The following is a 72,089-nucleotide window of genomic DNA, read 5'->3' on the forward strand; positions in this document are numbered from 1 at the left end:
TCATCATCACTACTATTCGTGGCAGTGGTTTCAGGTTCCCTACTGCTTTCGGCCACCCCTAACTCAGCACCTGTGAGAGGAAGACAGGAAACACACTTTACGGTCTGCACATGCACACATGAACACATGCACACATGAACACATTGAACACATGAACACATGAACACTAATACACTCCTCACTACAGCACATACACACACACACCAGCAATCCAACACATACTCTATAGTGGGTGAAGGTGGGTGTCAGTATCACAAGGTAAACAGTCACCACACACATGTCAGCATGCAGAATATGTGTTGCACAAGACCATGCAGTGCAAGTGTAGACACCACTATTTAATGGCAGTATACATGGCTTTGATGCAACTGTGTAGTTGTTCATTGATTGGCTACACCCTGGAACACAATGTGTACATGGACACAACATTGCTGTGCAGGTATTATCAGCTCTGTAATGCCCTGTGCACCATCACTCACAAGTATACATGCCATGGCTGCATGTGTTATCTGTGTGACACATAGATATCCATGTCTGAGTACAGTGTCTGTGTCCATAGCAGATAATAGTGGGCACGGGTGTAGCACATGCATGCTATGTACACACATGGGATGAGTGGTGCATGTTGACGTGAAGGAATCCCAATGCTCGACATGGCCAGTGTACAGTGGTTATGGTGAGTGTGGGACATATTGCAGATATGTCGGTGCCAGACATGGCATGGCATGCTACACGACTGCAACATTAAACACCACACATACCCAATGTGTGTCAAGTGACCTATACACCCACTAGCATTCCAGGACATATATGTGACACTTTGTTTGGATGGTGACTGCTGTGCATATTGTGTATACTGGCATATGTAAGCACACACACACAACATGCTATGCATATTGTGTATAGGTGCATATGTTTGCACACACACAACATTGAGGTGCAAAGCAATGACTGCTATGAGTAGTACTGTGGTCACTGTAACTGGATGGGGTGTAGTACCCTGTGCCATCATCAACATGCATCTTGTGGTCACTCACAGCTACTAATGTGTGCAAGACCACCACCTAGCATACTGTACCTGAACTGCAGTTCCCAGGCTACGTTCACAATTACACAGCCACCTTGTACATGGGTGTGTGAGGTGCCAAGTAGAGAGTATTGCCTAACATGACTGTGTTATGTGTTGCAGAGTGTTGCACAACCCCATGATAGGCCTCCACCCCTGAGGTACATCATGTGTGTGTGCATGACATGTGGGATACTGAAGTGTGATCTTACAGCGGGTGTGTGGTAATGCCAAATGTAGCATGTTTTTGTGCACTGCGTATGATAAACGTGTTCTGTTGTGTACAGCTGTAGCAACTATGCATATCCAATGTGCAGTACAGTGTTGCCACAATTGTGTCTGCTGCACTGTGCATTGCATGTGATTGAGGCAGCTACTGACTTTACTGAGATGATTAATGTCTCACAGCAAACATGCACAGCATGCATTATGAGTAGGTGTGTTACATGTACATGGCCTACACCTCACCTATGACATGCACATTTCATTACCAATATTAAAGTGTTAACACACTCACCAGCATGTATCGTCTGCCCTGCTGTCACACCAGAGGGACCTACAAGAATATGACACAGTTTGTCAGTGGCCACAACTGTGGCATTGCTACTGTGAATGTATTAAACTGCAGTGGAACAACAGTCAACAGTCACAGGTGTACAGATACTATTCCAAATATCAGTATTGCAAATGATAGGCAGCAAAACTGCTAAACACACAGTACACATCTCACATATGCATATTCTAACAATACAGGTAACGGTAGTCTACAGCTAGGGCATATTACCTGCACGCTCCATGTCATCCTGCTGGGTGGCTCTGTCCTCCATGATGACATGTGTGATGCTGTTGCTGCTGTAGGCCAGGAGCCACCAGGCTTAGGAGCAACTCCTCCACTCTGGTGAGGGGGGGGGGATGTATGGCCGCCCCACCACCTGTGGCAAGCTGTTGCCTATGGATATAAGGTGCACACCACCGGACATGTCTAATTAAATCACTGCAGTGATGGCGTACCTGCTCATATGTCCGGTTATGCATGCCTATGTCATTTACCCGGCGAACAAGATCTTGCCACAGTGTAGTATGCTCATGCTGATGCTGGCTGGTCCTGGAAAAAAGCAGGTTATAGTGCTGCACCAGGCTGCTCTGTATTTCCTGCTCCTCTGCAGCTGTATACGACAGATTGCGTTGATGAGCCATAACCCTGGAAGACAATTAAACGATATGTGTGAGCAAGTCATGTGGCACACTTAACATTATGAAGTACAGATATCACTTAACTGCCATATATAGCATCTATCTGTCTATCAGAGGATACACACATTTAATACCACATATCAGTGTTCAGCCAACAACTGTCTGACAGTCTGCCACACTCCATATAACACACCAGTATACACCAGTAGTCGGCACACTGTTTGGGATACAATGCACAACCTCACCCCGGGGGTATATATCAAGCTAATGCATGAAGAAATATGTCATCCAATGCAATGAATGTAATGTACATTTACAGTATTACCAGTAAACCACCCTAGTCTTTGATGCCATACCCCTACCTAACATATGTGCACTGTTGTTAATATAGCTGGCATACTGCTGTAACAGAGTATACATGTTGCTAGGTACACACACATACCCTGTAACACACATGTGATTGCGGGCATGGTACAGGCATCATTACACACACATCAGACATACATACAGCACACAAATGTATGCTGACACAGATGAACATTACCTGTGTACCTTATAGTACTGTGTGCCCCTACTTACAGATACCTATCCCTGAGTTATGTAATCTGTGCAGACTACAGGAAACACACAAGACAGTGTTACCAGGGAATGTGAACATACACCATACTGTGCTGTTTAGGCCTACAGCTTCAGGTAGTACAACAGTTCATATGTGAGCTAGATTCACCAGCAGTACCACTCAATGAGCATACATGTATTGCTTCAGCCTAAAATGGGACACCACAGTTGTACACAAGGAACTACATCACAACATATGCCATCCTACTATGTCTGCATCCCAATAACTGACACATCTTTCTCTGGCCTCACACCTAGGACACAAACTACCATGACAGACACAACCTCACACTAAGCTATCACACCTTTACAAACCTTGCACACAGTCACTGTCACACTCATTCCACCTCACATAGCAGGTATTCCACTGAGTACATGTGTGTGTGCATTGTGTCATAGGTAGGTAATACGCTATTGGCCCTAGGGCCTAGAGCAGCCTAGCCATATGCTACCCTGCCCTTTGACACACATGTAATGTTAGTTCACTTGCTCCTGTCAACCGGATACACAGAGGTGACTCCCAGGGCATATTACCTATCTCCAAAACAATCATCAGAGGTATGTATGACATCTGCTAATGAGGAGCCTTGTTTGTTAATGCTGGGTGGTTTAGTCCAGAGTATGGCATATTTGTGGATAGGAACCTGTACCTCCAGCATGTGCTGTTTAGTGAGGTGACAAGGATTAGGGCCCTAGGTCATGTAGCCCAGAGGGATTGTGAGGTGTTGTCATGGTGGTTGGCTGACTGCTATGGGTGTGACATACCTCTGTATGTCCGGCAGTGGTAACCTCTGGGTGGGCGGTATGCAACACACTCTAGCTGTGGTTTTGTGAGTCAGTCTGCATAGGGCATGTGTTTGAGGGCAGTATTACTCTTTGTTAGGTATGTCTGTGGCCTTTCCACTTGCTGTAGTTGTCATGTGAGGTACATACCACATGGGGCATTGTGATGAGTAGAGGGGAACACTGACCTATATTTCCCTAGATGACACACCTTTTGTGATGACATGTACCACATAGACAGATTACAAGACTAGTGTGGCACTGTGATTATCAAAGGGGAGCCTACTGTCCACCTGTGTCCCATGTTCCCTTCTGACACTGTCAGTGTTAGGCAGGCTACCACCTATGGGGTAGTTACTGCGTAAAGTGTTTTGGAATGGGGTATGGCACTGCGGTATCAACACTGGTGTTCAGTCCATGCCTTGGACAACAGGCACCCGTTGCAGTACATATGACCCCATGTCTCTCTCTCTCTCTCTCTATATATATATATATATATATATATATATATATATATATATATACATACATAGCCATATCCATACATATCCATACATATCTACATATATCCATATATATCTCTATATATATCCATATATATCTATATATATCTATATATATCCATATATATCGATATATATCTATATATATCCATATATATCGAGATATATCTATATTTATCCATATATATCCATATATATCCATATATATATATATATATATATATATCTATATATATATATATATATCTAAATATATCTATATCTATCTATATATGTATATATGTATATATCTATATATAGAGCTATATATCTATAATTCTATATATCTATATATGTATATATCTATCTATATCTATCTAGCTATCTATATATATATATATATATATATATATATATATATACACACACACACACACACACACACACATATATATATATATATATATATATATATATATACACACATACATTTAAACATCCATTGCTGTACATATAGCTGCACATATAGGCACATATACTGCCCACCTTTCATGGTGGGGATGTCAATTATGCAACAGTTGTGAGACATACGGATATGTAATACTATTGCACAATGTTGTGCAGAATACATTCTGCTGTCCTCAGGCCATATAGCTGTAGCAGACCTCACTGCCTGTAGCTGGGTCCCACAGCGTTTAATCACCACATGACATATAACGGCACTGCTTGCTGTCTACAATGCCACACACTACAACCTCCATACATATGTGTACATGGCAGCCTTCAACAACATACATATGTCCAGCCTTTACTAACAGTTGCAGTATGTCCCTTGCCCTATGCAAATGTGCATGTACATATAGATACGGACTGCTGCCACATATGGATGATTCACAGTATGTAGAGTACCCTTCAGACACATAATTCAGATGTCAGCCAATACATATCTGTTACATACCTTACCTTTGTATTCCTCACCTCCGTCTGTTGTAGGTGTTGATTTTTTTTTTTTTTTGGTTTTGGTTTCCTCTGTGTGTTGGTCTTTCTTTTCAGTGTCTGTCTCCTACTGCCTGTTTGTATATGTCTGTCTGTCTGTCTGTCTCTGTCTGTCTCTCTCGCTTGCTCTCTCTCTCAGTTGGTGCAATGATATTATTGCATGTGTGGACAGCAGATACAGGCTGCTTTTCTAGGTATCTGCACATGTGCATGTGAAGGCCTCTGCACCAACTGGTGCCCATTGTTTAGTAATTGCATGCAGCCTGCTGTGTGGTAATTGCAATTCTCACTGTGATTTCAGGACACTGCTATAAAATGATAGGTTAAGTTGGTGTAGCCCTTTCAGTTTTGCAAGGTGGGGACCATGCTTGGTTGCTGTGGACACTGTTGTCTCAGTCAGAAGGTTGGTATATGTCTCATATCTGAAGCTGGGTTGCAGCCAGTGAAATGCATGTTATACTGAAACCTGACTGTTGCTTCTTCCAGTGCACTCTTCTCAGTGTGTAGGTTTACTTACACCTCCTAATGCTAACACTGGATACATGGGAGTATGTACTTTCTTTTCGAATTAGAGAATTAACTGGCATACAACAGTAGTTATTGCAATGTATTCCTATGGCTTTCCTATTTTCCCTTTGCATTCACTCATTGTAATGCATGTTATATTTCTTTCAGCACCAAGTTATTGTATATCTGCTGTGGCTTAGTGGTACATCATGCAGACTGGTGAGTCCAAGGTGTGGGGTTTGAGACTGACAAGGGTATTTTATTTTGCTGCTGAGCAGTACAAGGGCCCTGTCATACAGAGTGACTAAGGCAATTTTAAGCAGTTGTAAGCGGGTTTGCACGGGTTTGAGCTAAGCTTAGCTTAGCTTATTTTATTTTAGCAATACTAAGCTAAGATTGGCTTAGCTTATCATATCTTAGCAATGCTAAGCTAAGCGCACACATGCGCACACTGGTGCAAACCTGCTTACTACTGTTTACAAGTGCTCACTCCTGCTAACCACTGCATTCATTTCTTTGACAGAAAAGTAAATGGGGAGATAGGAATGTGGTGATAAAGGGTGCACAAAGAGGGGAAGACAGTAGGGAAACCTGCTCGGGATGTACAGGATGGGTGTGGAGAAGGTCCATAGCTGCCCATTTCTTTACCAGCAACAGCTGTGCGTATGCAATACATTAGGAGGGATATATGAAAACTTCCACCCCTGAGAGAGGGGTAAGGACAACTAAGTATGTTGTACTACCAGTTATGAATATCAGGCACATGCACTGTTTGTGAACTGCTATACTGTCATTAGTACGTTACTCACTTCTGAACAGTTTGTGGTTTGTTTGTGTTGACATTAGCACAGTCTGCTCAGGACAACTGGACATATTTCACTACTGTGTATGCCTACCTACACCCTTGGTTGTGCCTGACTACACGGGTATATAGTACCTTTGGGTAGGGGTGCAGAACTGCAGAGTGCATTATTTATTATCATGTGATGTTTATCTTGCTGAACATGCAGAGTTGCTGTGTACCTGTAAGTCTATAAAGGCTAGTAAGTAAGATGTGTAGTAACTGCTTTTAAGCAGTTGTAAGTGGGTTTGCGTGATGCTTAGTGATGCTTAGCTAAGCACACACAAGCTCACACTCACGCAGCCCCGCTAACTACTGCTTAAAAGTGCTTACTCCTGCTAATCCCCACGCTAATTTCTTTGAAAGAAAAGAAAATGGGGAGATAGGAAAGTGGTGAAAAAGGGGGCACAAAGAGGGAAAGACAGTAGGGAAACCAGCTGGGATGTGCAGGAAGGGTGTAGGGAAGCCCTATAGCTGCCCATTTCTTTACCAGCAACAGCTGTGCATATGTTCGTAATTTCGTGTGAAATTTGCAACCTTCCACCCCTGAGAGAGGGGTGAGGACAACAGAGTATGTTGTACTGCCAATTATAATTATCAGTTTACATGTCCAGTGGACATGTGTGCGAAATGGGCAGCTATGTATGGGGCGTAATTTTTTTGTGGGAACAGATTGCCCCTTTTTTTAATTTTTTTTTTCAGGTGAGAGTGGAATGTGAGGTAGGGGATGTAGGTATATTTGGGGAGGTAGGTTGGGGAGGTAAACAGACAAGACAAACAAGATGCGTACAGGGATGGGATTTGACACATGGGGTGGGTGAACACAATTGACGGGGACGGTTGTTTGGAAATCGCAAGCCCATGAGCCCACAGATGGTAACAGTGGAACTGAGATCACCAGCCATGGGCAGTCACCACTGCACCTTCACAGCCCCAAAGGTGGCTGTGCTGGGGGCTGAGTAGGATGGGCCAGCTCACCCGAGGGACGTGCCACTCTCGACTCAAACTGGCGTAGGGGATCAGTGACTGAATGCTGGATCTCCCTACGCACCACAGCCCGGACCCTTCGAAGGGATGCCAGGTTGCCCTTCTCCGCCCACGCATGCACAGGGGGGGTGAGCCCCATCCCCTGCAGCGCTTCCACCCGAAGGTGGCACAGGACCAACGGAGGAGGGAGCCCGGGCTGGGCACCTGAGCTGCTGGTGCCAGGTGCACTCGCCAACTGAGGAGGGACAGGTGGGTCCGCTGGGACCGGTCTTCCCATACGTTCTGTGATTAGGTGTGTTTAATTTCAACATAAACAATGGCATTCCAGATTAGTTGTAACAGCATGCAGTAATATTCCCATTAACCCAACACACCAAGGTTCCAACAGTTGAACAGCAAGCATAACACATGCATATATTGAACAACAGTGGATATTCCAACAGCATGCATGGATGTTTGGTAGCAGCAGGCCACCATGAACGTGGTGTTTGAACAGGGCACATGCATCAACATGAATGCAAATATTTATAAAACAATAGGACATATGTCCCAACAAATATTTAAGATTACACATACCCATTGAGGTGTGAAATTGCATGGTTTATGCACAAACAGTAGGATGTAGAAAAAACCTGAGTTAACATCTTATAATCACTTTTACTCTACACTACATTCCTAGTGACTGCAAGTGTATATTCCCTATATGTATTATTACACTTGCCACCATGCATTAGGTTGTGTAATGGGTTTGGCTAGTTCAATATATACTTGAGCTATATCTGACATACTAACTGTCCAAGATGCAGATGTTACTGCTACATATTTCATGGTTGCATTTATATTTCTTTATCTACATATCTGGATGTTTTCACATGACATTTTCACTTCAATTTGTACAGAACCCTGCATTTATTGACACACACTCACATTTCTGGGGAACATAAAATAGCTTGCTACTCGTGTGCCAGATTTACTTATGCATGCCAGCCAGTAACTGACTGTTGAGGACTGTATATATGCTTCACAGCTACTAGCACTTCCATCACCCACTGTAGATGGGACTGCAGAACTCTGGGTTGCCAGCACTTTCTAACACAGTACTATTTGTATAATGCAAGGGTACAACAACAATTCAAACAAAGTGACACACACACACACTCCGGGTTTTAAACCTTTATTGCTGACATTACACACTTTCCACAGGCTCACTCCTTTATTTGTTATAACAGTGCATATGGCAGACATATTCAAGACATATTATACCTTTATTAATGGGTTTGAGCACACTTTTGCAGGCTCACTCACATATATTATATGACAGTACCTGCAGAGATTTTATTCCAGACATATGTTACCTTTCTTAATGGGTTACTACACTCTTTTTCTGGCACTATGACTATTTCGTATGACAGTACATGCAGAGGACTTATTCAGGCCATTTTATGGCTGTATTATTGTACTACAACACTTTATTTCATGCTCTCTCCCCTATTTTATATAACAAAACATGCAGAATTTTCACTAACCTGCATGGTGGCGCAGCCTTTGCAGCCTATCAGCATAGGCTTGCTGATTCACAGCATGGTCACCTGCAGCTGTGAAGTAAATGAAGGGATATTGAGACATACCTATCTGTTATACAGACTCAGTTATCAATTCTTGCATACTGCATTCTATGGCTACTTAGTTGTGGGGCATCTTGCATCCCACTGGCCTCCTGTATCCATTGGTTCAGGCGGTCCTCCTTCTATCTCTTCAGGTCTGCATGGTGGTGACGGACCTGCTCACCGGTGCGAGGAATGCCTGTGGCACTGGTGAGGTCATGAGCTAACTGGTTCCAAGTTTCAGCCTTGTACTCCATCCTTTGGAACTGGCCCTGCAGGAGTCTGGACTCATGACGGTGGACAAGGAGCCAAACCATGTATTTCGATGCCCCAATGCTGCATTCGGAAGCTTGAACCCTCTCCTACATCTGCCATTCTGACTGCAAATGTGAGCTACAATCAGTTATGGCGAGTATTCCCGCCTATGGGGCTTAAATATGCAATTTTGTAAAATAACTGCACTGTAATACAGCACAAACTTCCAAACACTTTGTTCACTTCGGATATTTTGAATAGCTTTAGTCAATGCAAAAAAGTAGCACATCGCGAAAAGTACAGTCATTTTCCTTGTTTTATACATTTTATGTGCTTCTGATATCATTTCAAACACTTTCATAACTATTTTGAATATTTTTATCAATATGTGACAGTTTTGGACATTTTGTTTAAATAGAAATTTGTTCTATAGAACAAATAGAAAGGTGTTCATTTATATACTTTATTACATATTTCCACGGTGGAGGTGCTGCAGTAGCATTGTCGCCTCGCTGTCCGGTTCGACTCTCAGCTAGAGCGTCTTCTGCGTGGAGACATGCGTGAATGGGCGTACCTTCGTTGAAGGTTGTGCGTCAGGGCTGGCAACTCGGTACGTAAAATCAACTGCCAATCATTAGCGGACTGGAGTTCCGCTGTGGCGACCCCTAACTGGGAAAAGCCGAAAGACACAACAACAAAAAAATTACATACAAACACATCAGGATTGATAGCAGCAACATAAAATATCAACAAACTGACTGACTACTACACATGCATACATGCTTACACCTCTGCAGTTCACTGCAAAATGGCAGTCTTGCTTATATGTGCTTAGTATTTATATAAACGTGCTAGCTCACTGGAAAACTTCTTAAAGGTACATACATACTCTGATCTACAATTTTGATGTAATAATATTAGAAGATGTACGATGTTTGACACAAGAAGAGATTACAAACAAAGAAACATTATGGAATCTAGACATACAACTATGTTCTAGTATAGTTGTACTTTGTAGGAAGTCAGTGAAAATACTGAATATAACATTGGTAATGATGAGAAGATTAACTATTGTAGATCTCAGATGGCATAATCAGGTATATAGCATTATAACAACGAATGCCTATGTTATAAGTAAAAAAAAAGAAAATGTATTTCATAAAATTCTGGATTATTTAATAATTAATATAGATATAATATAAATTAGAGATTTTAATTATGATTTGTGAAGAAAAAAGAAGAAGAGGGGAAATGATCTTAAGAAAATATTTAAAGTTATAAAATGTGGCAATTTAAAGATTTAGAATAATAATTTGTGGATATATAGTCACGTTATATATAAGACTGAAACAGATTATTTTATTGTATCACAAGTTTTAAATATAGCTGAGGGAGAGACAGTCGTAACAGACTTTTCAGATCATCCAGCCATATGGATAGAGGTACAGGAAAATAAGGAGTATATCAGATTAGGAAAAGGAATAAAAAGAATAACGGAGAATGTATGGGATGAAAACAAAAAGAACATAAGCACGCAATTATGGAAAGATCACATTTCCACTAGAGTGTGTTATAAAACTGGTCTGAGTGGTAGCTAGCTTTTAAAGAAAAATATATAAAAAAAGTTTTTTTAGAATGACAGTCAGATGTAAAAAAAGTAGAAACAATGAATTATAAAACAATGTGTACAGATGTTTTAGAGGATTTGGAAAGGAATGTTAGAGAATATTATGTGACAAAACTGAGAATTTATGAAAAGAATCAAGAGAAAACAAAATAAATTATTATTTAAGCAAAGATATTACTTACAAGAAGAGGTATAAGCTTATTTGAATGATGCAGTTAAAGAGAATACTAATATAATGAGAGAAATGAAAGATGACAGAGAAGAGGTAAGAAGGTCTCAGGAACAAATTATGAATATCTTAATAAATTATGTAAAGAAAAAGTTTCAAGACGGAAAGAAAGTACCAAAAAAAAATAATGGCATGCTAACAAATTAACAGAACAAGCAAATAAAGAACTGGAAAATGAGATTTCCTTATATGAATTAGATAAGATACTTGGAAAAGATAATTTACAGTCAGTTTCAGGACCATATGGAATAGGATGCCAATTTTATAAGAATTTAATGGATTGGGAGAAAAAAGCATGTCTTAAAATTTATGAATGAGTGGTTGAATGAAGGTTTTATATATAAATATTTATGCAGTGGTGTACTTAAATTTGTATAGGAAAAGGAGACATATAGTATTGAATAATGTGGATTATATGATTTTCATGAAAATAATATAGAAGAAAATGGAAAGTAAAATGAAACATTTTGTAGAATTTAATATATATATATATATATATATATATTAAAGGGAATAGGATGTCAGGAATTGTTATTAATAGCAAGGAAAATTGTGGATGATATTATAAACAGAACTGATTTAACCAAGATCATAATAGAAGATTTCAATAAAACATTTGATACAGTACAATATGAACTTTTGTAAACAATTATGGAAGAGTATAATATTAGTGAGAAACTTTGCCCTTTTCTCCACTGTAGTGCGATCTTAGAGTTGATATATATATAGTTAGGGGGGTATGGGGGCAAAGCCTCTCATTTGGATGGGTTAGAGTCAACTACAAGTTGGTCCATTGTGCTTTGGGCAACTATTTCATTGCCCTTAGCAAAGTCAGTGAATAACTGATGTGATTTTCATTGATTAGGAGTCAATGAATAGGTGTTCACTGGAATAACATTTTGGCGAACTAATGTAGACCCGTAGGTAAATAATTTACAGCTATATCCTTTATTTTATCTCATTATGCTATATTCCAAAAGCCTTGAAACTATTTGAAAATGTTCCATAACACTGCAATGTCTTTTTATGGTTTTATCAGGTACAAAAAAATATAATCTGCAAATAAAGCCAACTTTTCTTGATTACCATACCAATTATATTCTTGCATTTCTGATTTTCTATTTTGTTTGCTAGTGGTTCTTAATATAAAATAAATAACAAAGGAGAAAGAAGACACCCCTGCCTGGTTCCTGTCTTCAGACGCAATTTGTCAGAGAGAAACCCTCCCACTTTAATTCTTGCTGCTAATCTCTCATATATCCTCCTGACTAGCCTTATTATTGTTTTAGTGAATGCAGATACTTCCACTGTCCTACTCATAAAATCCCAGATTATTCTGTCAAATTCTTTCTCTGCATTAAAACCCACCAATAGCAGTGGAATTTTCTTACATTTTTTTTTCTGTCTCTGTCATCATTTTTTTATTAAAGCTGTCAAATATTTGCCTCCCCTCCACCAAACCACACCGATCCATCTATGTCAATTTTGACAACATCTTTGCCATTCTTTTAGCTATTGTAGACATAAGCACTTTATAATCTGTTTACTTTCAAAATGTTGAATGCTAAATGGATGAAAATGAATTGGTTGAATGCACTATATTGAATGATCAAAATGTTGAAATAAAATTAGTCTAAATTCACAATGTCAAAATTATTGAATTTGCCCATTTCTGCACTGTAGTGCGATATCAGAGTTGGTATATTTAAGTAGGGGGTGTGGGGGGCACAGCCCTCCACATGGGGGGTGCAGGGGGCATAGCCCCACTTCAGAATAGTAGAGGTGATCTTATTGCTTTTTCAATTAAATGATGTTAGCCATTTTGATCATTTAGTGTTTTGGGTTTAGATTTTATTTTTCAACCAAATGAACATTAGACATTATGACATTCAACATTTTGAAGGTAAACCTTTATAATCATGTTTTAAAATTAAAATGGGTATATATGAAGCTGGGTCTGATGGGCGTTTACTGTATTTAGGTATTACAGCCACTACAGCTTTCTTCCAGGATGGAGGTGCTTCCCCTCTTTTTAAAATACTGTTAAAACAAAACCTTCCAAATCTTTATCACTTTCTTCCCTCCTAGCTTCCAAACTTCCACAGGAATACCATATGTTTATGGAAACTTTCCCATAGATTAATTATATGTTATCATTTATGTCTCATCTCCTCCTATAACAACATTTAATTGTTGAGCCTCATCTATCTCTAACCTTGGCATACTTAAGTCTTTCATAAATGTTTCCATTTGTGCTCTTACCCAATTTCCACATTTCTCTGCTCTATATAAATTTTCATAAAATTCTGAAATATGTCTAATACCGCTTCAGGATCTCTGTTTATTTTTCTTGTTATAGGCTCCCTAAGTTTAGCAGCAACCCTTTCTACTTTCTGTTGCCTAAATCATTGTGCTAAAAGTGTTTGTACTCTGGAGTTATTATCAATTGTTTTATTGTTTAACAGCAATCTTCCTAAGCTCATGCATACGATTTAGATACTCCCTTGTTTTCTCTTTAGCACTCTACAGTTGTGCTTCTTCTTGTTCTGTGAGATTCTTCTTGTTATGCAATACTCTAAACTTTGTTAACCCCTCTAAATAATTCCTGTTACTTTTTAGCCAACTTTTTCTTTTACCCTATTTTTAAACCCCACTTTCACTTTATCTCACTCACTAGCTATAACTTCTGAAGAAAGTTCTATCTTCCCTAATAACTTTCAAATAATTTCTAATACCTATTCCTTAAATTCCTCTTTTTTTAACAAGTAGCTTGTGAAGTACCAGTGTCTCATTTTTACTTCATTACCCTGCATTTTATTATAGTTTTATTGGTCCATGATCTGGAAAAATTATTGGATGTGCATTGAAGCTTTCAATTAAATGCACGTGTTCATGTGACATATAATTTCTGCCTTCTATAGCCCAGTTATTTTACCTAGAGGAATACTATGTAGATTCTCTCTAAATTCCTACTACTGAATTCACATCTTTCATTCCAAATATTTTCATAACTTTCTTTAGAAATGTACCCTCTTTTGTTTTGTTTTCCATTCTAGGTCTTCCAAGTATATCCACACTGTTTCAATTCATGTTTGATTCCCCATCTATAAGTAGTGCTCCCTGCTAAAAGCTGATTATTTCTAACCAAATTTCCTTGAACTCCATAATAACAGTTTTATGTAGAATATAAATACATGCCATTGTAATCATTCTCCCATGCCAGCAGCTCCTTACTACCACAAATCTACTATTATTACTGTTTTTCCTCTTTTACCACTGTTAGCACTCCTCTAACAATTAGATACTTTGCTTTTCCTTTGTCCTTGATACTCCGCTGGGGCTCATCTTGCAATTAACATAACTACTCCCCTTCTCCTATTCTACTGCATAACCATCCTGAAATCGCTTCTATATGAAATTCACATGCTCATTTCTTTCCAAATATGTCTCCTGCAGCATAGCTATTTGCACTCTGCATTTCTTAATATAATTCAATAACTTTTTGTATATACATGTGAGGCCATTACATTCCATAATAATATGGACAGTGTTGCTGTTATGATAAGAAGTTATGATAAGAAGTTATTATTCCCACCTATTAAACATGACGGCTTTTTAAATGTCTGTTTCCAACTTATGTGTTGCATGCATCCATGTCAAAATTTTCAAAACTTTTTGTTTTAAAGAAAACCCTCAAAAAAAAAAAAAAAAAAACACACCCCCAGAATACCCCATAACCTGTAACTTAAAACAAATACACAAAACTATCCACATCTTCAAATGATGAAGTTTAACCCCCCTGATAGGAACTATTGTCCAAAATCAACAGCTGCACCCATGCAGAAGCACATGTTAGAGCCTGTGATCCCACTACAGTAATTGCCGTCTGTTCTTTTCTTATCTCTATTCCCTTCTCAGATGTGAAAAACAGTTTGTGTGCTTTCATAAAAGATTAACTTTCAGCCTTAAGAAAAAGTGCAGTAGTTATCCTAAAGGAAAAAAAATATACACTGTTCTAATAAATACATTGAAGTATTTAGGCTATATGGGAAGCTCCAAGCTCTTATTCACTTTCAATAATTTCAAACTTTATTTTTATTGAGCTATTTTCCCTTGTACCTTTTAATTTTATAATCCATCAGGAAACAGTGTTCAGAACTCTCAAGATTTATTGCTTGCACCTGTAGTCAGCTTGTCTCCATAGAAATACAAGAACAGATTGTACAACTGCTCTCAGATAAAGACTTCTAATCTCACACTAAACAGTCATTTGCTAAAGTAAAGAAAATGCATTTACAATGTTTTCTTACTTTTCAAACCCACATTCTTACACAAAAAATGTTTTTAGGTTAAGCCAAAGGCATTAATCCATTCACCTGTACAAAAATAAGAGAATACATCTCAACTCTACATATGTTATAATGAGTCCATTTTGCACCCAGTAGCCCACTCCAACAACCTAAGTTTTCAGCTTATTAGCTTAAACATGCTTCTGCCCAGACTTTCTTTATTTACATTATAATGTCTATATTTATTAAATTTAAAAAGTTCTTTACTTTAGTATCTTTATCATATACAACAATCGCTGAAAAGACTCATTCTCAACCCCCTTATATTAGATACCCCTGACTACATAATATACAAATCTGCTTTACTATATACTATATAATTTATATCATGAAATGTATTCAAATACTGTTAATTAAAATTGTTTTACTTACATTTACTTTTGTTTTCTTTCAAGTATCCTTCTAAATATTAATGACATGAAGTGGGATATATGCGTTTTAGTCTACCACAAGTTTAGCAAAATCAACAAAAGAACACTCTTTTTCAACCACTTTTCTTGTAAAACCATATTTCACAAATGGGATTGATGTTTTATAATCTCACATTTTGTTCACTAATTTCAGTGTTGCAGTTCTCCATCTACCAATACCAGACCCTGTTTTAAGTCCAAGTACCTTCTGATTCTTCTAGTCAACTCCTGTGCTGTTTTCTGTCTCATAACCATTTTCTTTTGGAACACTGGTAAAAGGTTTCACTGGTAAAGGTTCTCTACAAGCTTTATTGTCAGAAGAATGAAAAGCAGAGTCCCCTTCTGTTTGATGTCTCATTTTTGTTAGACAAACTGTTCCATTTCCTCCTTAGCCTGTTCTGCTCAAAAATGAGTTTGATCCTCCAGGAAAAAAAATATTCTGAAGACAGATGGATGCAGCAACTTGAATTTCTCACCTGTCTCTTGACATCCCCTGATTGCTTTTCTTTTACCTGGTGTACAGTGAGTAATCATTTTCCACAAACACTCTACGTCAAGTTTTGTCAGGATCAACTCTTTCTGCTGGTATGACTGTATCTTTACTAGCAGTGGCAGCTGGTGACTTCAAATTAAAGGGGGGCTGCAGGAGACAGCTGAATGGGTGGGGAAAATGGGAAGGGGTGTGGCCAACTAGAAAGGGGTGGGGCTATGCTCAAAACCACAACAACTGGAACTTTAATTTAATACGCTGCCCTGGGTGCCAAACCGTCATTACGAGAGTCCAAGTAAGACAAAATGAAGTGTAGAAGAAAAATATATTTCAGTGTATTGGCTATATGACAACTTAATTAATATCTAGATGGAAACACAAATGTTGTGAGGCATGAAAAAAAAATTACTTTTTAAATACATTACTGGAATGCCAGTCAAAATCAAGTATAAAAAACAAGTAGCACTCAACTCAAACCACTTCTCCTTGCACTGCAGTTCTAATTATAATTTATATTCAGCTTTATAAAATTACCAAGTAACATGTTGTAAGTAGCAATCTCAGATACGCCCACTTGTAAAAATGTTTCTTACCCAAAAAAGACCTGCTGCCTGACAACAATTATCTACTTGTTTCATGGGGAAGACATGATCAAAGTAAAAAATGAACAGCAGACAAGAAACAAGATAAAGATAAATTGCTTAAAGGATTACTGCACAGGTTATGGACCACACATGATAGATTGGCATTCTGTTTAGTTTACGGGTAAAGCCTGCAAAGATGACTGCAAGTCTCCAACACATGTAATGAGCTTCTGAAAATACTGTAATCCTGTTCTTTATTACAAATACTGTCATATGCATTTCAATACCTAAGGCTTGTACATTATCTAGTTATGTAAATATTCTCTACATGGCAACAACAAAAAGGCTTTCAGTGTTGGTAATTATTTAATAGTATGCTTATTAAAGGTTACTTGCACCTTACAATCTCAGACAAGCTTTCCCGATGGTCATTAAAGCATTGCTACTTAAACACAGAGCAACAGGGCACTGCGACAGCATGCATTTTCTGAATAAGAAGAAACATAAATCAACAGTATAAAAATATGACAGAAAACCAGAACATTCTGCAAAATCAAGGACAGATGAAAAGCCATGGTCGTACTTGTGGTCTGCCTTGTATGGGGGAATACTCTGCACACTTGCACTGCATAACTGCTCCTTGCCTTGCTTGGACACATCCATAGCCACTACAATGGGGAGTGGGGTGCAATAAGTATGTCACAATTTGAAATGTCTCTGGCTGATGGTGATGGCTCGGACACTCATACCTATCAACCTCAGAGCAAGAAAACTGGGCAAAGCCATATACAGAAGTGGAAAACAGGTCCAAAAATAAGGACAACTTTTAAATATTGCTCTTACAAACTTAGAAAGATAATAGAATAGTAGTAGGTCTTGCAGTAGTACAACTTTTCTGAAGGGTATGAAATCTGTAACTCAAATGTCTGCCATTATTTTCTAACTTCAATCATTTGCCACTAATTTGCCAGAAAACCACAATTATATGAAAAACAGACCAACAATGTGATGCAAAAATATAAAATTGACACACAATATAGCTGGGATCCTGTCAAAGAAGGGACACCTTTTTAATATTAATACTGTTAACTTGAGCAGCTGACAAAATAAGAGCATCTGTATGCATTCTGAAATAAAAGTAATCTATAATTGATCATTACAGTTATTTATAATTATAAACCCTTCATGTTTTCTTCCAAAATTGCCATTTTGCGGAGGGATTATTAGGGGTAGAACAACATTTTGAGCCAAAATCGGGGACATTTGAGAGGTTTGGATATTCCTAATTCTATAAAGCAATTTATTTGTATGTACCTCTCAACCTCTTAATGCAGGAAATCTGGACAAGGCCAAATATATTGGGGGAACATACAAACAGTACTAAAAATTGCTCTTGTATAAACTTAAGACAGTTGATAGAATAACAGGTCTTGCTTTAGCATGCATTTTCTGAAGGTTATGACTTCTGAAACTCAATGTCTGTCATTATTTAGTGACTTAATTCCTAAATGATTTGCCAGAAAATCACAAATTTTATGAGGAACAAACCAAAAATAAGAAGCAAAAATCTATGAATTCTGCAAAAATCTGGACAGTTGAGAGGTATAGTTCAGCTGGGGCTGTCTGCGTTTGCTGCTCTTCCCCCCTTACAAAATCATGGTCGAATGGAGCCTCCCCCTGCAGCCATTCTAATGTCCCCATTCCTTAGTTATTTCACCCCATTTACCAAAAACACTAATATGCATACTGCTTTACTTCTGTGATTATTTAGATTTCATTTGAAAGTTGTATTTTGCATTTTACAGCACAAACCCTAATAGATATCTACTAAACAAAGCAATGCAGTCTCACAATGAAAATAGACTTAGCATTAAAACTTTTCTGCCCTTGAAACTCATATTCATTGAAACAGCATTGAAACCCACATTCAAAAATATATTTTGCCAGTGGCAGATAAAGATTAACTTTGGGCCGTTTTCAAATCATAGGCCCCCTTGAACACAAAACATACACATGTTCTTTGATACACCTTCCTGATTGTATTAAATTATATTCCTTGTACAATACAGTACAGTTGTTAGAGGGCATTTTAAATTTGTTTTGAACATTTTTCCAGAAAACAATGAAACAAAATGCATGCACCAATAATGACAAAACTGCCCAATTCAGAACATTTCCATCATAAAAGTCTACTCAAACTTCTACAGTCCACCAGTACCAGTAAATATGCACAATCTATGCAGAAGTAAAAGTCATCTAAATAATTCCACATTAAATAAATCTGTAACTAATGAAGAGGTTGCTGCTAGCAAAGAACTTTATATGTCATTGTTCCATCCACAAATAAAGTGCCTGTTGCCCTTGAGGAATAAATTGCCTATGTTGCATTCAAAAATAAGCTAGCAATATCGCAATAGGGAATGGATGACAAACTGATAACAGGTTCATAGTTACTAGGTACTATGCATCATCCACCCACTTTGCAACACAGTATAGTATGAGCAATGCATCTATCTACTGTGGGAGTAGAACCCACAGCCTTCTGCATCAAAAGCAAGTACACCACCTGTTGTGCTAGTAACAGTGCAAGCAGACTCAGCATAAGCAGCACTAAACCTTTGTTCCCCTGCAGCTCCCAGCTCCTTGTAAAATCTACTCAACACTCAGCTGTATCTCTGAACTTTGCAGTACAAGAAATCTGGAAAAAGCCAAAATGTATTGGGTGGGGGACAAAAGCCCTAAAACCAGGGACACATTTTAAACATTGCTTTTAAAATGTTGGAAAGTTGCTAGAATAAAATGATGTGTTACCACCATATATTTCATTGCCAAGTCTTGAACCTAGGGGATCCTGCACAAAACAGTCAGAGCAACATACCACTATGCCAAATCATCTGTTTTGTGAGAGAAAGACTGAAACTTAAATGGCTACCATTTAGTGAATTCAGTTCTCACCATAGCTGTCAACCTCTTAGCACAAAACACCTGAACAAAGCCAGTAATGGGGGAATACAACCCCCAAACATATTCAGTGAATTCAGTTCTCACCATAGCTATCAACCTCTTAGCAAGAAACACGTGGACAAAGCCAGTAATGGGGGAATACAGCCCCCAAACATATTCAGTGAATTTAGTTCTAAGCATAGCTCTCAACCTCTTAGCAAAAAACATGTGGACAAAGCCAGTAATGGGGGAATACAACCCCCAAACATATTTAGTGAATTCAGTTCTCACGATAGGTCTCCACCTCTTAGCAAAAAACATGGACAAAGCCAATAATGGGGGAATACAGTCCCAAAAATAGGAACAAATTTCAAATATCCATGTTATAAACTTAGAACATTGCTAGAATAAATGAATAAATGGTTTTGTGTTACCATGTACTTTCTGAAGAATATTAAGTCTGAAATTGAAATGTCTGTTATTTTTTATTTAACATTTGTTAACCAGGAAAGTCTGACTTGGAACAAAAGCCAATTTTCATCAGAGCAGGGCAAAACACTCCAGACATGTCTTTGTAAGATGGGAGGATATGCAGATTCCACACAAATGGCACCCCAGCCAAGAATCAAACCAGTGAACCTGTAGCTCTCAGGCAACAGTGCTACCAGTGCACCACTGCACCACTGCACGTCTGACTTTGCAATGAAAAACAAACATACAGAAACCACAGATTTTATGAGGAACAGAACAAATATGAGGCAAACATCTGCACATTTTTTACAAATGGTGGTAGGTAGGGAATTCAGAACCCAAGGTACAGGGTTCAAGCCTGAGTGTTCTCCACTCACTACCATTTGTTTCTCTAGCCACCAGTATACAGCAACTGGGGCATTACACGCACACACACACACACACACACACACACACACACACACACACACACACACACACACACACACACACACACACACACACACACACACACACCTGAATGCTTCTGGTTTGGTTTCCGATGCTTCCCCCGCAGCAGCACAAGCTAACAGCTCCTGAATGCTTAGCAGCAGTCCTACCGCAGCAGAACAAGCTAATGGCTCCTGAATGCTTCCTTAGTGGCTTAGCCCCATAGCAGCAGCAGTCCTGAATGCTTTCCTTTGCACACTGAAAATGCTTCTGGTTTACACACACCTGAATGAATGCTTCTGGTTTACCCATAAAGGAATGCTGGTTTATGATGCTTCAGCAGCACAAGCTAATGGCTCCTGAATGCTGGTTTACAGACACCTGAATGAAATCTTCTAGTGTGCCTGTAAATTAATACTGGTTTCCTTAGCCCATGCAAGCTAATGTCTGGTTCGGCAATGCAATCTGTGTGTTTCCCCATTCCCTGCAGGCTCCAGCCTGCGGGCGATGCAGCCCGGTGTTGTCCTGTTCTGTGCGGTTATCACCGTACAGATTTCTGGGATGCAGGACAGAGATGCCTCCCTCCCCTATCCAGACTGCATAACACAGCAGTCTGGAGTACTGTGTGTACCAGGAACTCCATGCACGCATGCATGGAGTTCCGGGCATCGTGATTTTTTGTTATTGCATATTCTTCTTTCTGTCTACAGGTGGGGGGGGCTGCAGTCCTATAGTACGAGCCGCCCCTGTCAGGGGAAAAAACTGGCTAATACATCTCCCATCCTGAGCAAGGAATGTATAGATGATAGGGGTTTTACCCTGGCCAGGGCATAAAATATGCCTGGCTATCACCCCTTATAGCATATTTAGATAGAGAGTCAGGGGAAAGAATTTGGTTGAACTAAGGAAGTGAGTGAAGGAGGAGGAGGAGTAAGGAGGTGTAAGGTATGAAGAGACTTGTTCATATTTAGGGATATAGTTTATCCTGGGGTTGAACAAGAACAGGGAAAAATTTTAGATACATAGTCTTTCAGAATGGTTTCAAAGGACTGGAGGGAGGGCATTGACCTGATAGATACAGGTGAGGAGTTTTAGGTCTTAGGAACATTGTACATTTTTTATTTTTTATATTTTCCCCTAATAGATTTGTTTATTTTTCAATTGAATTGTACAGGTTATAGATCACATTAAAGGTGGGAAAAATATTGAAATTAATTATTGTTTTCTCATTTTTTTATATCACAAAAACCTGCCATTTTAACAGGGGTGTGTACACTTTTTATACCCACTATATATATATATATATATATATATATATATATTTATATATATTTATATATTTATATTTATTAGGGAAGATTGGGAAGAAGAAAAGGTAGCAAGAGAAGGAAAGAAAGTTATGGAAGAAATGAGGGCATAGACAGTAGCATATAAAGACAGACAAGATAGATGGAATGGATAGTCAGACAGTAGGTTGTGTTCACAAATGGAAGGGGAAAAGGAAACAGAAGGTCGACTTACAGATGACAGAGGATGGGGGGCACAAAACTACAACCTATCTTACTCCCCTCTGAAATGCCTCTGAAAGGGCCTTACCATGTGGGTTCTGGGTGGAGAGAACTCAATGATGGGGAGTTTGAGGCCTCTGGTGGCTTGGTGGTTGGAGATGACCAGGTCAGAGAGTCTTGCACTCACTGAAGGAAGATATGGTATGAGCCTCACCTCCTCTTCACAGCTGTCTACATAAAAGCCTCCACCAGGTCTTGAAGCTCAGGGTATCCCTCCAGGTTTGCTTCACTGTCATCCTGTTCACAGGGGGGAGCCACCACTCCCACACTGTGAAGCATTCCTGTGATAAGCAGGGAGGCGTGATCTCCTTCTTACCTGTGTTGCTTGCAGTCAACATGCCCCAAGCTCAGTTGGATCTGAAAAATGAGAAACAATAATGGAAGACAATAGCTGTTATATTATAGTAATGGATGAGATTAGTATTTTTTAATGAATAATGCAATGATACATATTATGACCCATTGTGGCACTCTATAATATTTTATTTTTTTTTTATTTTTTTAACACTTGGTTACTGGGATAGTCCAACTGGGTGAAGCCCATTTTCAGTGGAGGGCCGGGAAGAAAAGCTCCAGTGACAATAAGAAAGACACAAGTTATACATATAAGAAGTACATAGTTACATAGTTTAAAAATGTACAGCAGTAAAAATTAAAGAACAAACAAATAATTTAGTTATTGACAATGACAAGTATATACACATTGAGGGTTATATAGTAGTACATAAGACAGATGAGCAGAAAACCTTAGAGAACAGTGCATAGCTAGAGAAAGCAGAGTAAAAGAGAAGTAGAAACTAGAGAAGAGATTAAAATAGAAAGGAGATGAGTGGGAAGTCAAGAGGCATAAGGAAGCAATGTTGGTAAGTATGTGAGAAGCAGCAGGAGGACAGATTGTAGCAGAAGAGAAGAGGGGATCGGAGATAAAGCAGTAAGTAAGATATATAATGTGTTCACAGAGTGGTAGAAGAGATGAGGAGCTAATAGAGACTGGAAGGGAATTAGCCAGGAGAGATACATGAGCAGGGCCCGTTGTTACTAATGAAGACCTTTAGTTTTTTTTTGAAGCCAGTTGGATTGGTAAGTGTTATTATTGGCTGGGGACAGTATTCCAAATTCTGGAGATGCAGTTAGAGAAAAGGGAGTCACCAGCTTTGTTGTTGCATTAGAGACTTGCAATAGTAATTTGTTGGAGTATCAAAGCAGTCTAGTGTTAGACTAGGGCAGAAGGATTGATTGAAGAGCAAGGATTTTTTTCAGGTTGATGTACTAGTCTGTGAGCGTGGGTAAGTTGAGTGTAAGTTAGGTAATGAGGTAGTTCTAGCCAATTTAGTTACCGAAGTGCAGTGCAATGATGTGATCTATGAGAGGAGTTAGTAGCAAATGTTATTTTATTTTATCTGGTATTATATGTATAATAAAATATCATGTTACAATTGAAGTGTATGATTTTCTTATTTTTTTAAGTACAACAGTGCACTAATCATCAGTATAATAGTAATATATGTATTTTGAAAACTGTTTTATTACTTTTATAATTTTATTAGTAACTTATTTTTTGAGGGAGAAGCAATATTTGTGGGGGTAGGGAACAAAGCTTTCCTATCTCCTTTGAAAGAAGTGGCAAATAATTTTACGTATTTATTTATTTATTTATTTCACATTTGTTAACCGGGTTAGTGCAACTGAGTTTGCAAACAAATCCATTTTCAGTGGAGACCCGAGGGGAAAAGCCCCAGCAAACATAAATAAAGAGAAAGTGACAATATACAAATATTAAATAACAATCACAATACAAAATAATTGTAGAAAGAAAAGGTTATTAGCTAGTTGCATTGCATCAGTAGTAAGCAACTCATTTTCAGTGGAGACCCAAGGGGAAAGAGCCCAGCAAGCATAAGCAAAGATAAACATGCAGGACAAAAGCTATTAAAAATAACAGTGCAAGTACGAAATGAATTATAAAGAGAAAAACAAAAGAAAAATATTATGAACATTAAGGGTTGCACTGGTACCAGTGGTCTAAAATTTACTACATACGAGAGTAAAAACAAAAAGATAATCATTTTTCAAAAGAAGGACAATGTATAGACATTGATAGGAAGTGGGGGGGGATAAATGATGTGGAGAAAGGGAGGGAGAGAGAAAGGAGGGGCTATAGTAGTAGCGCTGAGGGTTTAGGAGGCTAGTTTAAGCAGAAGTTATTTTTTTTAATTATATTAATATAGTTTTTTGTCAACTTCTGCTGCAAAAGAAGAAAAAGAAGGATAAAGTGGGGTTAATAGAAATCACTACACTTGTATGTATAATCAACATTGTCAGCTGGACTGTTATATGTCATATGTTTTCTGTATTTCCTTATAACCGGTGACGTACTGATGAGTACAGCAAGAATTGCATATCTAATCAAGTTGTTCCCTCATCTACATTTGCCTTATATTTTCATATCTGACTGTGGTAATTAAATAATTAACTACGTTACTTCACTGAAAGTGCATATAAAATAACAAAAATAATTATATGATTTTTCCTCCTTTACTTTCACCCAACCAGAAAAAAAAAAACAAACTGTATATGTTATTCATTTTACTGAGCATTGTATGCATTCATTATGAGAAAACTGTGAAAGGGCTAGTCACCCAGCAGTGTGAACACTGGCTGTTGGTGATGATCGCTGCTGATGTCACACACTGACTGATGTTACATGTAGTGATTTACATGACATTTACATGACGTCATTAACTCGACCAAGTTCAGGCATGCTAAATTAAAAAAAAAAATCCCCTGGCTTGCAGAACCAGTATGTGTGACATTGCAGCTTGTCCCTCTCTATTTTCCAATGTTAACCTGCCTTTGGTGTTTTCACACTCCCAGAGGATAGTACTGGAGACACTTTAGGAGAAATGTTGCAGCCAGGATAATAGTCAGCTAAGGTACACACAATGGGAGAAAAGGGGGTTATAATAATGAGGCATTTTACAACCACATCTAAAAATTAAGACGAAACAATAATGCAATGCACTAAAACAGAATGCTATCAGCAACACAAAGCCAACAGCTATAGTGGACACACTAGCTTAAAGATTTAGATTAAATTTCAGAACAGAAAGGGAAACCCACCCACTGCTTCTCTTTGCAATATGATCTCACCTGCAAATATGTCTAAAATGCTCACAGTTGCCCTTAGTAAGGTCACAAACACCATTTCCATGGAACAAGATAAGATACCAAAGATGCTTCCTTTTTGCAGTCAAAAATAGACTTCTGTACCTTTTAAGTATATATGTTCTTCATTCTTGATATCTAGCATGAAGCTACTGGAGTCCCAATTCACAAGGGAAGGCCTTACACATACCGCAGTGATTACTGATGATCAGCCTCACAAGCATATTGTAGCCAAGTCAAAGTAAACTTTATTGTCATTCAGATCAACACATGCAATGTATCACTGGATGAAGCTGTGTTGCTTTAGCTTCATGTGTAATGAAAAACAGTTTTCACAAGAGGGTGAAGGAAGCATATAATGGAAGAAATTCTAGACAGTACACATATAAATAAATACATAGATAATACCCACCACCATTTTTAAGATAGGATAACAGCACAGCATAATTCACAGTTCCCGTACTTGTGCAAGTAATAAGTAATGTACAAGGTGACTGAGAGAGAATCATCATGAAACATAATCAGACAGGTGAAACCTCCTTCTTTATGACATATCCTAGTACAATTTTGTCAGAGGTAGATCTTATATTCTTAACTTCACAAAATTGTTTGTGACGATCAGTATAACTGTAAGTTTATTTCTGCATGCAGTTTACTCTGAAGTTGCAAAAGAGTTTGACACTATACCTCATTATAAAATCCTCCATATCTTCCAGGATCTGAAGGTAAATAAAGCCATAATAACTTGAATCCACAATTGGCTACTTGACCATATACAGCAGGTAAGAACAGGAGGACTCTTCTTTTCCATTATATCACAAATTAATTTGATCAAGTCCCTGTCTTGGGACTGCTCTCTTTGCTTGTCTTAACAAAGAGGCAGATAACTGTAAACATAGAAACATTGTGCTTGACACAACCACCCTTCAAACAATTCTAAAAATTGCACATGAATGATGCAGTAGAAATTACCTTTCATTCAATGTCAAATCATGTAGCATCTTGGGGTCCATATTAGAACACCAAACTTTCAGAATTTCAAGTGTTCTAATATCAAACCCTATGAATCGAAAATTTAAAACATCGAACATACAGAACAGCGAATTTTTTCCTAGGGAAAACATTTGCTGTTCCAAAACACATACACACAACACAAGCACACCAAACAAACAGCAATCCACACACACATACACCTAAACTCTTACACCTAACCCTACACTAAACAATACATATACCACTAACTATCCACTTACCTTAACCCAAACCCTAACCCTAAGGTCAGTCACTATCATACAGTCACCTCACCTGCGCCCTAACCGAAACTCACCTATGCCTCCCTAACCCTCACTTCCACACAATTGCACACTTACCTGAACCTGACCCGTAACTTACCACCACAGTGCTGAAAATGCCAAAGCAGCAGAAATGGACAACCAAATTCTCTCCCTAGGAAAAAATTTGGTTTTCTGTTTTTTTCAATATTTTCAGCATTCGCTGAAAATGTGTCAATATTAAAACAATCGAAATTTTTAACATTTGGTGTTCTAATATAGACCCACATCTTGGCATTCAGGGAATCAAAAAAAAAACAACAAAAGCTTTATGCACTGTTGATGGGTAGAAACTAAGAGCTGACAAAAGCATAAATGACCTACAGTTCTTGAAGATGATGACCTTTCATTTGATATCCATATAGCCATTACTATCTGAAGAGCATATAGAGATCCTTCATGGGTTTGAGAGGCACAACAAAGAGGCAATTGCCCTTTTTTATAGCGCTATTATCAAACCAGTTATAGAATAATGTACCTTGTTCTGCAACCTGCTGACACACCATATGGTACAGCTGGAGAAGATAAAAATATTTGCCACAAAGATAATCAAATGGCATTATGGCTTGTCTTATAGCAAAATACTGCAGCAACTCTCTCTCCCTTCTCTTTATCTTATTGTCATCCTATAGGAGTTATATGCTCGGTGTGCATATCATTAAATAATTACTTAATATTTGAAGCCATTTTCTCAGAATGCCCCCGTAGTGGCAGAATACAAGAGGGCACTCACTCTCAGTAAAAATTAATATCAGCCATACTGTGAATTATTCAACTTTATATCTCAGACATCCATGCCTAAAGAATAAACTACCTCCTGGATTAAACTCATCCTGTCAATTCATACCTTCAAGAAGGAACTGGATGACTATATGGGTATCTGCAATTTCCAGCATGGATACTGTAGCATCAAGTTCTTTGAGGACCAATAAGCCTTGACTTTTTCACTAAACCTATTAAACTAATAGCCCTCTTTTAAACCTGGATAAAACCTGACTTCCAGAATCTTCCTTTCCACTTCTCCCACTATTATGCTTTGTGCACACATCTTCCTGATCTTAGACTGTGTAGTGATGGCCACCCACTATGCAATAATCATCTTAGAGTTCAGAACTTTATCTGACTTACAATGGTTATTTTCTGTTTCCCGTCTCCTGTGACTTAATGGTTTGAAGAACTTCTTCAAGACCTTTCTCTGCATATCATGCAAAAATTGCTTCTTGGTGAATTTATCCTCAGCTTACTTGATCTTGGCATGCATGTCTTGGCTAAGTGCTTGTTACACCATGGCCTCACTTGGTACGCATGTCTTGGCTAGCTGCTTGTCACACCATGGCCTCACTTGGTATGCACGTCTTGGATAGCTGCTTGTCACACCATGGCCTCACTGACTAGGAACTTAACAGAGCTAATTATATCTGTGTTAGTCACTCTCTCATAGACTTAGTTATTATATACAATTTTAAGAAAATGCTAATGTCATTACCTTCCATTCATTCCTAAGTGATTACTTTCCAGCCATATTCTACTGGTCTAGTTAAAAAATCCAAATAATTCCAGTTAACTATGCTGTTAAAAATAAGCATTTTAGCAAGATATACACTTTCAAGTTTGAGCTCTTTTACACATCTATCAGTCACATCAATTTCATCTTAACACAATAGGCTTAACATGTAAAACTTCAATAGCATAATTTTTACCCCACAGAACAAGCCTTCTTTTGGCTGGTCCCATTAGGGGTTGCCACAGCGGATCCTTGGCATGTGGAATGAGTGGCAGTAGAGTTTTAAGGTGTCGTGTTGCCAGGCTGGCACCCAACCTCCCTCAGAAGGCATACATATGCACAGACTCATGCTTTGGGTCAATTTAGAGTGTCCAATCCACCTGCAGCATTAGTTGGGAATGTAGGAGGAAACCAAAGCACCTGGAGGAAATCTATGTGAACACAGGGGGGACATGCAGACTCTGCAGAGAAGGCACCCCGACAAGAATTGAACCGGAGAACTTCTTGCTGTGAGGCAACAATGCTAACCGCTGCACCACTCTGCCAGTCCTTACTCCTCAGAACAAGTGCTTTCTTAGCTATAACAGGGTGAAAAGAAAGCTTGTCTATCTAGTGAACTCCTTCAGCTATTGAAACCAAAGGATAAAGTGTAAGCATCATGATGGAAAGGTCTTTGCCATGATACAAGCCTTTAATACATCTCTAAAACTGAAGCCCTAGAAGTCATCATCTGCCCATCTATCTATCTATATATGTGTCTATCTGCCTGTCATTTGAGAACTGGGTAAGTGAATTGGTTTGGGGACTATTTTCAGCCATGACCTAGGCCAAAAAAAAAAACAAGACAAATACAGTAGAAACATCACTTGAACATACATTCAGACATGAAATACCATTACATGTACAACTAAAAGTAGTACATTAACAGTTGTTATAACTACTGCAAAGAGTACAGAACAATTGAAATAACAGTAACAACTGACATAACATAATATAAGCTAGTTTATAAGCATATTAGAGCTTTACAATTAGAGTAAAACAATTCTATATACATCATACAGAGCAAAGTGAATGCTGTTATTCAGAGCAGATGAGATGTGCCTGTATTAGAATGGATGCTCCCCAGACAGCCCCTTAGGAATAGAGTGTACATAATTACACATGTATGCAGATCTGGGTTCAGACAGGTATAAAATTTTAATAACACAGGTGTGTAGCTCTAGGTACAAATAGCTATAAGGCTTTAATTAAACAGGTATGTAGATCTAGGTACAAATAAGTCTAAAATCTTACAGTGCATATAGATGAGTATGCATTGCCTTTGATTTAATTTTCCCATGAGCTACAGGTTATTTAGATATAAAAGTAGATTTATGTTAAGACAAGCAACATTTATGTAAAGACTAACAAACTGCAAAAGGCTAACCTTCATCAACATTTGCACAAATTTTCTTCTGAAAGGAAGCTTTTTGCTTTTTTTTCTAAACATCTTTTGCATTTTTACTGTGTTATAGTACCTGGCAGATTATTACAAGATGCTGGGATTGTTTTTTATAAAGGCATTTTCTGTGACACTTAATTTGAATGGAGGTCTAGCAAGATGTAAGAAACTGTTGTTTCTGACTGACTGTATCTGTTCCTCAACTAAACTGTGTTTTTTTTTTTAATTGTAGACAATGACCTGGTTCAGTAGCCTGAAGGAGAGGGTCTTCAGTAAATAGGAGGTATAGTGGTGATCTTTGAGGTTTGTGAAATGAAAAAAAAGTAATATCTTGTTAGTGCTTTGCAGCAATGTCATATTTTGTGAGGAAAGTGTGATATCATGGGAAAAGCATATTCTAGTCTAGGTAATAGCACATTAGTGGCTATTGTTTCCCTAGATACAGGCGTAAGCAATTTAGATATTTTGTAGGATATATGCACTTGGAAAAGAACTTTGTCAACCTGAGATTCTGTACTTGAATTAAAATGTAAGTATTGGGCTAGATAGACTCTAAGATATCTTTGCCTGAAGTGGCTCAGTGGTGCAGAGGGAAAAACCTTTTATTGTACCAAAGATGACCGATGTTTGATTAGCAGCACAGGAACTGGAAGGGCCTCGGGGGAGGATGTAACTGAGTGGCTGATGGGTGTCATCCATTGGGGGGGTGCAGCCTAAAAGCTCACTGCAATATGCAGTGGGCCTGCCTGGCTCTGTGTTGCATAAGAGGCAATTCACTGAGTTTGCAGGTTGGACATACATGACAATGAAGACACACATGCACACACACACACCTCCAGAGGTCAATGATCATGAAGCTGCTCAGGGTGCAATGAGGGGAATGGGAGTTAAGGCACCTTAGCATGACGCTGCACAAGAGTCCTTGGTTCCTCATTGGCCCTGGACTAGGCACAGATTGAGCCCAGGGGAGGCTAAGATGGATCTGGTAGTCCTGGTGAATGAAGACAGGAGATGGAGTCAATTTATGGTCAGTAGAAGGGAAGGGAAAAAAAACAGATATTTTTGTGTGGTTCTGTAAGGTATTGGTGTACCCATGGGGTCAGTAATAGCTATAGTGCTAGCACATTTCAGCTTCTATGAAGTACCAAAGAGCATGATGTTGGTTTTGTCTGTGTTTATTGTAAACTTGTTTGCAGCCAGAGAGTTCCAAATTAATTTGAATTTGTCTTGCATAGCAAGTAAGATGATGCTTATTTCAGGCCCAGTCACAATAAATTCTGTATCACCTGTGTATATGATATAGTCAAGGTTTGGTAAGTCTTTGGGGAGATCATTAATATACAAGGAAAACAACAAAGGGACTAGTGGAGATCCTCGTGGCATGCCATCAGTAATGTTCCTTCTCATAGTGCAATTTTTCTCACCTCTATTCACAAATGATCTTTTGATAAAATAGTTGTTAAAACAGTTTGTGGCCATAGGGAAACCTTTTTAAGTTATCTTTTGGGGCAGTGAAGAATGACTGAGTGTTTCAGATTCTCATTTGAGATTTAGATGCGTAGCATCAGTTAGTAGGCCTATGTAAATGTTTCTATAGATTAGTGTATAGTGCAGTAATGGTAGTATAAATGGGCATGAAGGCATGCTGCTTGCTAGTTCAGTAAGGATATCATATTTCTTGATATGTTCTAACAACTCTTTGTGCAGTCATTTTTCAAAGCTTTTTGTTAACAGGCAAGGGCTGGTGAAAGGTCCGTAATTAGAGACATCTGCAGGTGTAGAAGTCTTTGCTGAAAGTATTATAAGGGCATGTTTGAAACTGTAAAGTATTACCTTGGTAGTGAATAACAAGATGAAGATGTGTGTGGGACTTTTACTTAGATAATGACTCCCTAGTTTAAGAATCAGTGGATCAGTGGATGTATTGTATGGATGTCATAGAGATTACTGCATCCATTTTTGGTTGTGTTTTTAGCAGTTGTGATTTAAAGTAGAGTTCTGGGTATTGTAGGAATCTGTGTAAAGGTATAGGCAGCTGTGCATTTGTGAAGGATTAGGAGTTGCTTGTTGGGGATTTATATTGTCAGCTACTTGCGTTAAGAACATGTTATGTAAGCATTTTTTTTTGGGGGGGTAGACCTTATTGCTAGGTATAGCCTTGACTGCATACCAGAATCATTAAGTTGGATTATACATACTTTTAACCATAGGTTGGTTTCTTATGAGTGTCTGATGTATTGTGATTTTGCTTGGACTTTGAGAAATTCACTATATTTGTTACTGTTTTGAGGGTCTGCCTTTCACATTTTCCATGCTTTGTCTTTTTGCTTGATTAGTATTAGAAGATCTTGTGCTTGCCAGGGTGTTCTGAATGCATGGCTTCTGTGCTTTTTAGGGAGCACAATCTGCCCTGTATAAAACAGAACAGATTATAAAATGTTGACAAAGCAGAACTGGGGTCAGTGCAGCAATAAACCAGGTCCCAGTCAATGTGTTGGGGTTCATTTATAAGATTATCTTCAATGCATTGTGTAACATTCCTGCAGTTGATTATTTTAGGTGTATTTTTTGTTGTTGGTATTTTAGGGAACAGGTGTTTATTACTGGGTTGTGGTCACTTACTAACTGTGTTTTATCATACCTGCAGATTTGAAAGATTGTTAGGAAAATTTAATCAAATAATGTCTAATATCAATAAGTAATTTGTGCGAGAATTAGAATTAGAATTAGTCCTAGCTCCTGTAGTTATCATTTATATGAGGTAGTGGTCTGAGATCATTCTATGAAGCTGTTGCTTATGCTATCCCTTCTTATCCTTATCAACTTGTGTTGCTGAGTTTGAGCTTGAATACTGTCCAGGATAGGATATATATATATATATATATATATATATATATATATATATATATATATATATATATATATATATATATATATATAGTGTATATGAGTATATGGCATTTAGTTGTATACTCATATATAAATAAGAAAAAAAAAATAAAAAACAAAAGTAAAAAAAAAAAAAAAAAAAAAAAAAAAAAAGTATTTGTTAAAGCGGGGCAAGCCCCCTTGCACTCCCCATGTGGAGAGCTGCACCCCCATACCTCCTGCTAATTATATATACCAACTCTGAGATCATTGTACATTGGGGAAAGGACAAACTTCCTGATTCCCACTGTTTGCGATCTTGTACAGAAACAAAGCTAGCAATGTTTGATCAGCTGTACTGACTTTTGTTCTGTGCAAAGATCATTTGATCACCTGAACAACACCCATGTATATTATATATAGGTTTACTATCATTTTTGCGAACGACATGCTGTCGGCAGTTATGCTGCTGAAAATCAGAATGTCGTTCACAAAATGTAAAGTGAATTGGATAGTCAAACAGATTTATGCAAATGCAGTAGTGCATTTGCATGTGTGTTCGACTATATGTATGAGATCGTGGTACAGTGAGGATAGGAAATTCATCCATATCTGCACTGTAGTGAGATCTCACAGTTGGAATAAATTAGTAGCAGGGGGTGTGGGGGCAAAAAACGTGATATATCATATAGGAGTTTGATTTACATCAGGTCCTATATGGCTATCACTTCACATTTTCGGCGACAATGTCAACTCAAATGTGTCTATCATTTTGGGGCAACACTGTACTCTCAAAATGTTTCATTTTGGTTTAACGTTTCATTATTTTGAATGGCAAATGTTTTGCTGTTTGAAATAACGATAATAAACCCTATATATCTATAAATTGCGATATAGAGTTTGTTGTGGACACCGATCCAGTTTGGTCTGAGTCAGATATAGTTTTACTTTTACAAATCAATGGTGTTAATTGGTACAGTTATCTATTAGTGGCATGACACCTTCCCATGTGGCTTCCTGGTTTATTATCTTTAAAGATGGTGTAGTTGTTTTCTATAGATGGGGGTAGCCAGAATATGTCATTCAGCCAGGTTTCAGTGTTTCTCGTTACTTTTGTATTATTAATACTTAACCAAGCTTTAAAGTTTGACCATTATTGCTGAGACTTCAAACATTCATGCAGCCCACATTGAAGTTTTTATGAATACTTTCCTATAGTGCTGGGTTTCACTCAGTGATCCTTGAAAGGACTAATATTAATGTTATTAGAGCAAATAAGTCATTGCACATTCTAGCAAGAAATCTCAGAGGGATGTTCTGGGTCATTAGCCTTGTGGAGTGCTGTGATCTGGAATTTAAGGGGCGGTGCATATATTTTGCATTTGTATCAGCAAGTAAGAATAGCTACAATAGTATCAATGTCACACAGTGACAGCATTCCTAGCAGATATTTTAGACATGTATGAGACTGAAAGATAGGATAAGTGTAGAGGGTAGCAAACAGCAGAGCGAAGATAAAACAAGACAAGTGTGGAAAAGGCATTTTGTTAATTAACTGGACAGAGTTTAGGACACATATACTACAAGGCAGCATGAGAGGTTTTGAATGGCAAGGACAGTGAATGCATGGAGAGTACTATATGGACAATGATTTGGAGATAGTAGCACAATTGCAAGGCAAAAGGTTAGTGGGAGTGAGTTAAACTTAGGCAGTGAGAAGGCCAGAGAGAAAAGTGAAATTAGAGATGGATGTTCCAGAAATGTGGTTGCTTAGGTTGAGAAAATGGAGATGAATAGTTTGAAAAAATGTGTGTTTGCTTTAAGAAAGTGTAGTAGGAAAAGCTAAATAGCTATACAAGTAATGACGTAGAGGTGGGTGAAATTGGAGTAGGGTATGGGAGCAAAGCACAGCCTCATGTTATTAGACTATGTAGAATGAGGGCTGTGCTGATTTTCCTCATAAAACTATTAGCTAGTCATGGCTGTAGAACTTTTAAAAAACGAAAAGGCACATTTTACAAAGAAAAGCATTAATGCTAAAAGATTATGCAAAGAGGTTGGTACATTTATGGGAAAAATCTGGACCTTCTGAAAATTCTCCTTCTATTGTAATGCTTCCAAATATAGGCTTAAAAAAGTAATTCTTAAAAGCCTTGTGCTCCATCCCTAATTATTCAGTCCCTGTGAGTAATGTTATTTGCTGACTCTCTCTCTCTTACATTTAGTATTCTGGACAGAATTTAGTGTGAAGTTATCCCCTTTGTTGATTTATGCTATAGCTGACTGTAGGTTTGTCAGATATAGACATTTAATAGGGGTTTTCATTACTATTCTCTGACCATGGATTTAGACTATATGAATAGAAAGGGTATAGGATACAAAGTTTATTTTATTATTTTATTTCCTTAAACTTGTTTGTACTTAGCTTGCTCATCATTTATATTTTGTTGTAAATCTGTTTGTTTCCATAGTGATGAAAGTTTTGAGCAGGGAGGGCACTTAAACTTGCAAAGCATAGCTACACATCAGTGAAGTCTGCTATTTAATTTAAACATAATGTATTAAAGTTGAAGAAGTATTTTGGTGTGGAAAGTTATACGTTCACGGTATTGGAGAGTGTGTTGGCCTTTTATCTTGGATGTGTTATAATTTAATGTACTTGGATTGCTTTGCAGTTTTAAGTGGCATTTTCATTTCCAGCTTATTTATATGTTGGTGTTGACATTTACAGTTGTGTTATTGGCATTTCATGTTCTTAAAGCATTCTGTAATGTTTTTTATAATATGTATTATTTTTATTGATTGTTTCAATTATATATTTTTCTATGTTGTGATTTGATCAAATTGCATTCTATATATAGCCACACAATCACAGTGCCTCTTCAGTCTCAGAGTCTCTTTTTGCACCTTTTCCATGTCGGTGGAAAATAGATGCATGACTACCGAATCATACACCAATGCACTGTACGAACACATCCATAAATGCATGGAACTAGCCATACCCAACAGAACCAAGATGCTCTCCTCCAAAAAAGGAAGCCAATCTGGTGGTCCCCTGCCATTAATTAACTATACAACAGAAGGAAGAAACTGTTGCGGAAAAAGGTGAAATCCCATGGAAAAACTCCCTTATTAGCCTCAACAAAATGTTGAAATTCCTCATCAAAACCTCTAAAGCCAGCTATAAAGGCAGAATTGCGGCAGACACTAAAAACAACCACAAAGCCTTCTATAGTTATAGCAATAATCTTCATGGCAATACCCAGGTTTGCTCTGAGTTACTGCACAATGATACCTCCTATACTGAGCCAACAGATACTGCCAACATATTAACCGACAGATTCAGTGTCATCTTTACCCATCTCTCCCCCTAAAGGAACAATCACAATACTGGAGGAATGCTGGTTAAAGCTGCATTGTCCAAGGCCAAGAATACAGCTTCCATGGGACCCAACAATATCCCCGGATGTGTTCTACATGAACTACAAAGTGAACTGGCACCACATCTGCATGCCCTGTTCAATCACAGCCTCACCTCTGGCTTTGTCCATACCGAATGGCGCATTGCTACTGTCATCCCTCTCCATTAAGGGCGAGTGACTACAGACCCTGGGAATTATCGCCCCATTAGCCTGATGAGTCTGATATGTAAGGTTATGCAGTGCATCATCATGGGCCTAATTAACAAGGCTATAGGGAATCTCCAAACTCTAGATCCCACTCAGTTTAGTTTTGTGAAAGGTAGATCATGCCTGCTCAACCCGGTTGACTTCTTTGAGTCAGTCACCAGAGCTGTGGATGAAAGCAAGGCAGTTCATAAAGCCTACCTTGATCTGGCCAAGGCCTTTGATACCATTCCCCACTCAGGAATTATTGATAAATTCACAAACTAGGCATCTACCCCTTTATCATTAGGTGGGTTGTAAATTGGCTCAGAGATAGAACCCATAGTGTGAAAGTAGCGGACTGCAAGTCAGACTGCCGACCAGTCATGAGTGGAGTCTTACAGGGATCGGTCCTGGGTCCTCTCCTGTTTGGCATCTACTTCTCAGAAGTCCAGACCAACATGGAGGGACTCTGGCTGACCAAGTTTGCAGACGACTGCAAGCTGGAAGCCATTATTAACTCTCCAAGTGATGTAGGCATCTTACAGAAAGGCCTCACTGAGACCAAAGACTGGTGTCGAAACCATGGCCTTAAACGTAATGCCAAAAAATGCTTTGTCATCCCCTTTGGGAAGAACTCAGTTCCCACTAATTAACACATTGATGGGAGCCCACTGAACACTGAAGGCGTTATAAGAGATCTGGGGACACAGGTTGTCAGCAACCTCTCCTTCAACCACCACATTGCCACTGTGTTCAGAAAGTCCTTCTATGTGGAACACCTCATTACCAAGGGTTTTGCATCCAGGAAGAAAGAGGTCATCATCTCTCTCTACTCTTTCCTCATTAGGCCAGTCATCAAGTACAATGCCCCATTTGACATGTACCTCACTAGACACATGCAACAGCTGGAAAGACCACAAAAGTACCTCACGAAGAGAATCCTAGGCCTTAAACACATGTCCTACACAGACAGACTTAAATAACTCCAGTTATTCTCAGTTTCATATCATCTACTAAGAGGCAATCTCTGCTTGACTTACAAAGCCATGTCTGACCCAGCTCTGTTAGAAATGCTGCATCTAAAGAAATCACAATCCCTCCACAACACATACTCCAGAGACCTCAACCTCATTACCACAACCAACAGAACATGCTGGAGGGGCAGGTTCATAACCCAGACTGCCCATACTCTGGAATATACTTCCCCTATATGTCAAGCAGAGCACTTCACTGGCCTTCTTCAAGAGAAATCATGATGAGTGGATGGGAAATAGAAAGTTCACCCCGGGGATCACTCCAGTGGCTCTACTTGATAGAGGCACTGGGAACTAATGTCAGGTGGCACAATGCCAGGGCACTTCTATGGGCTAGGCTTGTAAAGATTCCAGGGCCATTAGCCTAGTATGTGCCTATGAACCTATAAAACAAATCTCTCCTAAACAAATGAAAACCTCAAGATATTTTCTAGATGAGAGTGAATTTAGGAGTAATGGCATCTTCATTGTCTCTAAAGTTGTGTAAGGACTTTATGACTTACCATCTCTATTATCTATTTAGCCTTTCTGAATGCCAAAGTACATTTCTCTTTCTATGGAATGAAGCTATAGTTTTTCTGTTTCCAAAAACTAACTCTTCTCACAATTTCAGATTATAGACCTTTCTATGTTCTACATGTTCTTACCGATTTGCTTGAAAAGATTTCATATCAGCAAGGTACAACTATTTTAACAAATGTCATATTCTGAACAGATGTCAAGCATAGCTTCAGTTGGTCATAGTACCCAGACTGCCCTCTCCTTTCGATTTCTGGTACTAATCCTTTGACTATGCAAGAGGGTCTGCTTACTCATGCTCATTTCATTGATTTTGGTAACCATAAGCTTAGGCTTCATTCTTTGACTTCCTCTGGCTTTGCACAGTGGCTGTTTCCTGGTTTCTAAGTTATCCGAAAACAGGTCTGTGACAGTCAAGCTTGAATCCTGCATGTCCTGTCCAGCTACCTTAATCTCCGATGTTCCTTGGCCTCAGACCTGGATCCACTATTATTTTCCCATGTTTATTAACTCACTTATTTATGATCTATACTCCACTAATCTTATTCTATATGTTGATCTTGTTATCTTTATATCCCTTTCATTTTACCCCACCATTAAATCTGACCTGCAACAAGGTCACAAAAAATATTTTAAATTGGTTTAGTAATAATCAATTAAAAAAAAGATACTGCTTAGTAACTAATTTCTCTTCTTTCAAGACAAGTACATTGAAGTGGTCCCTTCCTTTTAATATTTATTTTTGACACCCCATTTCAATAGATGTTCACCTTGACAACTTTTAAGCACAAAATAACACCTGAAGCAAGATTATCCACTGTCAAAGGAGTCATAGAAGCACAAGCTATGGTTTTCCTGCAATAGCTTATGCTTCCAATAAAAGTCATAAATGAGTGCCAACGCTGAAGTTGTAGTCATGGACGAAGAGCTCAGTGAGTGGTGATTTAACTATATCAAGCTGTGTTACATTTGTAGCAGTCAACTTGCTATAGTTTCAGAAAAGTTTTTTTTGTCTTCAACTTTGAGAAAGTCCCCTTTTTCGTTAGTTCCTCAGCTTCAAGTTGAGGGGTGCCCGTTCAAAGAATTGTACAGGGCACCAGAAGAGCTAGCTATGATTCTGCTGTCAATAACACCACCTGTATTGGTGAACAGTTTGCTAACAACATGATGATATTCGTGATCCACTGAGAGTCTGGCATGGTCCTGCGACAGTATCCATTTGGAAGCAGTAATAGCAGCATAAGAGCTGAATACTGCATCACAAGTACCAGAGTAAACAAGAACAGCAACTGTATGAAAAGAAGGCCAGACTGTGCATAAGGAAATTACATCAGAACTTGCAACCTTTGATTACAACAAATGTCTGATAAGAAAAATGGTAGAAGGTGAAGTGAAAATTTCTCACTCAGATTTTTCCATAATATGACCCCCACTCTTGTCACTGTTTTCATGAATATCTTTAGCATCCAGCATTTCTAATTATTCTGAACCATCAAGGCCTCCACTTTGTACCTCAGTGATCTGAACAGAATGACTGATCTGCAATATACATAACGTGTTCTTAAGTTCTGGAAGTAGAAACGGACATTTATATTTCTGCAATTAACAGCTGAAGGCCTAGAAATAAAAGCAATCACTGTAGCATTTATTGAGAACCAGTCATCTGAATTTGTTGATTTCATTTGCTCTTCAACTTACGGGACACAGATCCAGTTACTTTACAGTTCACTTTGTTAAATCACCTAATGTTGCCAAAATGAACTGGTATTGTTTTTTTGCCAGAAGAATGTTTTACTAAGTGCCAGAAAAGTCTATGTTGCGAAGATCAACACTTCTATGTGGTGTGTGAGGTTTGCTTGCATGCATTTAAGCTGAGTCCTTAACTAATGCCAAAACCTTTGGCTTTACCTAAAGTTTCAGCATTAGGGGTAAGAGGGTATGTGCAAGTGTTTGAAGGTTAGGGTATGGGCTACATAAGGGGTCACTTAGTATTGTGCATGTGTGCTGTGTGTGGGTAGTGTGTCTGAATGCCTTGTGTAGTGGTAGTATTTGGGAAAATTTTTTGTGTAATGTACTGAGTATGGTTGGAGTTAGGGTTAGGAACAGTACACATGAGCAAAGTGAGATAGGGAAGTGAAACGCCCCCATATTCATGTGTGCTAAACCTAACCCTGTCACTGCCCCTAATTCCAACCCATCATAGTACATTACATTACAAAAACCCTTTCCCTTACAGTACCATTATTCAAAATATGGCTGAATTTACTATAAGGTATTACGTTTTTTTTGTAATAATCAGAAAAACAAAGCATTTTGCTTTTATTTTTAATCATTGTAGGTTTGTGTTTTTTTTCAATCTCTATTAATGTCGATGTTTATTTTTGATTTTTTTGTGCTTTGATTTTTATAAATATATATACTGATTTTATATATATATATATATATATATATATATATATATATATATATATATATATATATATCAACTGCTGCTTTTCAAACTATAATGTGAAACTTTGCCACTGAGGCTGTTAGGCATAGCAATACACTGTGTCACCCAAACTATTACATTATCATTGAGGAAAAAAGACAAAGGCAATCCTTGATTGTAAACGTATATAGCACCCAAGTACACCACTGTTTGTAGCATGGCAGTAATTCCATGGATAATTCATATTTCTTCATTTCTGCATGCATTCCTAACATAATGCTCATGGAGTGTGCGCCTCCTCTAGATTCACAGAAACAGTGCAGAAGTTGAAAGGTTAGTAAGTAGAGCTATTGTGAGTAACCTTTAGGAGCCGAACACTTTAGTGAGCACAAGAGTGAGGCCTAGCAACCCTACTGACATAAGAGGTTTAATGGAATACCAAATGAATTCTGCAAATAAAGGAAACCAACTTTATTTAAATTAAAATGGATCATACCAAGAACACATCCGGGTTATCTATAAACATACTTATCCACATTAAAAATGCTATATTCATCACTTTTTGAACAAATAACATATGATGTGCAGTGTTAAAGAAGAATGCAGCTAAAAGGCTGAAGTAATCATTCATTAAACAGATTTGTACTGTATACACAAGCTTCAATGCCCACAACAGAAAGTAAAATTCTAAGTTAGTTTTTATTGACACTTTAAATCCTTTGATGTGGCTGTGTTTTATAAAGAATGTTTTAGTCATTATCGCAAATATGTTATTGAAGTATACTAGGTGGAACTATTTCATAATGAATACATGTACATCAGCTCAATCTGAAGTCACCACACCTTCAGTAACAGGTAAATAGATGCAGCACACCCATGCAAGAAATGAGCACAGCTGGCTTTATTGTGTGGTCCGAAGTGCAGTAACCAATACTAACTATTCTCTTTCCCTACAAAGATGTAGATCAGAGGAATAATTGTTGTAAATTAATAAAGTCAGCCAACCGTACATCACGTAGTAGGCTGGTCTTATGCACTACAAAACTCTGTCAAAACAAAAATAAAAAAAGCCACTAATATCTGCACCTCAAAATAAAGCTCCTGAGAAATAGATGAATAAGTCAACACTGAATGTCATGGTGTCGCAGGAATTTAGTATATAACAGACTTATTTTTTAGTTCACTGAAATGTTTTGTGCTTTGATAAAATAGTGATTAAAAGACAATTAGAAGAATTATTTTATGCAGACATGAATGAACTTGTTAATTCTCATCTCACATTTTTGCACAATGAGGGCAAGAAAGTACTGTATAGGCACGTATTCAAGATACAATTTGACTAATGGAACTTATTCTGAGCAAAAGCTAGACATGACATGTCCCCAGGATTATAAAATATCACGTGGTGCACAAACTGTTACACTTTACTGGAAATGCATAAGAGAACTCAAACAAACTAGATGAAGCATGTCTTGCAGGAAAACTATTAGCTTCAACTTCAGAAGTAGACGTTTTATGCTACCTCTTCCACTCGACTCCTCTGTAATAGTAAAACCTTTGTTGACCAGGTTAGTCCCACTTAGTAGCCTCTTTTCTGGGGAGACCTAAGGTGGTATTTATACTACTAGGGGAAATTTGTCCAGGGCATGAGGGCACTTCCCCTACTCTTTTTCAACAGGTGTCATAGAATCTTTTACATACACCTGTGTTATCACCAACTAAGGCAGATAGATTGAAAGGTAATATATTCAGGAGTACAGTACCCCACTTATGCTGCACTGCAGCATCAGCGTTCCATCTACCTGGTGTGGGAATCGAACCCAGAACTTTCTGCAGCAAAAGTGAGTGTGCTACCTGTTGTGCCACTTACACTGTGTGAATTGTAGTGTAAATGATTTACTTTTGATTTTTTGAAAGGAACAATCAAACAAACAAATGAAACAATAAATTCTTCATTCCAAGAATCTGACTTAAATTTGTTGAGAGAGAGTGCCTGCACTTAGAGTATAACTTAGTCTAACAGGAGTTTGACTGAAATATAATAAATTAAAACACTAGGAAATGAGAAGAGACAACCTTCCATACCAGTTGACTGAAATTAAATACACATTCAACTCAAATTGCAAAAATTATGAACTGCATTTTTCTCATTTTCAAAATGAAAGATTGACTGAAGGCATCCCTTGTTTAGGCCAACCTACGGCATAAGTATATGTATAAAGAAAAGTACAGCTGTGTACACTTACCATAAATGTAGATGTTCGAGTGTATTCACTGTTGCAGTCATCACACTTGGGTTTGCTCACAATCCAACGAATACCATCTAAATTTTCCCCTGCCAGTGAGAGACAACTCACTGGTGAGAACGGATGGACAGAGGAAGCAGAACCAAACACGGGGGAGAAGCAGTACAAGAAACAAGAGAAAATACGAGGAGGAAACAAACAATGTTTACACTATCAAGAAAGCCTTTCAAAAAGTAAGACTCTAGTAGTTAATCTTTCTAAACGTCTGCTTTCTGACAATGAATTAAGTGTTTTAACCAGAGGTTTATCGTTTATACCTGCCTCTGATATGTCTATCACTGATGCTATATTTGATTTAAAGATTTTTACTAGGAATCTAAGTTTGAAATTAATGTTTTTAAACACTAATAATAAACAAGAACAAGTTGTTTTTAGGAGACCTAGCACTTTTATACCAAAAATGAATTCTGTTGTAAATGCATTTGAACAGTTATGTATTACTGACTTTTACAAAGTTATAGATAATAACATTAACTTTTACAAGAAGCATAACCTTAGCAAAGATGAACTAGATACATTGAATAAACTTGAGAACGATCTCAGCTTGGTAATTAGACCAGCTGACAAAGGGGGACAAATAGTTGTCTTAGATAAAATAGACTATGATTCATTGATGTATGAAATGCTCAGTGATAATAATTTTTATCAACTTATAAATAGAGCACATGTAGATAAAATGATTTTAGAGATTATTAACGCAATTAAGAGCATGCAATTTGAATGCCTTATTACTGATGAAATGGTACACTATTTTTTGGTTTCTAAACCAGTGGTGCCTGTTATACAAGGGCTTCCGAAACTGCACAAGAATAGTACTAGACCACCTATGAGGCCCATAGTTTCTGTAAGGGGATGGTCAACAGAGGCTATCTCAATCTATGTGGAGAAAAAACTGAGACCTGTCCTAGATACTATGCACCATGTCTTGAAAGACACTGAACATTTTTTAAGAGATTTATATGCATTTACTAATCAAGGAACTGCTGATGGTGAATATATTTTGGTTACGTTAGATGTTGTCTCCCTCTTTACAGTTATACCCAACACATTGGGTATAGACTTTATGAGAAAATTACTGACAAAAGTTGGCACATATAATGCCACAGAGATTATAGTTATACAAAAATTGATAGCCCTGGTACTCTATAACAACATTTTCATTTTTAATGATAACATCTACTGGCAGAAAAATGGAGTAGCAATGGGCAGCTCCTGTTCAAACAGCTACGCCAATATCGTTATGGTCACATGGGAGACAGATTACATTTTTAATAGTATATATGCACCGTACATCCATTTCTATAGAAGATTTGTAGACGATTGTTTCTTTCTATGGAAAGGCACCTTAGATGGACTGAAGCTCTTTATTGAATACCTGAACAAAACCACTGACTTTTTAAAATTTACTTTTAATTATTCTTATACAGGAATTAATTTCCTGGATGTCTATATCTATAAGGACATATTAGGTAACCTTAGTACCAGAATGTATAGGAAGGAATGCAGGGTTAACAACCTTCTTTCTAGACAAAGTATGCACCCAGAATTTGTTTTTGACAATGTTGCACATAACCAATTTTTTAGAGCATCAAGACTCACTGTAGACCCGATTGAGTATGAACAAATGATGCATACTACCAACTTGGAGTTAAAGGACCGGGGGTATCATACCTATAATATCAACAAGAATGAGATGATGGTGAGACGTAAGAGATTTAATGAAGCCAAACCGTATTTTTCCAATGCTGCTCCCAGATATAATAAAAGCAAGGAACCCAAGCTCAGTCTCTGCCTTACCTATGCTAGAGATATCAAGCACTATACAGACATTATTAATAGAAACTGGCAGGTATTGGTTACTGAACCCACAATTTCCTCTTTAATTGGTACTAGACCCCAATATACATTCAAGAACAAAAAGAACTTGTTTAGGAGATTATGTGGGGTAAGAACAGAGAAACCTACCATTGAGTTTAAAGGCACACAACCTTGTGGTCACTGTCCGCAGTGCCCACACATAGATACTTCTATAATATTTTATCACCCTGACACAACAAGAACATTTGATATCAGGGTAAGTGCCACTTGTGAGACCATACACGTTGTTTATCTGGCTGAGTGCCAACAATGTCATTGCTTCTATATAGGCAAGACAGACAGAACTCTTAGAGAGAGAATGAGAGAGCACCTATATCACATTAGAATGAAGTCTAGAATCAATGCTCTGGCAAAACATATTAGCACCATGGGTGAACATCATAAATTTACTTTCAGAGTTCTATCTGTTATCTATGAGAATAATAGAGGGGGTGATGTGAGAGTTAAAACTGAAGAGACAGAAGCAAAATGGATAGTTAGAATGAGATCCCATATAGGACATGGTCTCAATGAATGTGTTCCTATCAAGCCCATATTACGTAACAGACCACTAAATAGGAGATGTACTTTTTAGGCACTTGAGTTTTATTTAAGCTACGTTTTAATAGTAGTACTCATATTTATATTTTTATATATATATATATATATATATATATATATATATAATTCATCTGTTTCTACATTTTTATTTGTATTTGTATTTATTTGTATTTAGTTATTTGTTTATATTATATTAGTATAAAATGAGTTCTGTCTCTTTAAAAGTTTCAGTCATGTGATCAATTAATGCATGTATAAAGGTGTGTTTTTAGATGAAATGGTTACACCTGATGAAGCTATGTGAAAGCGCTTGTGTCCTCCATTAAACTGGTACCTGATTTATCTTCTGTGGACTTTATTTATATCTTTGGATATATTCTCAGCCTGGATTTATTGCCTCTTGACTTCAGGGGGCTGCTTGCTTATGCTTTTATAACAATTGTTCTTTTGGCTCTGTTTTTATCAAAGACTTATTTTTTAGTTCACTGAAATGTTTTGTGCTTTGATAAAATAGTGATTAAAAGACAATTAGAAGAATTATTTTATGCAGACATGAATGAACTTGTTAATTCACATCTCACATTTTTGCACAATGAGGGCAAGAAAGTACTGTATAGGCACGTATTCAAGATACAGTTTGACTAATGGAACTTATTCTGAGCAAAAGCTAGACATGACATGTCCCCAGGATTATAAAATATCACGTGGTGCACAAACTGTTACACTTTACTGGAAATGCATAAGAGAACTCAAACAAACTAGATGAAGCATGTCTTGCAGGAAAACTATTAGCTTCAACTTCAGAAGTAGACGTTTTATGCTACCTCTTCCACTCGACTCCTCTGTAATAGTAAAACCTTTGTTGACCAGGTTAGTCCCACTTAGTAGCCTCTTTTCTGGGGAGACCTAAGGTGGTATTTATACTACTAGGGGAAATTTGTCCAGGGCATGAGGGCACTTCCCCTACTCTTTTTCAACAGGTGTCATAGAATCTTTTACATACACCTGTGTTATCACCAACTAAGGCAGATAGATTGAAAGGTAATATACTCAGGAGTACAGTACCCCACTTATGCTGCACTGCAGCATCAGCGTTCCATCTACCTGGTGTGGGAATCGAACCCAGAACTTTCTGCAGCAAAAGTGAGTGTGCTACCTGTTGTGCCACTTACACTGTGTGAATTGTAATGTAAATGATTTACTTTTGATTTTTTGAAAGGAACAATCAAACAAACAAATGAAACAATAAATTCTTCATTCCAAGAATCTGACTTAAATTTGTTGAGAGAGTGCCTGTACTTAGAGTATAACTTAGTCTAACAGGAGTTTGACTGAAATATAATAAATTAAAACACTAGGAAATGAGAAGAGACAACCTTCCATACCAGTTGACTGAAATTAAATACACATTCAACTCAAATTGCAAAAATTATGAACTGCATTTATTTTCAAAATGAAAGATTGACTGACGGCATCCCTTGTTTAGACCAACCTACGGCATAAGTATACGTATAAAGAAAAGTACAGCTGTGTACACTTACCATAAATGTAGATGTTCGAGTGTATTCACTGTTGCAGTCATCACACTTGGGTTATCCTGCCAGGGGTAGCCCTCAGTTGGTCCAAATACCAGAGGCTTAGTATTTCTGCGTCGGTTGCTCTGGCTCTAGGACTGATGTCAGGTCGTCAGTGGTATAAAATCAAGCAGTCGATGCAAGTTTTTCTTGCCCCAACTGTCAGGAGTGCCCAAATAGGGAGCTATGTTATGGTGGAAGAACACCACCAGTAGAAAGTAAATACCAAAAATTCCCTGTAAGGAGAGTGGAAGAGAGATAGAGAGAGAGACAAGGGGGATGGAGGGTGGGAAACCAGGACTGCAACAGTGAATACAGTCGAACATCTACATTTATGGTAAATGTACACAACTGTACTATGTTCTTCGTGTTTCACTGTTGCAGTCATCACACTTGGATTGATTCCCAAAGCTGAAGAAAAGGGAGGAGGCAGTCAAAAAGACTGGGGGCTGGCTAGGATGCCCTGCAACAGTGGCAAAGTCTGCCTTGGATTTGGAGAAGATAGGCAGGTGGTAATGCTTAGTGAAGGTATGAACAGAAGTCCATATTGCAGCCTCCAGGATGTCCCTGGTGGGGACCCCTCTGAGAAAAGCTGCAGAGGTGGAGGTTACCCTGGTGGAATGCATCCTGACCCTCTTTGGGGTTGGTTTTCCATGCTGTTAGTAGCAGAAATGGATGCAGTGTGCTATCCATTTGGATATTGTTTGTTTGGATATGGCCTTGCCCTCTGCCCCTGCTGTGAAGCTGATTAGCAATTGGTCAGTTTTTCTAAAAGATTCAGTCTTATCCAGATAGAATCTGAGCTGTCTGTGCATATCTAGAGAGTGCAGAATCCTTTCCCCCTTGTTTTGTGGATTAGGGAAAAAGGTGGAAAATGAATGGATTGGCTTAGAGCCACACTGGACACAACTTTAGGCATGAAGGATGGGTTAGTCCTGAGGGAGACCCTGTCAGCATGGAAAATAATGAAGGGCTCTACAGCCATGAGTGCTTGTAGCTCTGAAAACTCTTCTAGCTGAAGTGATGGCCAGAAGCAAGGCTGTTTTCCAAGAGAGGAATTTTAACTCTGCTGAAGCTGCAGGTTCAAAGTGGGGTAGGGTGAGCTTTTCCAAAACAAAGTTAAGGTCCCAAGCTGGGGTAGGAGCTCTCCTGGGTTGCCTTAAGTTGTTAGCCCCTGTTATGAACTGTTTGATGAGAGGGTGTAAGAAGAGAGGTGGCTCTGTGCTGTAATGAGCAGAGATGGCAGAGGCATGAATTTTAATAGAAGAGAAGGATAGACCCTTGTGTAGTAGGTCTGCTAGGTAATCCAGGATGAGAGGTAGGGAGGGCTGTGCTGTTTCAGCTCCCTTAGCCTGGATCCAGTTGCAAAACCTTTTCCACTTGTCAGCATAGGATTTTCTAGTGCTGGGGCATCTGGCCTCATGTATAACATCTAGGACTTGTTTGCTTAGGCTGGCAGCTTGAGGAGAGATCAGGGAATAAGCCAGGCTGCCAGGTTGAGGGTGTGCAATTGGGGAAGCATGAATTCTCCATCCTTCTGTGTCTGGAGTGTTGGGATCTGAGGTAGGTGCCACAATGGCAGGGGTGCCAGGCTGTGCAGCAGTGGGTACCAGTGCTGGCATGGCCAGTCTGGGGCAATCAGGATTGCCCTGGGTTTTTCCTCCCTTATTTTGAGCAGTACCCTTGAAATGAGTGGTAGAGGAGGAAATGCATAGATCGAGAGATTTACCCATTGGAAGGATAGAGCATCCACTTTCCAGGCCTTGCTGTGAGGTTCCCTGGTGCAGTATTTGCTGAGCTGATGATTGATGTGGGAGGCAAAGAGGTCCACCCTCGGGGTGCCCCATTTCTGGGTCACAAGGGTGAAGGCTCTGTGGTCTAGCTGCCACTTGTGTGGGTCTAGCAGGTTTCTGTTTAAGTTGTTTGCCAGAGAGTTTAGGGACCCTGGCAGGAATTGTGCTAGCAGGTGAATTTGCATGGCTGAGGCCATGTGTCAAAGGGTCATGGCAAGCCTGCAGAGAGGATAAGAGTGAGTCCTTCCCTGCTTGTTGATATACTACATCACTGTGGTGTTGTCTGTTTTGATCAGAAGAGGCCCCAGGGAGAGTAGGGGTCTGAAAGCTGTGAGGGCATGCTGAACAGCTAGCAGCTCTTTTTGGTTTATGTATTTGATTTGGGCTCCAATGGCTCTGAATGCACCTGCCATCCAAGTGTGCACCCTAGGCATAGTCTGATGCATCTGTGGTGAGGGTCTATGTGGCATGAGGTTGTGAGAAGGGAAGTCTCTTGTTGTGGTTGCATGCTGCTGCCCACCAAACAAAATCTTTCCTTAGACAGGGTATCATTGGTATGATAGTTTCCAGGTCTTGAGAGTGCTGACACAAAAGGATTTTTAGGTACCATTGCAGTTTCCTCATATGCAGTCTGGCATATGGAATGAGTAGAATTCAGGAGGCCATGAACCCTAGAGCTTGCAGGATTTTCCTTGCGGATAACTGGGTTCTGTTGGCTAGTTGAGAGAAGTAGCCTGTCAGGTAGGCTTGTTTTCCTGGAGTAAGGAATGCCATCTGGGATGCTGTGTCCAGACTTGGTCCCAGGAATACAATTTTTTGTGTGGGGACTAGTTTTGATTTATTTTCATTGATAGGATACCCCAGGGAGGTCCTTTACAAAGGTCAGGTGCTGTAACAGCTTTTCCTGACTGTGCCTGAATCAGGCAATTGTCCAAGTAAGGGTAAATTTGAATATTTCTTTGTTTGCAAAAAGCAATGGCTGGAGCCAGACATCTTGTGAAAACTCTGGGAGCAGTGGATAAGCCAAAGGGAAGCACAGAGAACTGAAAGTTCAAAGATCCTGCCCTGAACTGTAGATATTGCCTTCAAGATTCCCTGATTGGGATGTGTAGGTAGGCCTCTTTTAGGTCTATAGTGGCTAACCAGGCATCCTTGGAAAGCATAGGAAGAAGCTGCTGGAGGGTGAGCATTTTGAATTTTGGTATCACCAGAAAGGTGTTTAGAATTGATAGATCTAGGATTGGGTGCCAGGTGTCCTCTTTTCTGGGTACCAGGAAAAGTCTGGAATAGAAATCCTGGCCTATCTGATCTGCAGGTACATGCTGAATTGCCCTCATAGAGAGCAGGGAATGGACTTGCTTTTTGGCCTCTGCCCACTGGTTTGGGGGAAGATCTGGGAACCCTTTTGGGGTTGGCAGAGTGTGGAAATAAAATTTGTATCCCTGGGACACTATGTTGAGGACCCATTGGTCATTGGTAATAGAGGTCCAGTTGTTTGCATGGAAGGAGAGTTTTCCTTCTAGGGGCACAAGCAGGTGGGCAGAGGTAAGGGGTGGAGGGGTGAAGTCATTGTGAGTTCTTACCATAAGGGGGTGGCATAGCACTCCCTGTTTTGAAGAGGAGGAACTCAATTGCTTAGATCTCTACATTCCCTGGACTGCTCTCTGGGGGTTCTGTTTCCCCTGGGTCTGGGCTGAGTTGACCTGGAGGGAGCTGGAAAGGACCAGTGCTTGAAGGGGCAATGCCTACTGAACCTCGGAGGCTGGACCTGTAGAAAGTTTATCTGTCTGCATAGATTTAGCTTTTTCTTCCATCTTTTTTAAGACCTCATCTGCCTTGGTGCCAAACAAATTGTCTGTTCAATGGAGCGTGCGATAATTTTGATTAGACATGGTCTGGCAAGGTCTGTTCCTTAAGCCAAGCATGCCTTCTAAGGACAGAACCAGTGACTGCTGCCCTGCAAGATGCTTCTAGGGCATCAAAGCCACATTGCAAGGTGTGCTTATTAACTTGGCTTGCAGAATGCATAAGTTCTTGTAATTCTTTTTTTTCTGCACAAGCAGGAAAGGAAGATATTTTTTGTTTGAGTAGTTCCATGGTATGCTGCTGATATTTCAGCATGTGGAACTGACAATTTAGTGCTCTAATAGCAAGAGTTGCAGAGGTGTATACTTTTTTACCCCATCTGTCTAAAGCTCGGGAATCCCTGTCTGAGGAAGTGGGATTCTTAGCTGAGGTTGCTTTAATTCCTTTAGGTCCTTGGGAGATGACCTCTGGGTCAGCAGTAGGATTTCTGAAAAGGAATTTGTGAGAGTCAGGAACTCTGTAGTAACTGTCAGGTTTCCTGGGAGCAGGAGGAAGTATGTCAGGAGTCAAACTGTGTTCCATAAAAACATTATCCATAACATCCAGGACAGGAGGAATGGCTAAAGGTCTGTGCTGTGGTAAATCTAAGAACTCCCTGAGTCCCATTTTTGACTGAGGATAGTTCTGACATTCCCATTGGAAATGCTCTCTTAAGGTATGAAAAATCCTTGGGTGGAGAGGCAGAAGGAATGGATTTCTCTGCATCAGAATCCTCATAAGAAGAGAGGGGTTGCATGTCTTCATATTCAGAAGCATCAGAGCCATTGGACTCCTGTTCAGATAAAACCACCGGGGACAAGTCTCTTTCTTTTGGAAGGGGTAGCCCGGCTTCCCCTAATAAACATAATAAGGTCTTCCGATATTGTAAGCATTTGAGATTGAGGCATGGAAGCAGGTGCCTGAGCTTGGGTCGTTGTTTTTTTAGGTGTAATTTGGACCCTGGGCCTTAGAAACTCAGTAGTTTTAGAAAGATCTGAAGATGCAAAATAAGTTGTCGGTTTGTGTTGAGTATCGGTAGTGGGAAGAACTTCCTTGGAAGCCACTGACTGCTTAGTGGTTCCGGACCCATCCAAGGTAGAGACATCCGCAGGATCTTTAGTTGAAGAAGAGTCTCACAGCATACCAGACTCCGAAAGGGTCTTGGTAGCGGCCTGCGAATCCACAGAAGCGGGCATCAGGGGCTGCAAAAGCACCTCACTGAGGGCCGCAGAACTGATGACTAGGTTAGCGGAAGCGTTGTTGGCAGTTTTGGATCTGTGCGGTCTGTCTCTGTCTTTATCCTTACGTTTTTCAGAAGATCGATAGTTGAATGGCTTACCGAAGCCATATTGGAGATCGAGGACTGATAGCGAAAATATCTAGCTACAATAAGGGCCCGACGATGTATAGTTCTGGTGTTGAACAAAGCATAAAAGCGACAGCAAGGGACGTCATGGTCTGGGCCTAAACAGGTGACGCAGTAAGAATGGAAGTTTCGGTGTGGTATTTGCTTTCCACAGGTGAGACAATTGTTAACTTTTTTTGACATTGGTTAGAGCAAGAAAAAAGGATCCCCAACGGGGTACTTAGCTTTAGAAGACTTCAACTTCAATTCAGAAATGAAAACTCTGGTAGTGGCCGACCGGCACTCGTATGAACTGCTTCTACTTCAGGCTCCTCAGCAGGAAAGACTGATGTAATAGGTTCATAGGTAGGTACTAGGCTATCTGCCCGAGGGCATTTATAAGCCTAGCCAGAGTGTGTCAGCTTTCACCGCCCCATTGATTAATTAACTGAGCCGCTGTCAAGAAGAGCCAATGAAGTGATCCCAGGGGTGTATTTTCTGTTACCCATCCACTCGTCAAGGTTTCTCTTGAAGAGTGCTAGTGAGGGGTTCTGCCTAATGTAGTTAGGAATTTTGTTCCAAAGTGGGGAGTCTCTGTGACAGGAATCTATACCTCCAGCATGTTCGATTTATTGTTGTGGCGAGGTTTAGCTCATTAGAGCGAGTGGCTCGCAGTGACTTGGATTTCTTTAGGTGGAGCATGTCCATCAATTCTGAGTTGGACATGGCTTTGTAAGTCAGACAGAGATCACCTCTGAGTAAGTGATATGCCACTGAGTACAGCCAGAGTTTTCCCATTCGGGCTGCATAGGACATATGTTTGAAGCCAGTAATCCTCTTGGTGAGGTACCTCTGTGGTCTTTACAGCTGTTGGAAGTGTCTTGTGAGGTACATCCCAAATGGGGCATTGTACTCTATGATGGGTCAGATGAGTGACGAGTAGAGGGTCACTATAACCTCTTTATTTCTAGATGCGAACCCTTTAGTAATTAGATGGTTACATAGAAAGATTTCCTAACTACTTTGGCAATATGATTGTCAAAGGAGAGATTACTATCTACCTGGGTCCCCAGATCTCTTATTACTTCTACTGTATTAAGGGGGCTGCCACCTATGTGGTAATTCATGGGTGTTTTGTTTATCCCAAACGGGATGACTGTGCATTTTTTGGCATTTAGCTTGAGACCATGACTTTGACACCAGGTGTCCATCTCAGTAAGGCCCTTTTGGAGAATGTCCTTGTCAGCCAGAGAGTCAATTATGGGTCCCAATTTGCAGTCATCGGCGAACTTGGTTAGCCATAGTCCTCCTGTGTTTGCCTGTACTTCTGAGAAGTATATGCCAAACAGTAGGGGTCCCAGGACCGAGCCTTGTGGGACACCACTTGTGACTGGTTTAGAGTCAGACCTGGAGCCCGCTATTCTTACCGTGTGAGTTATGTCTGTAAGCCAGTTGGCAACCCATCTCGTGATGTAGGGGTTTATGTTCCGGCTGGTGAGTTTTTCAATAATTCCTGAGTGGGGAATGGTGTCAAAAGCCTTGGCGAGGTCAAGGTAGGCTGTGTGAACCACCTTCCCCTCATCTATGGCCTTGGTGACTGTCTCGAAGAAGTCAACCAGGTTCAGTAGGCATGATCTGCCCTTAACAAAGCCGAACTGGGTTGGGTCAAGCATTTGGAAGCCCCCACTGTCTTTGTTAATAAGTTCTATGATGATGCGCTCCATAGCCTTGCAGACCAGGCTAGTCAGGCTTATGGGGCAATAGTTACCAGGGTCAGTTGTGGCCCCTCCTTTGTGGAGCAGAATAACCATTGCTGTGCACCATTCTATGGGCACGTAGCCTGTGGAGAGGCTGAGGATGAACAGTGTGTTTAGGTGGGGGGTTAGTTTGTTCTGTAGTTCATGCAAGACGCAGCCTGGGACACCATCTGCCCCCATTGACACTGTGCTTTTGGCTTTTGAAAGGGCTGTTTTCACCTGCGCGTCTGTGATTTCCGGGACACTACACTTTTCCAGTATTGTTGTGGGCCCTTTTGGGGGTGAAGTTTGCACTGAATCTATCTGCCAGGATGTTGGCAATATCAGTAGGTTCAGTATATTTTGTGCTATTCTGCACTAGCTCAGAGCATATCTGCGAGATGCCACTTAGATTCTTGACATAGCTAAAGAAGGCTTTGTGGTTATCTTTCGAATCCTTGGCTATTTTTCTTTCGAAGTTAGCCTTGGATGATTTTATGAGGGACCTTAGTTTCTTACTGATGCTGTCAGGGATGTCTTTCCTTCTTGGGATTTGCTTTTTTTCTGAACTAGTTTCCTCCTTCTATTGTATAGCCTGTTTATGGCAGGGGTACACCAGACTGGTTTCCTTCTCTTAGGGGAGTCTTGGTTTTGCTAGGGATGGCACGATCCATGCATCCTTGTAGGTGCTCATAGAGTGCATTTGTAAAAGTTCCTGCATCTTGGACACTGTTATCCTTTAGTGTGGGGGCTGTGAAACTTACCACCTCTGTCTTAAGTAAGGTGAAGTTTGCTATAGAAAAGTTTTTCACTGCAGTAACTGAAACCTGGTTCAAGGCTCCACAGAGCACCAATGGCATCGGCTGCCTGATTTTATACCACTGACGACCTGACGTCAGTCCTGGAGTGACAGCAACCGATGCAGAAATACTAAGCCTCTGACATTCGGGCCGACTGATTGCTACCCCTGGCAGGGTAACCCAAGTGTGATGACTGCAGCAGTGAAACACGAAGAACATCATCAGTGTTGTTAGGAGGAGAACAATGGCTTATCAGAAGCATCTCAATAATTTAGCTAGACCCCATGCAATATCTCTGCCTTACCATGTACCCATTAATTGTTTCCAAACATTTTAGCCATCTTTGAACTCCCTTCAGTTACCTCGACTCTTCCAATACTGCAGTAAATGTGTTCCACTAGTCTGTCTGTGAGATACCATTTCCTGAAGTCCACTATGACTCATGCCCATACCTCCCTGTGTCCTTACTCTTCAACTCAACCACTCCTACTTTCCTTCCAACAGTAAAGTGTATCTGCCCGATATACAATCCTACTATTGTATACACGCTAGGCTGACATTAACGATACTTACCCTTTCCAGTCCTTCTCAGCATTTTTGGAAACTCTTCCTTGCATGCTTTCTATCATTATCTCTTATTCTGCTTTGGTCACTAGGACTGGACAAAGGAACCAAACTGTAGTCTTACCTGCACCATGTGCAATGGGAAAGTAATGTCAGCATCTCCCTTTCCCACACCTCTAGCTACCTATCCTAACAGTACAGCTCTTTGACACCACCTTTTTACAGTCTACTTTGTGATTCGGCCCAGGGATGGTACGACCCCCCCGCAAGATGTTTTTTCTCCTCTATCATACTTATAACTACCCCAGCATGTATGTTTTCAACTGATTATTGTGTATATAACCTTGCACTTTTACCTTTAAATCCTAGACACAGCTTAATTAGCAACTGTATAGATGAAATTAACATTTATTGGGAATGGGGCTGGGACCTCTGTTCATAACTACCAAACTTATCATATGTCATCAGCAAATGGATTAATTGCTTGAGAGACTGATTTAATATCTGACTCAAGCATACTGAAATGACATGGTCTTAGTACTGGACCCTGTACCAGTTTACAATTTATTGGTTTTTGTTCCTGATAGTTCCTGCAGCCTGGGCACTATTTTCCCTTTTAAACTAACCAGGCAGTTTCCTGTCCTCCTTATTAGGAATTCCCATCCCATTTCTTTTACCTTACCAGCCACCCTCTTGTGCAGCATGAATACAGGGCCTTGCTGACACCCATATGTGGCACATCCACAAGGCTTCCTATGCATGACACTGATGTCTGATGCTCTGATTTTTTATGTCATAACTATGGCCTAATATTGTTACTCATCGTTTAGAAATGCTTTATAGGCATGCTTTGTTTATTTATTCATAGGGTAAATTAACTTCTCATTCTTAAAGCCTTTTAGCTGTGACACATACCATACTGGTTGGGGAAAATGTAATATACATGGACATTTTATAATATCCAGTCAACTCATATGTATTTTGAAGAAAAACCAAGCCCAGAGAACATGCATACATGCACACACACGCGCATGCACACACACACACACACACACACACACACACACACACACACACACACACACACACACACACACACATGCGCACACATGCGCACACACGCGCGCACATGCACACACGCGCGCACACGCACACACACATGCACACCCACACGCACACGCACACCCATTCAGGGATGTGCAAATTCTACATAGGCAATTACAAGAGATGAGGACTAAACCCCAGATCCTGGAGCTGTATGGCAAGCAGTTTTGCCAGTGTACCACTATGGCAGGCAGTTTAGCCAGTGTACCACTATGGTAGGCAGTTTACCCAGTATACCATTATAGCAGGAAGTTTACCCAGTGTACCACTATGGCAGGCAGTTTAGCCAGTGTACCACTATGGCAGGTAGTTTAGCCAGTGTACCACTACGGCAGGCAGTTTGGCCAGTGTACCATCATACATTCTAAGTCTCATTGCTGTTTTTTCCCCAAACACATTAGGACGACCCAGGTTGTCTGAGGCATTATTTAGTCATGCATATTTGCTGACACTGTCATCATCCTTTATGTACAGAAATATGACTCTCTTAATATCTTTTTTGAATAATTTTGGCCCATCTCACAACTGATCATCAGCTGCATCCTAGAGTTTCTTCTCATTCACCAGGTTACAGACTCAACACTCCTCCCCAGACTTTCTCTGACCTATGTTTGGACCAGTGAAGAGTCTGATGCACCTTGAGGCAGCATCACATATGCTGCCAAGGAGGATTTTTTGGTTATGAACTTAGTTCTCACCCCCTTCACACACACACACACACACACACACACACACACACACACACACACACACACACACACACACACACACACACATTTGGTTGTGCTGGAATATCATCCCACCTCCACAGTAACTCACCAAATGCCCTGACTCCCTTATAGTCAAACACATCAATCTGCCTTTACTAGAGGCTCAAAGTGCCTGAGCTGTTAATCAAATTTGGGTTGCCTGGGCTGTAGTCAGGGTTTTTTATCCTTATATGTCACACTACTGGCTTTTATTATCGCATGCAATTTCTACTTGACTGATTTTTCACCAGTTCTGGAAAATTATAGATACCTGAAGCAGCCAGATTGTGAGTTACTGTGAATGTACTACAAATGTGCAAAATATGTAAAATACACTAGTGATTTTGTAATTATCTCTTAGAAGCAGTTGTATTTTTAGAAAAGGGTTTCATATCTTGCTATTTTCAGCCATCAACATGAAACAATTAAAACAGAGTGATCACCAGCATTTTATAACAGAGCCATTTGTTGACAGCAATGGCAGGTAAAGAAGATGGGAGTACTTTATCTGAGTGTTGGCTGCCCTATAAATGTATTAAGTTCTTATAGCATTTACCTGACCATGTGAGTCAGCATTTTATAAACAGTGCCATTAAAAATCTGAACTTGAGACATGTAAAGGTCCATGCTATGCTCTTCATCTTTGACTAGTAGCTTGGATGCTAAATAAGTCAAGTAGGGTAGGGTAAGAGTGAGGGGCTAACAACCTCTCATTACCCTTTGTGATGCTTTAGTGAGATAATTGTTTGGTTTACCATAGGCAAATAAAGGTTTGCAGGAGACAATGCTGCAGGCCATAACTGGGGATTTAGGACTGGCTAGTGATGGAAGATCTCGTTAGTGAGAGGGAGAGAGCAGTCACTCACATGGGGAGCTCAATGTAGTTCATAGGTTCATAGGTAAGTACTAGGCTATCTGCCCATGGGCATTTATAAGCCTAGCCACAGAGTGATGGCTTTCGCCTCCCCATTAGATTAGTAACCTGGGCCTCTGTCAACAGGGCTCCTGAATTCCTTACAATGACATGAATGCCCATGTTAGCCACCACAGAAGGGGTTAAGGCTTAAACAGTAACTCCCTCATTGCTTGTATCAATGGATGTGGACAAAGGAAAGACTCCTCTAGTCCAGCTAAAATGATGACTTCCTCCAGATGGCTATCATTGCCACAGTGGGGACTCCCTGGTTAGCACACAAACAGTGAGTTTAAGACCAGTAAGAGGAAAACTTGTTGTTCAGGTACAGTGGGAGAAATGACTATAGATAAAGAGAAGTCTTTGGCTCTTATGTATTCTATCTGCTTTGTCAAGACCTTGCAAAAGTGACCCTCCATAATTCACCTTTGATGGAGACACCTTGAACAGCTTTTATCTAATTAATGCTGTTTGCTACAGTTTCAGAATTAGGACTTTTTTGTCCACCTTGGGAAATAATGTAAGTGTCCCAACCCCTGTGCCCTTTGTGTGCTCTATGTCTACCAGCATATTGTGTACCTCCCCCATGGAGTTGCTCGATTTTTCTGGGACTGGCTATGGATCTTAAAGGCATCCTGGAGGCTCTGCTGTCTCTGCGTCCATGCTGTTTTTTCATTATATGCTCTACCTACTTCCTGCCCTACCTCCCACACTCACTGACTACATCTGTGGGCAACTCCCCCTTTGGACAATGCCTTTGCCTACCCAATTTTTAGGACAGTCCACACCACATACTTCCCTGGATCCAAAGAAGACAAACTAACAACTGAACTTCTAAACACAGACGGGACTTAACATTCCAGATATTTTACTCATATTTAAACAGAATTCTTGATAACATATTCTCATACCCTCTCTAAAATGAGCTGCTTCTATAGTGCAGGGTTTGAGTCCCTCAGCCTCCAGTTGTCTGGTGTGTGACTTTGACTAAATCACTTTATCAGACAGTACTCCTGGGCTGCTCCTCAAAAGGGACACTTGCAAACAGTGGACTGTCCCAGACTGATAACAAATGTATTGCACATTTGCCTTTTGAATTCTTGTGACCCTCACATAGATGATAATTAGTGCTTTGCTATATGCTGTTTGACTATGAATCCCAGTACGTGTCTTGTAGTATAATGGTTGCCAGTTGCATTTTCAATAAATGAGAGTTTCAAGGGAAGAAAAGATTACTGTCTGGCAGTTGGGATTGGGGTTTAAGGAGATCTTAAAGAACAGTTTTTTGTGGTCCAATGGCTCAAGGTTTGATTCCTTCAGCTGCTATTGCCTAACTGTGTGACTCTGAGCAACTCACTTAACCAGTCAGTGCTTCTGGATGAGCCAGAAAATGGGTCATAGAGATCAGTGCACTATCCTGTTTAACAAATATAAATAAAAATGCTGTTGCTTCTCTTTCAATGTGCGAATGTTTTGTATAGAAGATTGCCATCAGTGTTTTTGCTGTAACATTTGAAATAACATTATTAAAGTAAATCCAAATCTCTATAATCATTGTAAAAGTAAAAAAGAAAATATTATGAAGCACACTGACAGGATGTGAACAGTGTTTTACGATAATTGGGGACACACACCCAAGTAATGGAATATTGTTATGGCAGCGGGGAGGGGAAGGGGGTACATTTCCCTGCCTGGGGCCTCATTTGAGCATGCTTTAGCTCTAGTGACAACACCATTTGTCTAGCTTGCATTAAGTTTGAAAATATGTCTGTTCATAAGATATTATCAGTATGAAGAGTGGATGCATCCTTTCTGGATGTGACAGGTATGAATTCATTGTTTAATCTCTCCATCCTTCACATAAGGTATTCTTAAACTCAGGGCATCTTCCGCTCTTCATTTCTTCACATATTAATTTGTATATCCTTACTGATATTATCAAGGGATTGGACTTATCTGAATATATAATTAGTGAGGTAGAGAGTAATGATTATGCTATGATGAAAAGACAAGACATATACCAAACTAATATTCATAGCATAAAGGACAAGCTAGTAGATCTAGTAGTAAGAGACAGAACAGAAGGAATAATATTATTATCCTCCGTGGAAACATGAATCACAGATTTTGATTGAAACTGTAAGGGATGCAATCATTATTGGTTTTACAGATAGCTAATTATTTATTAATTATGGAAAGTGCACCATGTGTTGAGAGCCACTCCACTCTACAAACTTAAGATATTTCTAGATAGATTTACATTTAACCGTGAATTAGCAGGATGTTCTTAAAGAACAGAAAGCAACTAAACTGAAACGAGATTTTGAATAGAGGGTCATAAACTCAGGTTTCACCTGACTTACTACAGGAACACAAGCTCATGAGACAAAAACTTTTCTCATTCTGTCAGTACCTAATTAAAATGATATAATGGATCAGATGATGCTTCTAGTGAAGATTTCCTTACAATGGCAAGAAAAATGTTACAGAGTGAATAGTATTATTTCTGAAACTGCAGTACTTTTCTACATGTATGTTGCCTATAAATCAAAAACATAAAAATATAGTGCAATTTTATGTTATATTGTCAAATACTATGGCTGTAGAGTTACATAAATAACATTCTTTTTGGTGAGAAATTTCTCAACAGAAAGGTTGGTTTCTTTTCAGTTTATTTTTTCTTACTGTATGTTAATCACTTGATTACCCGACCAATCTTAAATCATTGCACTTGGATTTGTACAACAGATTTCCTGTATTTCATTTTGCAGCATCAGGAGAAAATTTAAATTACTTGTTTTCATTTCAGTTTCCTAATAATGTTGTTACTAACCCATTATTACTAGTATATAAAAGGATTTAAGATTTAAATGCTTGCAGTTTTAATTCTTTGGTGAAATACTTACATAATTATTGGAAGTGTTTTCTCAAGGAATTATTTCTTCAAACTAGTAGATAAAGTAATATGCCAGTTTTTAAATTGTCCTGAGGCCTAACTCTGGTTAACTGGTTCCAGGTACCTGTAGTGAAGTTAAATCAAAAGGTTACAAAGTGCTACACTGCAATAGATTGTAAACTGAACATCAAGACAATGCCTGCTGTTATATGACTATTTGGGGAACCTAATGAGTTATTGAATGCAAACACATTGTACATAGTAACGATAAAATGATAATATACAGTAAGTGGAACTTCTCCCATTTCTTCTAAGTTGTGCAACCTGGAGCCTTGTTTATACTTTGTTGGTGATGGGGCAGCCCTCCACTACATACAGGGCTAACTTTTTTTATTTCTGAAAGTAGAAGTTCACCGTTTCAACATTTATCAGGTACAAGGAATCATGAGGGAGCTGACTATTTATTATCAAATCTAAATCTGACTATAAGAAATAGCAACTTTACTATGCATGACAGAAACAAACGTTTTACTATTACATTGATACTACATGCATGGAAAAAGCACAAGTGACATAGTCAGTCACTATTGCACCTAGGATTCTGCCTGCTGCTGTACTATATGCTGCAATGCATTACAGGATTGCATTGTTGCTTCAAAAATTTATATTTTTGGTTGTGATGGGTGTTTTAAGTAGATGAACTACAGTAGTATAGATGTGAAGTAAAGTGCATCTACCATTGCCCTGTTTTATTTAATGATTTAAGGAACATATTTTTGTAACACTGGCTAGACAGCCTATTAATGCTAATGTGGTATTGAGATGTGTGCTGCTATTTAGAATTTAAGTGGTAATTACATGTACGTTCATTCTGGGAGTAAAATGCATCTTAATAATCACATATTTTGTTTCTGAAAATGTTAATGTAAGTGGTGTTTAGTCAGTGCACATTACTTACTATATTAATTCCTGCTTTGTCTCAGAAGTCTGGGAGATGTAGTTCTGCATTGTCTTTAACATTACACAGAAACTACCGAAGGCTGCCTGTTGCTGATTATCACAGCCCTATTGTTTGGAATCTTTTATACAATTCTTCCTGCATTTTCGGTATTGAAGGCATACAAATATTATTACTAGATACCATCATGATACCGTGCTATATTGTGCTTCCCGGACACCTAAATAAAGTCACAGAGGTTTAAATGTTGCAGCTTGAAGTATACCTTTGTAAATAACATTACTTTTCTTCCTGATAATATCTTACTGCATGCATTATAACCATCACTAAAAGCTGTTCTACCTGTTTGGTGTATATGCTGGTTAGGAATGGAAAATATCTGCCAGAATATGATAACAGTCCCATGGTACCAATACTATTTTTCTATCACAATGTTGCTTACGTGTATTAATTAACTCTGGTTAATTCATAAAAGTGATGTGGCAGTTTCTGCTCTCTAAGCTAAGCTTCATTACAAAACTGCATGGCAAATAGGATCATATGATCATTGGAGTTTACTAGGCTATCGTCCCAGAGATCACTTTAAGCCTAGTGGTTTCATCATAATGCAATAACATAGATACTCTAGTCAATACTCAAGATTGTATTTATTAATGACTGCCCATGTCCATGAGGGTGGGCAGTATTCTGGTAAGAATTTATGGTGCTCCATCATCTCATCCAGGTTCCTTTGGAACAGTGTCATAGAGGTGCTCTGCTTTACATGAATTGGCAAGTTATTCCAAAGATGCGGCAGTCGCTGGGAGACAAATCTGTCCCTCCAGCACATCCTATTCAAGTTGCAGGATATATTTAGGTCCCTTGAACAGGTAGATCTAGTCCAGTTTGATTTACGGATGTGCATCAAATTCATTAGGTTTGGATTGGACATTGCTCTCTAAGCCAGGCATAAGTCTCCCCTAAGAAGTCTATACAATATTGAGTATAGTGACAAGGACTTTAGTCAGTCTGTGTAAGGCATGTGCTGGAGTCCCTTGATCTTCTTAGTTAGAAACTTCTGAAGTCTCTCCAATTACTGTAGTGCTGTGCATGGTACATGCATTATACTTAATTATGGGCCTGATTAGTGATGAGTATAGAGGGGTTATATCCTCCTTTGATCTGGAGACAATAGTTTTGCCAATCAAGTGTGCTTCATAGAAAGTCTTCCTTGTTACAGTAGACACATGGTGGTCAAAGTTAAGGTCACAGTCTACTTGTGATCCCAGATATCTTACCACTTTGTAGGAACATAGGGTATTGTTGTTAATTTGTTAGTGTGAAGGGAGTATAAAGATATGAGGAGAGACAGACAGTTGGCTTATATCTTAATATTATAGCCTAGAGTTATTTTAAGAGATTCCATGAACATATGTAAAACAAGTGTAGTATCAATCACTGCAGTCACAGATAAATACACACTAGCAGCACTTGTAGAGGACAAATCTTTTATTTGGAGACAAAAATGAGCGCTTTCGCGTGGACATCCACGCTTCATCAGATATTGTAGTGAGTATGCCTTCTTAGTTTAAATACAGATTCAGAAGGCGGGAAAAATGCTCATTAAACAATTAATTAATTAACCACATTCAATAATCAATCTAAGCAAGTTAAAACAAAACCTTATAGCTAACTTTAAAAGGGCTGCATTAATTTGTTAGTGTGAAGGGAGTATAAAGATATGAGGAGAGACAGATAGTTGGGCTTATATCTTAATATTATAGCCTAGAGTTATTTTAAGAGATTCCATGAACATATGTTAGTTTCAATAATGTGCTGCCTAAATGGACAGACAAATACATTAAAATGAATTCAGTTTTATGTCTCCTGCTAGCAGTTGGAATATTAATGCTACCTTTAAATCGGATGCAGTTGAAGTAAAAGTGAATTAATCTTCGTGCTTACCACCATGCCAACAGGATTACCCCTGTGATGCTGCTAGGAGGAGTCTTCCCTTGAGGAAGCCTTGCAAAAGGCTCTACAGAGTGGGAACCACAGTACAGCCTTGAAAAACGCTCCTAAGGGGTGCTCCCTGTAGTGGCCTTGGGGAGGGATGTAGATAATCAAACCATAGTAGCCTTGAGAAAGGCTGTGGATAATCCAGCCATAGTAGCCTTGAGAAAAGCTGTGCAACCTTTTGTATAGCTTCATAGGTATGTACTAGGCTATCTGCCCAAGGGCATTTATAAGCCTAGCCAGAATGTGTTGGCTTTCGCCAACCCCTTAGATTAGTTCCCTGTGCCTCTGTTCAGCAGAGCCATTAGTTCCCTGTGCCACTGTCCAGCAGAGCCACTGCAGTGATCCCCAGGGTAAATTTTCTGTTTCCCATCCACCCGTCAAGGTTTCTCTTGAAGAGTGTTAGTGAGGGGCTCTGCCTGATGTATATTGGAATCCTGTTCCAAAGCATGGGAAGTCTCTGGGGCAGGAATCTATCCCTCCAGCATGTCCTATTTATTGTTGTGATGAGGATTATATCTCTAGAGCATTTGGCACTCCAGGATTTGTTTTTTTTTAGGTGGAGCATGTCCATCAATTCTGGGTTGGACATGGCCTTGTATGTCAGGCAGAGATCACCTCTGAGTAAGCGGTATGCAACCGAGTACAGCTGGAGTTTCTTGAGTCGGGCTGCATAGGGCATCTGTTTGAGGCCAGTAATCCTCTTGGTGAGATACTTTTGTTGTCTTTCCAGCTGTTGCAGGTGTCTTGTAAGGTACATCCCAAATGGGGCATTGTATTCTATGATGGGTCTAATGAGTGATGAGTAGAGAGGCACAATAACCTCTTTTGTTCTAGATGTGAACCCTTTTGTGATTAGGTGGGCCACATAGAAGGATTTTCTAATCATTTTGGCAATATGATCATCAAAGGAGAGATTACTATCTACTTGGGTCCCCAGATCCCTTATTACAGTTTCAGTATTTAGGGGACTACCACCTATGTGGTAGTTTGAGGGTACTTTATTTTTTCCAAAGGGGATGACTATGCACTTTTTGGCAAGCTTGAGGCCATGATTTTGACACCAGGTATCCGTCTCAGTGAGACCCTTCTGGTGGGTGTCTGTATCAGCCGGAGAATCAATTATGGCCCCTAGTTTGTAGTCATCTGTGAACTTGGTCAGCCATAGTCCTCCTATGCTTGCCTGTATCTCTGAGAAGTATATACCGAACATGAGGGGTCCTAGGACTGAGCCCTTGAGGATGCCACTTGTAACCGGTTTAGAGTCGGATGTAGAGCCTGTAACTCTCACCATGTGGGTTCTATCCATGACCCAGTTGGCAACCCATCTCGTGATGTAGGGGTTTATGTTCAAGCTGGTGAGTTTGTCTATAATACTAGAATGGGGAATGGTGTCAAAAGCCTTTGTGAGGTCTAAGTGGTGTCAAAAGCCTTTGCGAGTTCTAAGTAGGCTGTGTGGACCTCCTTTCCCTCATCTAATGCCTTAGTAACTGTCTCAAAGAAGTCCACCAGGTTTAGTAGGCATGATCTGCCCTTAACAAAGCCGAACTAGGTAGGGTCCAGTGTTTGGAGGTTCCCAATGTCTCTGTCAATGAGTTCCATGATGATATGCTCCATAGCCTTGCAGACTAGGCTAGTCCGGCTTATACGGCGATAGTTCCAGGGGTCCATTGTGGCTCCACCTTTGTGGAGCAGGATAACTGTTGCTGTGAGCCACTCTCTTGGGTATGTAGCCTGTAGAGAGGCTGAGTTTGAACAGTGCATTTAGGTGAGGAGTTAGTTGATTTTGGAGCTCTTGTAAGACACAGCCTAGGACACTGTCTGGTCCCATTGAAGCTGTGTTTTTTGCTTTGGATAGGGCTGCTTTAACCTGTGTGTCGGTGATTGATGAGGCCCTACATTCTTCTGGTATGGTTATGGGCCCTTTAGGGGGTGAGGGGGGGTGAAGTTTGCACTAAACCTGTCTGCCAGAATGTTATCAGTTGGTTCAGTGTATTTTCTGCCATTCTGCACTAACTCAGAGCAGATCTGAGAGTTTCCACTTAGGTTCTTGACATAGCTAAAGGACACCTTGTGGTTATCTTTGGAGTCATTGGCAATTTTTCTTTCAAAACTAGCCTTGGATGATTTAATGAGGGATCATAGTTTCTTGCTGATACTGATCTAGGATGTCTTTCCTTCTTGGGATTTTACTCTTTTCTGTACTAGTTTCCTCCTTCTGTTGTATAGCTTGTTTATGGCAGGGGTCCACCAGACTGCTTTCCTTTTCTTGGAGGAGTGAGTCTTGGTTTTACTTGGGATAGCATGATCCATGCATTCCTGCAGATGCTCATAGAGTGCCTTTGTAAAGGTTTCAGCAGCTTGGACAGCATTGTCCTTTAGCATGGGGGCTGTGAACCTTTCCACCTCAGTCTTAAGTAAGGTGAAGTTTGTTTTTGAAAGTTTTTTCATGGTGGTTTCCTTGATTGGGGATGGGGGCGGAATGTGGATATCCAGAGTGATTAGTCTATGGTCTGATCTAAACAGCAAGGGGTTGACCTCTGGTGTGGAACACCAGTCGTCCATGTTGGTGATGACCAGGTCCAATATGTTGCTCCCTCTGGTGGGGGTGTTGGCCAGTTGATCCAGGGCATTTGAGTTTATAAATTCTAGGAAGTGTTGGGCAAGGGAGTTAGTACTTGAGTAGTTCTTTCAGTTTATGTTTGGGTAATTGAAATCACCCAGTATTAGGGTGTTTGGTAGGACCTTCATATTTCCCAGTGTTTCCAGAAATGCAGACTGGGGGTCCTGGGTCATGGTGTGTGATCTGTAGCAAGCTTTAATTTGGATTGCAGTTTTGTCCATTGTTAGTTGCACACGGATGATCTCTGATGCACTGTGCTGCACCACTAACCTGGAGGTGTGGGTATCCTTGATGAATATGGATACACCCCTGCCTTTTGTGTTTCAGTCCTGGTTCTGTGGCCAAATGTTATGCTATGCATTATAGCCTAGTAGTGCTGGGGTGCTCTCAGGAGCCTTAAACCAGGTTTCTGTTACTGCACAGATGTCGATGTTCTCCATACTAAGGAGTGCCTCGAGTGCGTGCATTTTGAGGTTTAGACTTCTGGCGTTGACTAGCATTACCCTCAGTTTTTGGTTACTTATGCTATTTTGGTGGTGGGTTCGTCTTTTGATCCTTGCCTAAAAAAGGCACTATGGGGGGTGGCAAGAGCCTTTGCCAGTATTCGAAAGCCTAAGGGTGACAGGTGCAAGCCATCTTTTTCAAAGCAACATGGCTTGTCGAGCAAGTCATCCCAGGCGGACAGATACTGGATCCCCTTTGAATGACACCAGAAACTTAGCCAATTGTTGAAATTGATCATTTTTTTCTTTATACTGTGGCATCATTCTTGGTGAGGGCAGGATGCTACTCAGGGTCAGGGTCATACCAGCCTGGGCTACATGATCAGAGAGCTCTTCCATATCTCTTTTCATGCAGTCCAGGGAGGTATGTCTGAGGTCATTCACACCAACATGGACAATGACAGAGTCATATTTGTACTTGTTCTGGAGTGACCTGACTGCTTCTGTTATGTGGCAGATCCTGGTGCCCAACAGGCAGCTAACTGTAACCTTCTCCTTGTCCTTCCTAGTTAGTGGGACATCAGTGTGCCTGACTATAGAGTCGCCTATTACTAGTGTGTTGGGTGTGTTATTTTGCCTTAAGGGCTGTGATTGCGTGGCACACTGATTACGTGAAATATGTGTTTCATGGTTGGGGATGGGGTGTGGAGTTGCTTGGATGTCTGTTTTGGAGGTCTCTGTTGCTTTTGCAGATTTTTATTTAGAGCCTCCGAGTATGTTTTCATGTATTCATGTGTGTTATTTGCCGGTGTTGGTTTATTAGGTCTATGTGAGACTGGTGGTGTGTTGCAAGTATTACCCTTCTCTTCTTGACTGTCAGTTCCAGTCTTGGGTTGAGAGAGCTTTGCCTCCAGTTTGGCTGTACAATTGCATCTCTCGCATATATTAGTGTTTGGTGGTAGGAGGAGAGGGTTGTCTGTGTAGATGAGGCAGTTACAACAATGCCTCAAAATGCCCAGATTCACCAGTTGGACTGAAGAGTACACCAGAAACTGCCCTTTGGATGTGCCTGAATAGGTAGAGTAAGCTGTTTTTCTGATTGTCTGGTGGGGCTGAATAGAGAGCGTTGTCCTTCTGGACAGTATAGGGGGGGTCTAGTGCTAGGGTTAATTAGTGCTTGCTATGAATTTTAAGCAAGTGCTTGAATGTGAAATGAATGGTTTGAGTGCTAAAGTTGAAGATTTGTCTAGTTCCAAGGGAAAAATTGAAGAGTAGACTTTGTGGAGCCGAGAATAGTTTAACTCTAGCTAACCGGCACTGCCCAGGGCGCAAAACCGAGCAAATGCGGTTTTTAAAGCATGGAAGTGAAAGGGATCAAAATTATCCCAAAATGGCTGATAAAACTACTAACTTCTGGGCTGAAATCATTCCTCCAGGGACAGATAGGCTGCTCAAAGCTCACCTCTCTTACAGGTGAACAGAGAAACTTCCTTCTATCTAAGTAAGGTATGGGCAACACAGAAACTTGTAACAGAGTCCTGGATTCAGCAATAACCTGAAAACTGGACTATACTAGTTCAGAAAGGTGGGAAAAGGTATATATATATATTTTTTTTTTTTCAGGAAAATAGAGCAGATACAATCAAAATTAGTCCAAAATGGCCAATAAACCACTAACTTCTGGGCTGAAACCACTCCTCCAGGGACAGATAGGCTGCTCAAAGCTCCCCTCTCTCACAGGTGAACAGAAAAACTTCCTTCTATTCAAGTAAGGTATGGGCAACACAGAAACTTGTAACACAGTCCTGGATTCAGCAATAACCTGAAAACTAGATTATACTAGCTCAGAAAGACGGGAAACAAGTATATATATTTTTTCAGAAAATAGAGCAGATACAATCAAAATTAGCCCAAAATGGCCAATAAACTACTAACTTCTAGGCTGAAACCACTCCACCAGGGACAGATAGGCTGCTCAAAGCTCCCCTCTCTCACAGGTGAACAGAAAAACTTCCTTCTATCCAAGTAAGGTATGGGCAACACAGAAACTTGTGACACAGCCCTGGATTCAGCAGTGACCTGAAAACTGGACTATACTAGTTCAGAAAGGTGGGAGACAGTATATATATTGTTTACAGAAAATAGAGCAGATAAAATCAAAACACTTTACCCAATTAACCAGTTAAAAAGCTCAAAACTGAGCCCTGTTCCAGCAGTCTTCAATCACACAAGTTCTAACTGCAGACTCCTGCCAGTAGGGTACAGAGAAACCTTCTCCAAAAAAGATGGCATGGATCAGTGCACATGTTATACAAACAAAGCTAGATCCAGCAGGAATCTAGTCTATGCTACATCAAACAAGGCATACTGATTTCATAAAGAAACAGTTCAAGTAAGCATGCGCAATAAGCCTTTAACCAGAAATTCCCAGCTCAGAAGGGCAGAATCCAGCCTCTCCTCCCACAAGAGTGCAGACCACAAACCTTCTTAATGTAATGTAACTGGCCTGAGGCCCAAGTGCGTAAACCAGAACTAATACACTTTTAGAATAACAAACACTGAGCCTTCAATCAGCATTTCCCAACTTAGAAGGATGCACACTACCTATCCTGCCACAACAGTGGGAACCACAAACCGTCTTAATGTAAAACAACTGTTTGAAGCCCAAGTGCTTAAACCAAGGGCCTTAGAATAATAGTTACAATTTAATCATGCTACTAACAAGCAGTAATAAAAGCAGCAGAATAATACAATTGAGTACTTTTAAGAAGAGGCAAAAGCAAAATAAGGTAATAAAGTGGGAAGAAACACAAATACAGTAAAGCAGATGAAGTGGATTATTTTTGTAGAGGGAGGAAACAGAGCAGATTAAGATACTATAGGGGAATGTCCTTCCCAAGTGCTCTCTCTGTACACAGCAGAGGAGATGGGACTGGTAGGAGTATCTGAAATCAAAATATGATCTCACTGTACTCAGTTAAGTGAGAAAATGAGATGGGTCCAGGAGGAGTGTGCAAAAACAGATTTACAGCAGGGGCGGGCAATTCCAAAGCCACCAAGATTAACACCACAACAGGAAACAGGGACGGGGGGGGGGGATAACTGCAGATAGACAGAGACACACAATATTTACTGAATCAAAAACACACAATATTTACTGAATTAAATCTTAAATAAGTGCAGAGAAAAGTATACTTAAATCAGCTTGTGTCCAGTTGATATATGCAGACAAGTTTCAGTAGCCAGCAACTCTGATTAAAATGATTACTAGAAATGTAACCAACACAGATTTTAATCCAAGCAGAACCCCCCAGGCTAACACTAGCACAGGGATTTCAAAGCAGTCTAACAACTTTCAATGAGCCCAGATGTCTACACTTTTAGTCACTTCAGGCAACTAATTGCAGATAGACAGAGACACACAATATTTACTGAATCAAAGACACACAATATTTACTGAATCAAATCTTAAATAAGTGCAGAGAAAAGTATACTTAAATCAGCTTGTGTCCAGTTGATATATGCAGACAAGTCTCAGTAGCCAGCAATAAGGCTCCCAGCTGGCATGCTCTCTGCTGGGGAGTCCAGTAGCCAGCAAAAAGGCTGTGGTGAGCCTTAACAATGGTCTACTAGAGCCGTTAAAAAGGCTGTGGTGATGGGTCCTGTATGTCTGATTCAACCTATAAACCCTTAAAAAAGGGCACCAGATGGTGGTGTGTCTCCAAGTGTGGTCAGGCCTAGGCTTCTCTGGGGAGGCCTGCCTTCCTGGTGGCTCAGTCCAGTATCTGGGGATGGTGGGAGGTAGTAGCCAGTGATCAGGGCAAAATCTCAGTGAGGGCACTCGGGAAAATTGTTTGCCTTTTGCTGCTTCTACTTTGTTCTCTACAGACGAGCCTGCCACCAACAGGAGCCTGGGCACACATTTTTCCCTGAGTGCCCTCACTGAGATTTTGCCCTGACCACTGGCTACTACCTCCCACCACCCCCAGACACTGGACTGAGCCACCAGGAAGACAGACCTTCCCAGGGAAGCCTAGGCCTGACCACACTTGGAGGCACACCATCATCTGGAGCCTTTTTCAAGGCTTTATAGGTTGAGTCAGACATACAGAACCCATCACCACAGCCTTTTTAAAGGCTCTAGTAGGCCATTGTTAAGGCTCACCACAGCCTTTTTGCAGGCTACCAGACTCTCCAGCTGAGAGCACACCAGCTGGGAGCCTTATTGAAGGCTGTACAAAAGGTTCCACAGCCTTTTTCAACGCTACTATGGTTGGATTATCCGCAGCCTTTCTCAAGGCTACTAAGATTTGATTATCTACAGCCCTCCCTGAGGCAACTATAGGGGGCACCCCTTAGGAGCTTTTTTCAAGGCTGTACTGTGGTTCCAGCTCTGTAGAGCCTTTTTCATGGCTGCTTCCAGGGAGGATTCCACCTAGCTGCATCATAGGAGCAACTGTGTTGGCATTTTTCCTCCTTTCACCAGGAGCCCTTTACCCCACTCCCCACAGTCTACCTTACTTGGCTTTGCATGCTTACTACCATAAGAAAGTATGGGTATATAATAGTTACTATATTATATAGGCTCATGAAAATTCTTGTCTATTGAAGAAGCATACTGATCAATAGCAAGAACAGTGGTTGCATGTTGTTTAATGAAGTTACTTAACTTGCTTGCTAATCCTTTATTACAATTTTCCATTTTTCTTCATAAATATTGATGCCATTCATTTATTATATAGTTATACAGCAGTTTAGTGTCCTCAAGCCGTGAATATTAGACCACTTGTGCTAATATTTTTAGTCTGAGCTACTGCAGCCTACATATCCTAGGTTGGATATTGACAAAGATTGGATTGTTAGCTTTTAACTCATTAATACCTATAGGGTGTGGAATGTCACACATTTAGCAGTCTACACACACATCTTGCACTCCAGAGCATTTTCTGACAAACACAAAATATAAGATAAAAAACTGCAATTATTTTGTGCACAATAAAATCTATTAAAACTATACAAATACCAATGTTATCAGTAAGATTACATTCTCTGGTAAGGAAATCAACGTCTTAAAGCAGCTAAAAGGACACAACTAGTTATTTTTGTATTTGAATAGTATACCCTACTACGCATAAGTACACTTAACTCGCTTGTTTTTTTATCTTCAATCACAGTACTACTGTTCTTTTTTTTCCTACCTAGACTATATGATTGTATTAGTGACATTTATAACATGTATTTTTCATTTTGTGCTTGTATCTGAGATTGAATCAACATTTGTATCCATACATTGTACATGTACCATACTGTTACTTATAAATGTAGAGCTTTTCTCCCGGGGTCTCCACTGAAAAAGGACATTTTGTCCAGTCAGACTTTCCCAGTAAACAAATGTAAAATAAAATATAAATAAAAATAAATTTCTTTAGAGTGATAAAAGTAAGTGCATTCATAGTCTTTTCCATAAATACTGTAATATATTATTATAATGCGCAAAAAACTCAAATTATATTTTTTCAAAACTTTCACAAACAAATTTTCATATCTTGAAATCTGAATAACTTAGACATATATTATTAGAACCTTTTTGTTAATCAGACATGAGCTTTCACGTGACAACTAGAAATTCCTCTGTAAGTGCATGTTTATTGAGATATTTACAGAAATATGGAAACAAATGCGTAATTGTATAA

The sequence above is a fragment of the Protopterus annectens genome, chromosome 5.part0 (genome assembly GCF_019279795.1).
Source record: "Protopterus annectens isolate FY-2018-M chromosome 5.part0, PAN1.0, whole genome shotgun sequence".
NCBI classification, from domain to species: Eukaryota; Metazoa; Chordata; order Ceratodontiformes; family Protopteridae; genus Protopterus; species Protopterus annectens.